The sequence below is a fragment of the Biomphalaria glabrata genome, chromosome 7 (genome assembly GCF_947242115.1).
Source record: "Biomphalaria glabrata chromosome 7, xgBioGlab47.1, whole genome shotgun sequence".
NCBI classification, from domain to species: domain Eukaryota; kingdom Metazoa; phylum Mollusca; class Gastropoda; family Planorbidae; genus Biomphalaria; species Biomphalaria glabrata.
Genome location: NC_074717.1, coordinates 25,081,822 through 25,153,910, shown reverse-complemented (window position 1 = coordinate 25,153,910; position 72,089 = coordinate 25,081,822). Strand labels below are relative to the sequence as shown.

At 37.6% G+C, this 72,089-nt stretch overlaps 2 protein-coding genes across 5 annotated transcripts; one reads left to right on the top strand and one right to left on the bottom strand.

The window, feature by feature from the left end:
* Positions 1-17,833: 17,833 nt before the first annotated feature.
* Positions 17,834-27,303, bottom strand: LOC106078385 (PRELI domain containing protein 3B-like). The gene is made up of 6 exons (XM_013239245.2): positions 27,158-27,303; positions 22,957-23,125; positions 22,039-22,125; positions 21,487-21,557; positions 20,631-20,733; positions 17,834-20,118 (listed from the first exon to the last, which is right to left on the bottom strand). The coding sequence occupies exons 1-6, from the start codon at positions 27,187-27,189 to the stop codon at positions 20,011-20,013; spliced, it is 570 nt and encodes a 189-aa protein (XP_013094699.1). The 5' UTR covers positions 27,190-27,303; the 3' UTR covers positions 17,834-20,010.
* Positions 27,304-27,485: 182 nt separating this feature from the next.
* On the top strand, positions 27,486-47,290 carry LOC106067296 (UPF0489 protein C5orf22 homolog). Of its 4 annotated transcripts, none has more exons than XM_056034586.1 (10): positions 27,486-27,504; positions 29,150-29,276; positions 31,733-31,866; positions 32,493-32,638; positions 33,159-33,308; positions 36,194-36,325; positions 42,345-42,588; positions 43,184-43,353; positions 44,097-44,309; positions 47,023-47,290. In XM_056034586.1, the coding sequence occupies exons 3-10, from the start codon at positions 31,807-31,809 to the stop codon at positions 47,135-47,137; spliced, it is 1,230 nt and encodes a 409-aa protein (XP_055890561.1). In that variant the 5' UTR covers positions 27,486-27,504; positions 29,150-29,276; positions 31,733-31,806; the 3' UTR covers positions 47,138-47,290. The 4 variants fall into 4 exon arrangements, with proteins under 4 accessions (XP_055890561.1, XP_055890560.1, XP_055890558.1 ...); XM_056034585.1 differs by lacking the exon at positions 27,486-27,504 and adding an exon at positions 27,602-28,162; XM_056034583.1 differs by lacking the exon at positions 27,486-27,504 and adding an exon at positions 27,602-28,438.
* Positions 47,291-72,089: the final 24,799 nt, after the last annotated feature.

Below are 72,089 nucleotides of genomic sequence, written 5' to 3'. Positions count from 1 at the left end.
TTTGCTTTATAAAACAAAGTTAATTAATTAACCTACTATATCCATATATATATCCACATCATTCATTAAGTATCTTTTATTCCCCTTATTTCTAAATCAAACAAAATAATCACCAACAATTAATTAACTAAATATTTAATTTTTGGATTGTTTCGTGTCTTGTTGTCAGGTAATTGTGCAAAGTTTTAACTTGATTTAAGAATTGGAAATGGGAGAAAACACTTTTTTACCAGATAGACAGACAGATAGACAAAAAAACAGACAGAGAGAGTTGATATAATCTTTGCAAAAATGACTCATTGCCTGGTCGTGTGGCATGATGTCCAGCAAGAAGTTTCCATTTCTAAAGCAACGTCCAAAACCAACAAAGAACGTCTGTTCGGTGCCAAGTGCTGGCCTCGCGTCACGTATGTCGGTAGAGATACTATTTAGGCAGGTAATTGAATAATATTAGAAGTCAAACATAACAATACAAATTTATCATCTATTTGTGTAGCCTCAGACAGACAGACTCTTGAACTTCATGTGTGGCTCATTGTTACAAATGAAATGAGGTTGCTTGTAACAGTACCCCATATTACATAGTAATGGAGATTGATTCTAAAAGAGCACCCCACTCAATATAACAAAATTTTGATCAATTAATTTACCTATTAGCGGGTATAGCTAAAAATATTCAATTAGAATTATAGCTAGATTTAGGTATTTAGATCAAAAGGTCAGTGTTAAGTGTGCTGGCACGTTCGTCCAGAGGTGTGCTGGTCCCTTCTTGTACTGTCTAGGTTATTAGGTATAACCTCCAGGTATACAATTCAACTAATGTATGCAACAAAAGACTTTACAAAGTCGCAGGTAAACATATTTACATGGTTTATTTACATGAATAAAATAAAGGTGTAAATACATGGCCATTAACTCACAGGCCGACACAACAAAAAGTAAACAAAAGATACTCAAAAATAATATGGCACACAGCCCTAGTCATATGTTACATTATCGTCACATTCTGGTTATCAAAAATACAGGTCACAGGCCTCAGGTCAACACATGACCACTTTTGACCATTGGGTTACAAACTTCCGGCTTACACAGCCAACTAAAGGTCACATGCCTCAGGTCGAAATACGACCACTTTTGGCTACACTATGGTTACAGGCTTCAGGCTTACACTGGCCACTTTTAGCCAAAAAAAAAAACAACAAAATGGTCATGATGAACTATAGGCTTCAGGGAAACCTATGAGCCTACAAGCTTCACAGAATCCCACCTATAGCCATCCGTTTGGTAAAGCCCATCTGATGATTCAATACAGGTTGAATCCCTCAGAGACAAGGCTATAAAAAATTTCTAAAGTCCATCTGATGATTCAATACAGATTGAATCCCTCAGAAAAAGGTTACAAAAATATGTCACGTTTGGGAGTACCCCAGGATGCAGAACATCAGGGTAAAAAAAAATATACTGCCTGGAAATCATTTGAGGCTATATGAACTATATCTATTAATAAATACATTATCTAAAATACAATAATACTAAAGATATACTTAGCCCAAAGATCTCCAGAGCAGGGCACACTTCTCCGAGTACCCCATGACACACGACCACTAACAGAAAAAATACTATACACAACACAGGTCAAGTGGTCAAGCTGGTAACTCAGGAGCAAGTGGCCACTAAACACAGTTTGCAAGGCCTTTTATAAACTACATAAGGGGAATCACTCCTAACTATACAAGTAATCAAAAATAGTTATTTCCCCATTATGTCACACCCCCCACCTTAAAAATGCCCTTGTGAGGAAAACATGACGCACAAGGCATTAAACTTAAACCAATGGGGAAAAGGACAGTATCAAACAAATAATTACAAGTTAACATCTCTACTTAGTTAACATTTCAACATTTCCACATTAAATCCTCTGTTTACAAAATCATCAAAATTCTCCACAACACTAATAATGAACTAGTACTGTAGAAAAAATCGCTAAATTTACATCAGCTTAAACTAATCAAAATCTAGTCATCAAGTACTCATGTACAATACAAATATGAGGAGACTTGCTTCACTATACAAAAAAGAAAATACATCTCAACTCTAAATAGACTAAATATCCTAAACTTCATCAGAAGTCAACAGGCTTGTCAACAGGACCAGAACTGGTTGGTTTAGTGCTCTTTGTGGTCATCTGGTCTCTCTTGACATCACAGCCTGACACGGTCAACACGATTCTGCTATGTACTGTCATTCAGACTAATACGACAGGTGCGAGCAAACGAGCCAGATGTAGGAACTTCTGGTAGTCTCTCGCGGCCTCTGGTAGTCTCTCGAGGACTCTGGTAGTCTCTCGCGGCCTCTGGTAGTCTCTTGCGGCCTGGGATAGTCTCTTGCGGCCTGGGATAGTCTCTTGCGCCTCGGGTAGTCTCTAGTACCTTCTGGTTACCTGAAAAGTTTAGTTGTCTACAACAAAGCTAACAAAATGTAGACACAACTATATATTACATCTTAAATATAAATCTCGTCTCAACTGGCAAAACTTGAAAACTTACAGTAAATAAACAATATCAATAGTGCAATTATGTTTACTGCAATACACAACATCAGTAGGGTTCTAGGGTTTAACACTGATAAAATTCTTTTTACGAGCCCCCATGTTACAAATGAAATGAGGTTGCTTGTAACAGTACCCCATATTACATAGTAATGGAGATTGATTCTAAAAGAGCACCCCACTCATAACAAAATTTTGATCAATTAATTTACCTATTAGCGGGTATAGCTAAAAATATTCAATTAGAATTATAGCTAGATTTAGGTATTTAGATCAAAAGGTCAGTGTTAAGTGTGCTGGCACGTTCGTCCAGAGGTGTGCTGGTCCCTTCTTGTACTGTCTAGGTTATTAGGTATAACCTCCAGGTATACAATTCAACTAATGTATGCAACAAAAGACTTTACAAAGTCGCAGGTAAACATATTTACATGGTTTATTTACATGAATAAAATAAAGGTGTAAATACATGGCCATTAACTCACAGGCCGACACAACAAAAAGTAAACAAAAGATACTCAAAAATAATATGGCACACAGCCCTAGTCATATGTTACATTATCGTCACATTCTGGTTATCAAAAATACAGGTCACAGGCCTCAGGTCAACACATGACCACTTTTGACCATTGGGTTACAAACTTCCGGCTTACACAGCCAACTAAAGGTCACATGCCTCAGGTCGAAATACGACCACTTTTGGCTACACTATGGTTACAGGCTTCAGGCTTACACTGGCCACTTTTAGCCAAAAAAAAAAAACAACAAAATGGTCATGATGAACTATAGGCTTCAGGGAAACCTATGAGCCTACAAGCTTCACAGAATCCCACCTATAGCCATCCGTTTGGTAAAGCCCATCTGATGATTCAATACAGGTTGAATCCCTCAGAGACAAGGCTATAAAAAATTTCTAAAGTCCATCTGATGATTCAATACAGATTGAATCCCTCAGAAAAAGGTTACAAAAATATGTCACGTTTGGGAGTACCCCAGGATGCAGAACATCAGGGTAAAAAAAAATATACTGCCTGGAAATCATTTGAGGCTATATGAACTATATCTATTAATAAATAAATTATCTAAAATACAATAATACTAAAGATATACTTAGCCCAAAGATCTCCAGAGCAGGGCACACTTCTCCGAGTACCCCATGACACACGACCACTAACAGAAAAAATACTATACACAACACAGGTCAAGTGGTCAAGCTGGTAACTCAGGAGCAAGTGGCCACTAAACACAGTTTGCAAGGCCTTTTATAAACTACATAAGGGGAATCACTCCTAACTATACAAGTAATCAAAAATAGTTATTTCCCCATTATGTCACACCCCCCACCTTAAAAATGCCCTTGTGAGGAAAACATGACGCACAAGGCATTAAACTTAAACCAATGGGGAAAAGGACAGTATCAAACAAATAATTACAAGTTAACATCTCTACTTAGTTAACATTTCAACATTTCCACATTAAATCCTCTGTTTACAAAATCATCAAAATTCTCCACAACACTAATAATGAACTAGTACTGTAGAAAAAATCGCTAAATTTACATCAGCTTAAACTAATCAAAATCTAGTCATCAAGTACTCATGTACAATACAAATATGAGGAGACTTGCTTCACTATACAAAAAAGAAAATACATCTCAACTCTAAATAGACTAAATATCCTAAACTTCATCAGAAGTCAACAGGCTTGTCAACAGGACCAGAACTGGTTGGTTTAGTGCTCTTTGTGGTCATCTGGTCTCTCTTGACATCACAGCCTGACACGGTCAACACGATTCTGCTATGTACTGTCATTCAGACTAATACGACAGGTGCGAGCAAACGAGCCAGATGTAGGAACTTCTGGTAGTCTCTCGCGGCCTCTGGTAGTCTCTCGAGGACTCTGGTAGTCTCTCGCGGCCTCTGGTAGTCTCTTGCGGCCTGGGATAGTCTCTTGCGGCCTGGGATAGTCTCTTGCGCCTCGGGTAGTCTCTAGTACCTTCTGGTTACCTGAAAAGTTTAGTTGTCTACAACAAAGCTAACAAAATGTAGACACAACTATATATTACATCTTAAATATAAATCTCGTCTCAACTGGCAAAACTTGAAAACTTACAGTAAATAAACAATATCAATAGTGCAATTATGTTTACTGCAATACACAACATCAGTAGGGTTCTAGGGTTTAACACTGATAAAATTCTTTTTACGAGCCCCCATGTTACAAATGAAATGAGGTTGCTTGTAACAGTACCCCATATTACATAGTAATGGAGATTGATTCTAAAAGAGCACCCCACTCATAACAAAATTTTGATCAATTAATTTACCTATTAGCGGGTATAGCTAAAAATATTCAATTAGAATTATAGCTAGATTTAGGTATTTAGATCAAAAGGTCAGTGTTAAGTGTGCTGGCACGTTCGTCCAGAGGTGTGCTGGTCCCTTCTTGTACTGTCTAGGTTATTAGGTATAACCTCCAGGTATACAATTCAACTAATGTATGCAACAAAAGACTTTACAAAGTCGCAGGTAAACATATTTACATGGTTTATTTACATGAATAAAATAAAGGTGTAAATACATGGCCATTAACTCACAGGCCGACACAACAAAAAGTAAACAAAAGATACTCAAAAATAATATGGCACACAGCCCTAGTCATATGTTACATTATCGTCACATTCTGGTTATCAAAAATACAGGTCACAGGCCTCAGGTCAACACATGACCACTTTTGACCATTGGGTTACAAACTTCCGGCTTACACAGCCAACTAAAGGTCACATGCCTCAGGTCGAAATACGACCACTTTTGGCTACACTATGGTTACAGGCTTCAGGCTTACACTGGCCACTTTTAGCCAAAAAAAAAAACAACAAAATGGTCATGATGAACTATAGGCTTCAGGGAAACCTATGAGCCTACAAGCTTCACAGAATCCCACCTATAGCCATCCGTTTGGTAAAGCCCATCTGATGATTCAATACAGGTTGAATCCCTCAGAGACAAGGCTATAAAAAATTTCTAAAGTCCATCTGATGATTCAATACAGATTGAATCCCTCAGAAAAAGGTTACAAAAATATGTCACGTTTGGGAGTACCCCAGGATGCAGAACATCAGGGTAAAAAAAAATATACTGCCTGGAAATCATTTGAGGCTATATGAACTATATCTATTAATAAATAAATTATCTAAAATACAATAATACTAAAGATATACTTAGCCCAAAGATCTCCAGAGCAGGGCACACTTCTCCGAGTACCCCATGACACACGACCACTAACAGAAAAAATACTATACACAACACAGGTCAAGTGGTCAAGCTGGTAACTCAGGAGCAAGTGGCCACTAAACACAGTTTGCAAGGCCTTTTATAAACTACATAAGGGGAATCACTCCTAACTATACAAGTAATCAAAAATAGTTATTTCCCCATTATGTCACACCCCCCACCTTAAAAATGCCCTTGTGAGGAAAACATGACGCACAAGGCATTAAACTTAAACCAATGGGGAAAAGGACAGTATCAAACAAATAATTACAAGTTAACATCTCTACTTAGTTAACATTTCAACATTTCCACATTAAATCCTCTGTTTACAAAATCATCAAAATTCTCCACAACACTAATAATGAACTAGTACTGTAGAAAAAATCGCTAAATTTACATCAGCTTAAACTAATCAAAATCTAGTCATCAAGTACTCATGTACAATACAAATATGAGGAGACTTGCTTCACTATACAAAAAAGAAAATACATCTCAACTCTAAATAGACTAAATATCCTAAACTTCATCAGAAGTCAACAGGCTTGTCAACAGGACCAGAACTGGTTGGTTTAGTGCTCTTTGTGGTCATCTGGTCTCTCTTGACATCACAGCCTGACACGGTCAACACGATTCTGCTATGTACTGTCATTCAGACTAATACGACAGGTGCGAGCAAACGAGCCAGATGTAGGAACTTCTGGTAGTCTCTCGCGGCCTCTGGTAGTCTCTCGAGGACTCTGGTAGTCTCTCGCGGCCTCTGGTAGTCTCTTGCGGCCTGGGATAGTCTCTTGCGGCCTGGGATAGTCTCTTGCGCCTCGGGTAGTCTCTAGTACCTTCTGGTTACCTGAAAAGTTTAGTTGTCTACAACAAAGCTAACAAAATGTAGACACAACTATATATTACATCTTAAATATAAATCTCGTCTCAACTGGCAAAACTTGAAAACTTACAGTAAATAAACAATATCAATAGTGCAATTATGTTTACTGCAATACACAACATCAGTAGGGTTCTAGGGTTTAACACTGATAAAATTCTTTTTACGAGCCCCCATGTTACAAATGAAATGAGGTTGCTTGTAACAGTACCCCATATTACATAGTAATGGAGATTGATTCTAAAAGAGCACCCCACTCATAACAAAATTTTGATCAATTAATTTACCTATTAGCGGGTATAGCTAAAAATATTCAATTAGAATTATAGCTAGATTTAGGTATTTAGATCAAAAGGTCAGTGTTAAGTGTGCTGGCACGTTCGTCCAGAGGTGTGCTGGTCCCTTCTTGTACTGTCTAGGTTATTAGGTATAACCTCCAGGTATACAATTCAACTAATGTATGCAACAAAAGACTTTACAAAGTCGCAGGTAAACATATTTACATGGTTTATTTACATGAATAAAATAAAGGTGTAAATACATGGCCATTAACTCACAGGCCGACACAACAAAAAGTAAACAAAAGATACTCAAAAATAATATGGCACACAGCCCTAGTCATATGTTACATTATCGTCACATTCTGGTTATCAAAAATACAGGTCACAGGCCTCAGGTCAACACATGACCACTTTTGACCATTGGGTTACAAACTTCCGGCTTACACAGCCAACTAAAGGTCACATGCCTCAGGTCGAAATACGACCACTTTTGGCTACACTATGGTTACAGGCTTCAGGCTTACACTGGCCACTTTTAGCCAAAAAAAAAAACAACAAAATGGTCATGATGAACTATAGGCTTCAGGGAAACCTATGAGCCTACAAGCTTCACAGAATCCCACCTATAGCCATCCGTTTGGTAAAGCCCATCTGATGATTCAATACAGGTTGAATCCCTCAGAGACAAGGCTATAAAAAATTTCTAAAGTCCATCTGATGATTCAATACAGATTGAATCCCTCAGAAAAAGGTTACAAAAATATGTCACGTTTGGGAGTACCCCAGGATGCAGAACATCAGGGTAAAAAAAAATATACTGCCTGGAAATCATTTGAGGCTATATGAACTATATCTATTAATAAATAAATTATCTAAAATACAATAATACTAAAGATATACTTAGCCCAAAGATCTCCAGAGCAGGGCACACTTCTCCGAGTACCCCATGACACACGACCACTAACAGAAAAAATACTATACACAACACAGGTCAAGTGGTCAAGCTGGTAACTCAGGAGCAAGTGGCCACTAAACACAGTTTGCAAGGCCTTTTATAAACTACATAAGGGGAATCACTCCTAACTATACAAGTAATCAAAAATAGTTATTTCCCCATTATGTCACACCCCCCACCTTAAAAATGCCCTTGTGAGGAAAACATGACGCACAAGGCATTAAACTTAAACCAATGGGGAAAAGGACAGTATCAAACAAATAATTACAAGTTAACATCTCTACTTAGTTAACATTTCAACATTTCCACATTAAATCCTCTGTTTACAAAATCATCAAAATTCTCCACAACACTAATAATGAACTAGTACTGTAGAAAAAATCGCTAAATTTACATCAGCTTAAACTAATCAAAATCTAGTCATCAAGTACTCATGTACAATACAAATATGAGGAGACTTGCTTCACTATACAAAAAAGAAAATACATCTCAACTCTAAATAGACTAAATATCCTAAACTTCATCAGAAGTCAACAGGCTTGTCAACAGGACCAGAACTGGTTGGTTTAGTGCTCTTTGTGGTCATCTGGTCTCTCTTGACATCACAGCCTGACACGGTCAACACGATTCTGCTATGTACTGTCATTCAGACTAATACGACAGGTGCGAGCAAACGAGCCAGATGTAGGAACTTCTGGTAGTCTCTCGCGGCCTCTGGTAGTCTCTCGAGGACTCTGGTAGTCTCTCGCGGCCTCTGGTAGTCTCTTGCGGCCTGGGATAGTCTCTTGCGGCCTGGGATAGTCTCTTGCGCCTCGGGTAGTCTCTAGTACCTTCTGGTTACCTGAAAAGTTTAGTTGTCTACAACAAAGCTAACAAAATGTAGACACAACTATATATTACATCTTAAATATAAATCTCGTCTCAACTGGCAAAACTTGAAAACTTACAGTAAATAAACAATATCAATAGTGCAATTATGTTTACTGCAATACACAACATCAGTAGGGTTCTAGGGTTTAACACTGATAAAATTCTTTTTACGAGCCCCCATGTTACAAATGAAATGAGGTTGCTTGTAACAGTACCCCATATTACATAGTAATGGAGATTGATTCTAAAAGAGCACCCCACTCATAACAAAATTTTGATCAATTAATTTACCTATTAGCGGGTATAGCTAAAAATATTCAATTAGAATTATAGCTAGATTTAGGTATTTAGATCAAAAGGTCAGTGTTAAGTGTGCTGGCACGTTCGTCCAGAGGTGTGCTGGTCCCTTCTTGTACTGTCTAGGTTATTAGGTATAACCTCCAGGTATACAATTCAACTAATGTATGCAACAAAAGACTTTACAAAGTCGCAGGTAAACATATTTACATGGTTTATTTACATGAATAAAATAAAGGTGTAAATACATGGCCATTAACTCACAGGCCGACACAACAAAAAGTAAACAAAAGATACTCAAAAATAATATGGCACACAGCCCTAGTCATATGTTACATTATCGTCACATTCTGGTTATCAAAAATACAGGTCACAGGCCTCAGGTCAACACATGACCACTTTTGACCATTGGGTTACAAACTTCCGGCTTACACAGCCAACTAAAGGTCACATGCCTCAGGTCGAAATACGACCACTTTTGGCTACACTATGGTTACAGGCTTCAGGCTTACACTGGCCACTTTTAGCCAAAAAAAAAAACAACAAAATGGTCATGATGAACTATAGGCTTCAGGGAAACCTATGAGCCTACAAGCTTCACAGAATCCCACCTATAGCCATCCGTTTGGTAAAGCCCATCTGATGATTCAATACAGGTTGAATCCCTCAGAGACAAGGCTATAAAAAATTTCTAAAGTCCATCTGATGATTCAATACAGATTGAATCCCTCAGAAAAAGGTTACAAAAATATGTCACGTTTGGGAGTACCCCAGGATGCAGAACATCAGGGTAAAAAAAAATATACTGCCTGGAAATCATTTGAGGCTATATGAACTATATCTATTAATAAATAAATTATCTAAAATACAATAATACTAAAGATATACTTAGCCCAAAGATCTCCAGAGCAGGGCACACTTCTCCGAGTACCCCATGACACACGACCACTAACAGAAAAAATACTATACACAACACAGGTCAAGTGGTCAAGCTGGTAACTCAGGAGCAAGTGGCCACTAAACACAGTTTGCAAGGCCTTTTATAAACTACATAAGGGGAATCACTCCTAACTATACAAGTAATCAAAAATAGTTATTTCCCCATTATGTCACATTCATCTTGAGGAGTAATCAGGAGCTGGTGACATTAAGGCAACTTGCAGCACAGCCCTGGCCTAACCTGCAACGCCGCAAACTATATCTGGTACCACCTTTCGTTTGGACACATCAGCTGCGTGGAGGTGGGGGTGGGCGAAATTATTCCGACCATAGCCAATGAACAGCCACGCTTTCATTTCTTTAAGATGAACTACAGTTGATTGACAACTGAAGAAGGCCTAGTAAAATATCCATGACAATTAGACGATTACTTCAAACTATCAAATATGTTAAAAACGGCAGCGAAATAGGAGAGAACAAAAACATAGGGAAGTAGAACCTCATTCTGAAATTCTCGTTCTGACGTTCAAATGAAAAAAGAAGCACGAAGAAAGACTTTAGAAACAATCTGCTAAAAGAAGAGACCTACTGAAGAAAGACTTTAGAAACAATCTGCTAAAAGAAGAGACATACTGAAGAAAGACCTAAGAAACAATCTGCTAAAAGAAGAAACCTACTGAATAAAAATTAAAGAATCTGCACTAAAAGAAGAGACCTACTGAAGAAAGACTTTAGAAACAATCTGCTAACAGAAGAGACATACAGAAGAAAAACCTAAGAAACAATCTGCTAAAAGAAGAAACCTACTGATAAAAAATTAAAGAATCTGCACTAAAAGAAGAGACCTACTGAAGAAAGACTTTAGAAACAATCTGCTAAAAGAAGAGACATACAGAAGAAAGACCTAAGAAACAATCTGCTAAAAGAAGAAACCTACTGAATAAAAATTAAAGAATCTGCACTAAAAGAAGAGACCTACTGAAGAAATTTGACATTCATCCTGATCAGAGAAAAAATGACATCTTGGTAGTGGAGAATGACAGATCAAATGGCAGACTTTAATGGAAAGTTTTCAAAATTCTGCTCCGACTGAAATATTGCAATTAAATTTTTTTTTCGTTTGATATTTAAAAAAACAAACAACTTCCACTCCGTTACAGCTCCTGCTTCATTGTGTGAAGAAACCTAAAGTAACTTACATTACAAGTAACTAGCACTGAAATGTGTCCATGAAAATTATTTATCAAGCTTATACGCTTTGTCGCAAACTGTGATACTATTGGCTGGTTTTGTAATCATTGAAAGCTCTTAAATAAGACAACTGTTTCTATATAGTTGCACAATGAAATATAATGGCAATGTCTTCGATTCCGAACATTTAAGGATTAGTAGTCATATAAAACACTGCACTATCAAATATACCCATACCCTGTGGTTATACGAAAGTGAAGCGACTTCAAAAAGAGGTGGCACTATAAAAAAATTAAGGGACATTTATGAGAGATTCTTCTGCTATCAGCTTGTTGCTCGAAAAATAAAATAGATCTAGTCTATATCTAATTGTAGACTATACATAGATTAATCACTGCTCAGCTAGATGTAGATAAACAGATACTACCACCGAAACCTAGAGACTTGGGTCCCATACTCCCGACCTAGTCCATTCTAGGCTACTTAGTCACACTTATTAGTGATTAGTGAAATTTAAATCCTAAGATTAGTGAAATTTAAATCCTAAGATGGTGTAGGTATGTTTACTTACCTGTCACAAAACTAGATAAAGAAATCCAGACTAATTTAAGACTGGAGGTCATCTCGACAAACATCGAATTATATGTAGCAAAAAAAAAAACAACAACAATAACAATAAACAAACAAGAACACAATAAACTTTTTGTTTTCTTTACACTTGTGAAAAAAGAAAATGGCGAATAATTCTTTCCTGCGGAAATCAAACTAAAGTATAGAAGTACACAATTACATGCAAACATGTTTGAGAGGACTACTTCAGTTCTTCTCTGCTATCTCAATTTTATCTTATGAAATATAGACGTTACTCAAAAATTGATAGAGACAGTGATTTACGTGTAACATTACAGGTACAGATGTATGAAGGCTCACAGACTATCAGTGTGTTGACGTGTTGATAATAATAAGGGTCTGAAAATGATGGAGGTGTGCTTCACGTGGCCACACAGTCCTTGCTCTGATCGACATTTTTTGCCCTATCCAACACAGACAAAACCGTTGTCTGCCAGTAGTTGACTTAAATTAAGCTTTCTTTTTTTTTTTTTTTTGCCGTCTACGCTTGTCTTCGGCTGTAGCTTTCCCTTTGGTCTCAACTATTTCACAGTCTTTGTAAGAGCTCCAGCTGTCTTTTTCTTAAGCCAAGTGCTACCAGTGTTCTCTTCTTTGTTAGTTAAGGTTAGCTGGCGCCTGAGTTGGTCTTTGCATTTCCTGGGGGTTTTGCTGTTTTCCGTTTAACTCTGAAAAAAAATGATTTAGGCAAACTTTCATCCCCATTACGGGTTAAGTAGGCCTACCCTGCCCAGCGTAGCTGTCAACAGTATGCAGACCAGACTTCCACAGCTTATGATATGCACATCAATGCAAACACACACACACTTTATGACAAACAGACAACAGGGCTTTCAAAGACACACACACACTTTATGACAAACAGACAACAGGGCTTTCAAAGACACACACACACTTTATGACAAACAGACAACAGGGCTTTCAAAGACACACACACACTTTATGACAAACAGACAACAGGGCTTTCAAAGACACACACACACTTTATGACAAACAGACAACAGGGCTTTCAAAGACACACACACACTTTATGACAAACAGACAACAGGGCTTTCAAAGACACACACACACTTTATGACAAACAGACAACAGGGCTTTCAAAGACACACACACACTTTATGACAAACAGACAACAGGGCTTTCAAAGACACACACACACTTTATGACAAACAGACAACAGGGCTTTCAAAGACACACACACACTTTATGACAAACAGACAACAGGGCTTTCAAAGACACACACACACTTTATGACAAACAGACAACAGGGCTTTCAAAGACACACACACACTTTATGACAAATAGACAACAGGGCTTTCAAAGACACACACACACACTTTATGACAAATAGACAACAGGGCTTTCAAAGACACACACACACTTTATGACAAACAGACAACAGGGCTTTCAAAGACACACACACACTTTATGACAAATAGACAACAGGGCTTTCAAAGACACACACACACTTTATGACAAATAGACAACAGGGCTTTCAAAGACACACACACACTTTATGACAAACAGACAACAGGGCTTTCAAAGACACACACACACTTTATGACAAATAGACAACAGGGCTTTCAAAGACACACACACACTTTATGACAAATAGACAACAGGGCTTTCAAAGACACACACACACTTTATGACAAACAGACAACAGGGCTTTCAAAGACACACACACACTTTATGACAAACAGACAACAGGGCTTTCAAAGACACACACACACTTTATGACAAACAGACAACAGGGCTTTCAAAGACACACACACACTTTATGACAAACAGACAACAGGGCTTTCAAAGACACACACACACTTTATGACAAACAGACAACAGGGCTTTCAAAGACACACACACACTTTATGACAAACAGACAACAGGGCTTTCAAAGACACACACACACTTTATGACAAACAGACAACAGGGCTTTCAAAGACACACACACACTTTATGACAAACAGACAACAGGGCTTTCAAAGACACACACACACTTTATGACAAATAGACAACAGGGCTTTCAAAGACACACACACACTTTATGACAAATAGACAACAGGGCTTTCAAAGACACACACACACTTTATGACAAACAGACAACAGGGCTTTCAAAGACACACACACACTTTATGACAAATAGACAACAGGGCTTTCAAAGACACACACACACTTTATGACAAATAGACAACAGGGCTTTCAAAGACACACACACACTTTATGACAAACAGACAACAGGGCTTTCAAAGACACACACACACTTTATGACAAATAGACAACAGGGCTTTCAAAGACACACACACACTTTATGAAAAACAGACAACAGGGCTTTCAAAGACACACACACACTTTATGACAAACAGACAACAGGGCTTTCAAAGACACATCCTATGGAGGCGAAAAGCTGTCAGGAGTTGTACAAACCTTGAAGGTATCGTCTCAGACGAAGGAACTAAACCTGAACTCCTGGCCACATTCCACAGCAGCACTTGCAAAGCTCGAAACAATATGGAAGGACAAAGCGCATATCCTTCGGCAGTAAAGTAAGACTGTTGTGCTCCTTGGTCATGGCCACATTCTTGGATGTTTGCCAATCTTGGACGCTAACTGCAGAACTAGAGAGGAGGATTCTAGCTATGGAATGGAGATGACCTAGAAGGATCCTAGGTATTACCAACAAAGACCACATGACCACGCAGACTTGCTGCCTACTACAAATAAACGCAAACTAAGATTTTTTGGACCTATCACAAAATCCTCAGGGCTCGCAAAGGCCAGGAAAAGAAGAAAAGACAGACAAAGCGATGGGAACACAATATTAAAGAATGAACGGATATGCCATTAAAATTTTAATAAAATCCTTCACAATGGAGTAAACAAGATGAATAGATAAAGACGGTCGATTGATTAAGTGTCGTGCCCCTAGTTTCAAAGGAGATGGTGAAGGTGTAGGTGCTGGCTGAAAAAAAAAGTCACACTTCTTTACTAGATTCGGTACAAAATGAAAGCCAGCGTAGTGAAGCTCTGCGCATTTACTACTTGGCAAAACGAAATGGCATTCTATGACGGGGCTCTATTTGAAATCCTCCTCTATCTTAACAAGATGCGTATCTTTTTACAAAACTTAAATTAACTCACTCTGTCTGTCTGGTAAGTTTGTACGGAAAAATTCCATCTTCCGTCGCCTCAGCGTGGCACCTCCGTGGAAGCGTAAGCCCGGGGAACCTAGTTCAATTATGAAACAAGTCTGTCAAGTAGAGTATATTAGGTTATCACCTTGTAGCTGCAAGGTAACCTCATTCAATTACAAAACAAGTCTGTGAAATAGACTATGTCCGATTCCTAATTAATTAACATTGTTGTTTTAAAATTGGATCTTCAGCATTGAAACTCAGAAAAGAAAAAAAAATATTGGGAGAACTTTTATAACTATGGTACTTCAATCAGTGTAGAAGACCAATTCATAAAAGTCTTAGGCAAAGAGCAGTTCCTTATGGATTTCTTGATTCATAACAAAGCGAACACGTGATAATAGTTAATGCAATATTATCAGACACGATGAACTAGAGATCAGCTTTTTTTTAAAACAAGTGTGTCATTTGCAAATAATTAGGCCTACGTAAGAATCTTTCATTGTCATAACTTATTTTACTTTTACACCTTTCAACTGTATTGTTGCTTAGAGAATATTTGTTTTCATATTTGAGAAAGGATTGTGTATAACAGGTTTTAAAACTGCTTCAATGGCTGGCAAAGTCAATGTTTGGTCGGTGGTATGCAGTTTTCGTGAGTTTGATATAGGCCTAAGTAAAGATGCTCACAAACCTATTCTCTTTTGTGATGTTGAATCAAAGTTTTGTTCCACTATTGCTCTATTTCATTGTCTTTGAGTGCTCGAAAGTATTTAAAATCTTATGGCCATTTGATCATGTTGGCATTGTCTCCAATGATGTTCCAGATTAGATGGTTTCATAGCAACATAACTTAAAACTTTTTGACATAAAAAGCACAGAGTCGTACAGAATTGCTTGCTCGACAAGGAGAGAATGAAGCCAAATTTTCTAACAATTAACACTGACTGCATTATCTAGTTCTTATACACTGGATATGTCAGATCTGTAATGGATAACTGTCTCTACATACAAGTAGCTGCCAACAAAACCTATCAATCATCATTAGATACAATCCAAAACCAAGCCTTGCGGTTAATTAGTGGAGGTATGAGAACTACTCCCACAGCAGCCTGTGAAATAGACTCCAATATTGAACCTCTTAAGTTAAGGCGCAACAGAGCAGCATTAGAAGCTATTGAGAGATACAGAAGGTTGGAGGACGATCATCCAAATAAATTACTAACACAGAGAAATAGGAAAAACAACCAAAAAAACAACAACAAAGGACTCTGATCCAACTTACTGACGAACTAGCCCTAAAACACCACCTACCCAATAACAGAGAAAAAATTACCAGGTTTTCAAACATTACACCCGGACTAAACTACAAACAACCAACCATCAAAACACATTTACTAAATAACACCTTAACAAAAGAAACAAATCCACTGGAGCTCAAAGTAGGCACGCTTGAAACAATCGAAAGCTATCAAAAAACAGCGATCCATATTTATACAGACGGATCGGCTTTCAAAGCTACCATCAATGCTGGCCTTGGTGCCTTCCTGGTCTTCCCTAAAAATAAACACTTTTGAGATAAGCGCACCCTGTGGTGATTACTGCTCAAACTTCCAAGCCGAAATTGAGGCAATTACCATAGCACTCCAGACAGTGGAAAACAAATTATATGAAGGAGTGCAACCACCATCAGATATTGTTGTCTTTACAGACGCCCAATCTACTCTGCAAGCACTTAACAGCAGCACCTCAAACAGCCCAAGAGAGTTGACAACACTCATTGTGATAATCCACCAGATGATATCAAAATTAAATATCAATATTACACTACAGTGGATCCCTGGACACATTGGCATCATGGGAAATGAAAAGGCAGATAAGCTATCAAAGGCAGGTTCATCTATGGAACAACCAGATAGACCTGTTAACTACCTCACCCTACAATGTTAGTCAACAATCACAAAGAGGAGTGGCTCAACCAATGGGCATCAGGAAACACAGGCAGAGCCATGTACAGAGAAATGACTACGCCTAACAAACTGGACAGTATTAACTTCCTCCCCCGCAAAGAACAATCTACAATCTTCCAACTAAGAACAGGACACACACCACTATTAAATTACCACCTGAACAAAATAAACTCCACACAACTACCCCTTAGCAGACATTGCGCCCACCCCTTTGAAACCGTAAACCATATCCTCTTTGAATGCCCCTCCCTAATCCACCTTAGGCAGACCCTACTTCCACTACAGCCCAACATAACCAACACCCTTTACGGCAGTGCTGAACAACTGAAGAAAACAGCACACTTTTTTTTCCTTGGCACAGTCTGCAAAAGAGCTCACAGCTCAGCAGCAATAAAGCTGGCTAGAAGAAGAAGAATCTAGTTCTTTTAGAATCGGTCATGTACAACATTAATTTCACTCAACTGACAGGGTTAAAATTCAAAGAATTAACTTAGGTAGGAATCATGTGTGTAATTGTTAACTTCGTTAATGGTCATTAATGGGAAATGAAATTTAAAATCTCAACATGATTTAAAATGAGATCGACCATCGTAGAACCCCAATTTATTTTTACATTTTCTGGGGGTCTATTTTGACCATTGTGGAAATCATTGACCCAAAGGGAAGACATCAATGCTCAATCAACCTCTGTATGTATTTTATAAATGTCCACCAGATGAATGAAGTATATTATTGTAGAGTCCAAGATTTCTCCAAACTTTCTGTATGCAACATGGGGCTAGACTAGACACAAAGGCTATTAACCTGGACTGTTTTTGGTCAATCTACTTTGATTCCTTTCATTACTCCCCATACAATAAAAAGTATACAACTGTATAAAGATTTTTGTTTATTATTTCTCTAACAAGATAAAACCAAAACAGTAATGAACATTTTTTGTTTGTTTCAGATTAATGTTCAGAGAAAAGTACTATAGAGATGTCACACATAGTTTTTGTAAATTACACATTTATGAGGGTCCTGAAGGGAAATCTGAAACTAGATCAATCTAAAGAAATTGTTACCAGCATCAAAATCACAACTGTTCAATGTAACATTAAAAGGCACTTGTATAACCAAAGGTTGTGATCATATTAAAAAATACAAGGAATAAACAAGTCAATTTTAATCATATTGAACAATTCTTTTTTTCCCTAGTTTATCTTTTTATTTTTTCTAGTTGATCTGGTTTGTTTTCTTGTCCTCTACTTGTCTCTGACTTGAACTGCTACTATTTTGTAGAGTCTTCATGGAAGATTTCAGTGTGTGTTTCTAGAACCTGTAAGTCCTCTTTGTAACAACTTTGAAGAGTCTAAACCTTGAACTAACAACAAAAGGTGAATACCTATGGACAGCTTCACTGAAGAACAGTTCTTCCCTTTTATACTCAGCTGTAATTAATAGCCTTTTCAATAACAGAGTCTGAAAGATGTAAAGCTTTACAGTGAATATCACATGTGCAAGGATTTCAAGTTTTTTTTTTTGTTTTACAGCAGCCTTAGAACTCATCCCCTCTATACTGTAGCATGGTGCATCAAGGTACATAACACTATTCAAATAAAAGTAATCAGTCTTACAACTTACTTCCCTTGCAAACGCAGTGCAGATTTTAAGGGTCAAGCAAAGAGTATTACTTATTGCAATGTGTTCCATCCATACCCACAACTTATTATTAGTCTGAAGTTAGATATACAAGTCAAACTAATAAACTTAGCACCTGAAATTTAAGAACATTCCTGACGTGACATTCTATCTACCCCTTCCAAAAGTACTTGACCAACTTCAAGACCACAATTACTGATGGACCTATACAGTGAGTCATTCTCAGACATTGCATTAGTACAATCAAAAGCTGTAAACAATGTAATGGAGATGTACAATTTTATACATCTTTCTGTCAAGATCTTCTGGTTTTGTTTAATTAAATATATAAACAATCACAGAACGTGCAAAAGAAAAATGATATAAAAATCTTTTGGCTTATATTTAACAATACAAATTTGTGGACTATACAAAGCAAATGGTTACACACAATAAGCTGAAGTTTGTACCTATATATATATTCTTTAACACTTTAAGCAAATGTACATTTTGCTTTTTGAATATATCTTGACTATAAAACTTTTATAAAGTTAAAACAAATGGATACAGTAGTGTACCTTCATGTCATTAAAATTTAAAGTAAACAATTTGTTCAACGTTTAACTTACAGTAACTGTGTCATGATAATTTTAAAAAATTCAATTAAAGATAATACTAAACATACCTAACAGACCTGAACAAAAAATGGCTACCAGTATAAAAAAAAATATTTTAAAATGTATCATTATAAAGTTTTTAATAACTCAAAAAGAATGAATTTAGAGTTGTGAGTCAGAAAATGTCATTCGTCTACTTCACAAGCTCTACAGCGTTCTTGTTAATAACATTATTTATACCAAGCCACTCATTAATTTCTTTTCTAATAGTTGGGCTTAAACACAAAAAAAGACACAGCAACAGGGATCTGAATGGGGCCAACTAAATAATTTAGAGATTCAGCAATCTTTACAAAATGATTATGCAATCAACAGAACAATCAACAAAGTGAAGCTAGCCTGTATAAAAATGTAACACTTCTTTAGTCAACCTAGAGTTGTCATGACTGCAGACACAAACTAAAATAGGCTTATCAAGTGTGAGATAAGATTGGTTATACATGTATTCCTCTCTGAGATGCCATGAATCGAGGAACAAACTACAATAGGTTTAAAAAGAGTGAAATACGATTGTTAAAATTACAACCTAATGAAGTTGGTCCTCTAGTTTAAATGACCGAGCTGTTTATGATATTAATATGAAAGTGAGAACATTTCTATTCTTTTGTTTTTTTTTACAACTAATATCAGTCACTATCTTCATAAATACAACACAGATTTGCCTTGATATTTGATTAATTTAGTTTTTTGGTGGTATTTCACAAATGTCCTTGAACAAAAATTATTTAATGTCTAAATATTAGCTAAAACTACTAGTATCATAATGTTTTTGGTAAAACAGTATCCATGCATTTCTGTGCCTCGATGGAAAAGTCTCTGGCTTCCTTCTTTAGTTTTTCAATAACATGTTCCATTGCTTGACGTCCCTAAAAAAAAAAATAATTTGACATATAACTTTTCCTAGAATGCAGAGAAGAGCCTAATAATAAAGTAATTCCTAATTAAAACATTGCTTAATTGAATTTGTAACACTAAAATGACAAATTTTTCTCCATCTTTCCAAAAACTAGGGCACAAGAGGTAATAATGTCCTGTAAACATTTTGTAGCAGAAAGATTAATTAACAAAAACTCAAAACGTTAAATGTTTTTTTTGTTTGTTTTCATTACTCCCATTAACAGCGTGTGCATGTGTTTGAGTGACGGAAGGTTGTCACTACTATAAATAAAACCCTTTTCAAGACAGGAGAGCTTAGAAATATAACCTAAGACTGCTTTATTGATCCTTACGGAAATTTGTTGTGATTACATAAAATTCTAATTTATGTTCAGCATGTAATTATGTATTTTTGAAGGTACATATTATCAGGCTCAACAAAACAAAGATCATGAAACTTGGTGCAACACCACTAGATCTTAACTTAGTTCCATTCACATACTTTGCTAGCATTTGTTGACATGGCATCAGTAACCATCTGTTCTAACTTGCTACACCATGGTAGACCTGAGACTGATATAACTGCCTCTTGTCTCAACAGTGTTCTAGTGAATAAAACAAAACAAATGGGAATAAAAAAATATAATATATATATCTATCTAAGTTTTGTATACACAGGAAAATATCTGATACATTGAATCAGTTATAACATTCTAAAAATTAAAAAAAACCTAACGGGACCAGAAATTGTTCTCAATTAGTAAGCATAAAAAAACTCAAATGAATAATCATTTAAAAAAAAGTTCCGCTTTCAGACTTTTCAATCTATAGGGTAGATGATGTAAAGTTCATCTGTCTTATTGGCCCAAGGTTAACAAGGTGTCATGTGGCCAGCACAATGACCAACTGCCTTTACTTTTCCCAAGCAGTGATGTCCCCATTAGAGTTGGCTGGACTAAGGGAAGTCCAAAGATCCCGAAATGAAAAATCCCAGTCTTCACCAGTATTCGAACCAGGGACCCCTGATTCAAAGCCAAGCGCCACACCACTCAACCACTGCACCGTCTGAATAATAATCATAGTAAATTAATCCAGGGTTCAAACATCAGTTCCTAGATCCAACCCTTGACTTTTCAAGTTAAAGTTGCTAGGAACTAAGTTGATATCATTGAACTTTTGAACATGGACACTAAAACATATCCAGTCAAGATGGCAGGCAAATTTATTCTGACACAAATCTGATCCAGTTTTCCATTTTTAAAAATTTAATTCCTTTTTTTGGGTCTATTTTCTTCATGAAAACCAAATTGGTTAACCAGTGGCTGATCTCAAAATATATACCTTACTGTTCAACTTACTTAGTTGGATCTGTGGGATGTTGGGTGTAGACTAGGTGTTCATCAACTCTTAAAACATTGGCTAAAGTTACCTGAAACAAAAAAGAGCATACACAAGAATAACAACAACAGAACAATATTTAATTCTTTAATAATCAAGACTAGCATGAAACTTTTCATCACCTTATCTGCATTTAAAATCCCACGATTAATACAAACTTTATTTTACAACAAATATAGCAACAAAGTTATCACAGTGAGAACTTTTTCCAATGCCATACATTATCTGGCGTTCCAACACAATTTTTTATTCACCATAAAAGATTAAAGCTTTCTTTCATATATCCAAACTTATCTTGTGTTGAAAGCTTTGAATTTTTAAAATTCATAAACGTAAAGCCCAGAGTACCTTAGTGGTCAAGTACTTTATTTTTTTATGCCAATATATAATAGCAAAGCAAAGGGGAAAACACTGGTTGCAAACCCTTAGATTAGAACCACCTTCTTATTGCCATTGTAAGCAAAATAAAATAAATTAAGCAACCTTTATGAAACCTTAGACATAATACTTACATTTCTACTTTTTAATGTGAAAGTCTTTGTACGAGGATCTACAGTGGAATGTTCACTTGCAAAACAAGTTTCATGAATGCCTATGACCTGAGAACAAAATGATCAAAATGATCACACAAATATGTTATTAAGCTTACACTTATCACAAACAAAATAGGCTCTAAACTTTAAACAAATATTATCTTTACTAACTTATTTAAAATAATAAAAAATGTACAAAAGGTATCTACAAAAAAAATATTTTTTTTTTGCACATAATTATATAATATTATGGCTATATATTTGTTAATTCTACTATTCAAAATTCTATTTGATTTTCTGTACAAGGCACATGCTGCCTTGTCTTGTGATATCCTCCTTTGACCATCATCATAAAGATTTTCAGCACAAAATCAATTGATTTTCATGACAGACTAAACAATGTCAAGTCAAGGATTCTAAATTGAATGGCACTGTTGCCAACTAAAAAAAACCCAACAAACTCAGCTATAATTTTAACAATAACTATGCGTGGCATTAATCTTTTTACCCAATTTCCTTTATTTCCACTATTTAGATGCCCAATCGTGATTAATTAAGTTGTAAGCCAGAGAATGAAAGTCTAATGCTTCCTCTATGCTGAAATTATTTTATGCTACAAATGGAAATTAAATTAACTTATACTTTTTTTTTATACATTGCGCAACAACACATCCTTTATTTAGTACACCAGATACGCCAAAAAATCAGGCTATTTAGCATTTTTCCACCTTGTTTAAAAATCTCCCAAAGCAGCTTTTTTTTTCTACTGAGGCGATATATATAACAATATTTAATTGTAGTGAAAATAAAAGGAACTTTTAAAAATATTCTTTTTTTCTGTATAAACAATTTAAGTTCAAGGCTGAAAACTAGATATAATAATATGGCTTTTCCTACCTTAGCTACCCAATGAGGAATTCCCCAGGATGTTGACATAAGCCGATGGGATTTAAGCCTTCCTTCTTCATCTACACTTCTATCTAATACATCTAGGCCTATGACTGAAGGATTGTGTGGGTTGGGGTACTTTCTCCATGCTGCTGTCACTACTGTCTCCCAGTTGTGACTGAAAAATAGAAAGAACAAAATATGTAAACTCAAAGCTTCAAAAGTTTGACTTTAAATTTTAAAGTACATGCCTCACAGATTTTAAGACAAAGAAGGGAAGATATTGGATGTGTTAGGGAGATATGTTTATTACAGTTGACTCTTGATAGTTCCACACTTCATAATCGGACACACGCAGCTGACAGCTGATGTAAATTCATGCAATTAATGTATTTTAACATATACTGAATGTTTTTTAATTTAGTACAGCATTTGAAAGCTAAAATTATGTTTAGTATTTTTTTAGATCAATAAATTGTTCTTTTTCCTTTATTGTTGTTTTTTTTTAAGTCTAAGAGAAAATATTATAATTTAATTCTTATAACATCATAAATAGTATCTTTGATAATCTGGCATTTTTAGCAATCTGACACCACCCCAGTCTTGTTACTGTCACACTATAAATAGTAAACAGTACTTGGTCATAAATATACAATTTTCTATCCTTGAAATTTATATCACAATTATTGAAATCAGCTCTTTGGTATTAAACAAACATATGGACAGTACATTTTTATTATAATTTGAAATTAAAATACAATGTGACCAGGTAGCTGCTAGTTTAGAACACTCTTTATGTCCACTGGGATCATGAGATCAGTTGTCAAAGTTGGCTGGCATATTATATATATATATATATATATTTTTTTTTTTTTTAAAGAAAAATAATTTAAAGTTAAAGCTCCTATTGAGAAATCTATCTACCTTATGAGGTTTACAAGTAACTTCTATTGCTGTAAAATGTGATAAAAAGTAACCAGCAGTTTTAAAACTTTTCTATAGCTTTTTATGTAGAGAATATGCAAGGGCCCTAATGTACTGACATATCACTAATATATAGATCTATATATATATATATATAAATTCTCTCACTTACCATGGATGAAAAAATATGAAACTTTAACCAGTTACTAATTTAATTTATGTGCGCCTATAACAACCAAACAACTTTCACGATCTATGTCTTTACTATTATAGATCTGTAGTAGCAAACTTTAGAATATACTAAATTTAAATTGGCCGGGTGAGTCTATATATATTCTTGAGTACTACTAGATCTAGAATCTATGTATAGTATATTATATATAGATTATAGACATCTAGACCTAGATCTATATAAATTCTAGATAGACATAGATCTATATTTATTACTCTAGAATCCTAGATCTAGTAGTCTTTATAAAGTATAACTTACTATAAAATTTAACTATAAATTATAAAAATGATCTAAATCTAAGACATCTAATAGACTAGATTTCAAGTCAACAAAAACTGTTACTATACTAGACTATATTTATTTTTTTAACTATAACTAGAGTAGTTTATGCTATTCGGACACCTATTATTGGCCAAACTTTCAAAGTTTGACTTTGGCAGCGCATTATTTTACAACAGTTCGACATAGAAAAGAAAATGAAGTATCAAAATCTTCTTTAGTTTTTAAAGAGAATAAGGATGACTACTTATATTTGTACCCCTAACCTATATTTGCAATTATATTTATGGACAAAGAGGCCCTGTGTTTTCATTTAATTCTGACAAATTTGACCCACATTATTTGATTCCGGACACCATAATTTATTTCGGACAGTCTATATTTAGGCATCAATAAACTCAGACTTTAATTCTATATTAACATTAACTAAATTTTAATAGCCCCTCACATAAAATCATTATAAGATGTTTTCATACTATGCATAAATATGAACACAAAAAATTAAAATATGCACACACTTACTCTACCAAAATTAGGTCACTGGGATAGTGACTTCTGCACCGACTTTTAAACTTATTTTATGTTTGCATGATTAGATGTGTGTTGAATGTTTGTGTTTTTTGTTTATTAATTTAATAAATTTCTAATACAGATGATCTTTTGTAGTATAGTACAGGTTAGGATAGCTATTCTTGCCTAAATAGCTGAATCCTCTATATTCTCTCTATATAAATCTAGATCTATCTAGTAGGTCTAGAACTAAGCATTTAACTTCATTCAATGTACCAAGCTCACTCCAAACATTTGCCCTTTTATTCTCTATTAAAAAAAAACAACAACAAACGAACAAATATGATATATATTATATATATATAAGATCGTTAACAATGATGTCCAAAACTGGCTGTCCGAAATAAATTTTGGAAAGAAAATCGTAATTTAATTCGGACACCCTATTATTTTTTTTTATGGAATCAAACAACTTGGCTTATGAATCAAATAAATCAGCTCCAAAAACAGAATAAATATTGATGGGCTCATTAGTATAGACTATAGACTTAGCCAATTAAAAAATATAGTCTTAACCCTAGGCGGCATAGGAAGAGGTAAAGTCACCAGGGTAACAAAACAACTACATGACTAACAAATTTGAAATTCGTTTTTCTTACATAAAAAGACAGCTGAATGGAAGGAAATTGGGTCAGAATCATTGAAAATGGACAAGCACATTATACAGCGTGCTAGTTTTATAATAAATATTAAAATAATTATTTAATGACCACAAAAACAGCGAATGTCCAAATTCATGTAATGTCCGAATTAAATAAACTACTAGATCTATAATCTAATAGGAAGAATTATAGATTGACCTAGAATCCTAGATATAGATTAAAGATCTAAATCTAGGTCTAGATTAGATCTATTTTATTCAATTAGATCTAAATTCAATAATATTCTAGTCTAGGTCTAGAGTATAGTAGAGTGTCTAGACTCTAACTGAACTCTAGACTCTAGTCTAGATCTACTAGTAGTACTACTGTACTAGATTCTAGATTCAAATTCAAGATTGAAGTCTGTCACAGTAACTTGAGTAACGACTCAAACAAAACTAAGTTTACTCAGACCGACTCAGTAAGTAGATTCTAGATCTAGATCTAAGTAATTAATTTATTAACTTAGTAAAGTTAGATCTAGCTAGATTCTAGATTAGTCATTAGAATTCATTAGATGTCTAGTGGATTAGTTTAGGTTAGTAAAGTTTAGGTTAGTTACTAGCTCTAGACTCTCTAGTCTAGTTTTAGTAGATAATTAGATAGATCTAGATTCTAGATCTAGAATCTAGATAGTAATCAACTGTAATCTAATTAGTAATAGATTCTAGATCTATATAGATCTAGATTATTATAGATTCTAGACAGATTCTAGAGTAAAGTACGAAGTTCGAGCAGTCCCGATTTGACAAGAGGTTCGAACAGTTCACTTTTTATTGCTATAACTTTTTTATTTGAATGTTTACCAAATTACTACTATATTGCTACTCCGCATGCACCTTTTTTCTTCACTTCCGACACATACTATTTCCTTTTCCTTGTAAAGATTAAGTTCATGGTGAGGTCAAACTCAGGAGGTGTGGAATTATTCTTTTTTACTACCCGGTAGTAAAGGAAATGGGTAATGGTATTAGGGCTATTGTTAAGTCTGATTGCTCATAAGCTTAAAGAGACTATTTGAAGTTGTGGAGGGTGGGAAATGGTGCAATGGATGGTGTTCTTGCGCTGGAGTAAAAAGAAAATGATTTTATAGTGAAAATTAAATATTAAAACATGTTTTTAGATATATTTTCTTTGATCTGCTCGAACCTTCCAACAACCCGATCGAGCTTACTAACTGGGGAAAAATCTGCTCGAGGAAAAGTACGCTTGTCGATACTTACCTACACCTCTTTGACTTCGTATTTAATTTTAACTAAGCCTAGTGATACATTAAATCCAATCTATTTTTATAGAAAAAAGGACGAGGAGTTCATAGATACAATCAGTTTTTTTCTAGGTCTAATTTTTACGGAGATACACAAATTCAAACATAAAAAATGTCGGCGAATGAGCTTAACTTGTTCGATAAACGTAAGTTACTGTAGTATTAGTATAGTAGATTAATAATTTAACAAGTTACATTCCAACTGATCTCGATTTTTTTCTGGCTAGATTCTAAATCTAGATCTCTATACTGTCTATATGATAAGTTTAAAACTGACTTCGATTTTTAAAATCTTACTTGAATGTGTGTTCGGAATTCCAAATGCGCATGTTTGATTAATTTTAAAAGAATGATCACATTCAGTAGAATGCGGTCACCATTAGCCAAGACGGAAGGGAAGGAACAAGGGTTGAAGGTCACATATACATTGCAACACAAGAGAAGGTAACTCTCATGTTTTTTTTAATCAGGTTTGTTATTATGATTCTTATGTTATAAAATCTATTATCTAGTGATGTTAGATTTAGATAGATATTATTATTATTAGATCTATAAAGATTAAATCTAGAATTAAGAATAGAATCTAGATCTAGATCTCTAACTCTGTTAACTAGTGTAGATCTAGATCTACGTTTTTAAATTAAGTAGACAATATTATTTAAAATTTAATATATAATTTATAATTATCAGATTATCTACTCTAGAATCTAGATCTAATTATTATTATTTTTATATTTAATATATTATATTAAATATATTATATACTAATGTATATAGATCTAGAATCTAGTCTAGACTCCTAGTCCTAGACCAGTGGTTCCCAAACTTTTTTATCTCGTAGACCATTTGCCATGTTTTCTGGTTTGCGGTAGACCCCCCTGCTTTTGCCAAATTCATCAACTCCATTTTTTAAAACTAATTTCTAACTGTAGTGAGTGTAAGAATGAAAAAGTAATTTAAAGTTCCAGATCTTTTTGTATTCATAAAATTCAAATTTAAACCAATTAGAATTCATATAACAATTAATATTTATTACTGGAATTACCGAACACACTGGAAATGTTGCCTTTATTAGCACGTCTATTGTCCATTGCTATGGGTATTATGTTTCATTTAGGAATTTGTTGTTCTATGATATAATCATCAAACATTAAATATTAATTAATCAAGTAATTAATTTGCCTTGTGTATCATTGTAAAAGTTTTAGCAAGCAAAGTTTCTCGTGTATTTCTTGATCTTTCACCTGTGGCTAAAATATTAAATCCGCAGAACTGTTTTCACTAACAGGAGAAGGGGCGAAGGTGAGTAACTGGCACCTAAGCCAGTAACTTTGAGCAGGAAGGGCTCATTAGCCTTGACCCACCTAGCAGAAGGATAACTGAATTTTCAAGCCTTTGTTGCATGCAGCTATACCCAAACACTGGAAACGTTTTGTGTGTCAACCCTGTTAAAAATAAGGAGCCGGCGACCCTTAGGCAGTTTAAACGTGACCTCCATGACCAACGTCGAAGGCGCCGGTTTAAATCACACAGCATTACATTCTGTCAGAGCCTGTGATACCGCTGATCGAAAACACTGTATGTATGTCGTTTGCAATGCATTACATAAGAAGCTTTTAATTTTATAACTCATGCCACCAATGTGCCATTGAACTGTATTGTTGCTACAAGAAATAGTTTTAATAATATCTGATGTAGGTTTGTGTAAAACAGTTTTTAAAACTACAACGGCTGATAAAATCAATGTTTTACCTGTAGTGTTTTCCGGTTTTTCCTTTTCGTTAAGAGATGTTGTAAGACACTTACAATTAAACCATTATCTTCTCTATATGATGTTAAAGAGGTATTTTGTGGGTCTATTCTGAACTTTATCTTTGAGTGTTCGAAAGTTTTACAAACCTTTATCTATTTTGTCAGGGTGGCATTGTCTCAAATGATCCTCCAGCATAATTCATATCGTCATAAAACCGCTTATTTGACAAGGAAAGAATGAATCCCAATTTTAAATAATAAACTCTGTACCGTCTTTCTTTATGTTAAACATTAGTTGCATGTAGACAAAATTAAGCTATTGAAATAAGTATTGAAATTAAATGCAACAATTTTTCGTTTGAATATCATGATACATATTTAAAGGATTAACTAAGGTACAAATCATGGATTAGTTTTGGAAATAATTACATTAATGGGATGTGAAAATTAATGCCGCTACCTGATTAAATGAAATTTATTATCATAGACCCCCATGGACATCTCATAGACCCCCAATTTATTTTTTATCTTTCGTAGACCACTTTGGGAATCACTGGTCTAGACTCTACTGTCTCTACTACTAAGTACTACTACTAGATTCTATTACAAGTGACACTCTACACTACAGTACTACTACTAGTCTTAGTCTAGTAGATCTATATAAGTAAGTATAATTATAGAACCTTTTAACTTTTGAGGTAACATGAATGTTAGCTTCAAAAATTAATTATTTGCCGAAAATTAACAAAAAATAATTTTAAATACAATTAATAAATGTAGATCTAAATAGTGTTTTTAAAAGATTTGGTTGTAAAAAAGAGAACCTTTATATTTATAATTTATATGACATCAACAAAAAGCATTACTGCTGCATTAGCAACTTCAAGATTGCTCAGCACGCTGCCATTTTAAATTTTTTTTTGATGTCACAGAGGTGTTGCCATTTGAGTATTTTGAGATTTTGTTTTGTTACACTTGCTTAAACCGGTGCTGCACACTTGTTTTTAGGCATAAATTATATAATTAACTATCTATATAAACTCTTTCCTTTTCGCATTCTCCATGGACTAAATTGCTCCAATCAATGACTGAATTGTTGGAGATATTAGTCTCACTAATAATGTCAGACTGGGGAATATCGTAAGACCAACAGTATATAAACTGTACTAACTGCACAAGTGATATTTTACTGCGTCCAAAGAATGAATTGTCTCTCATTGACTTGCGAAAATGACAGCCTTTGCATGCTCAATGAAAACCGTCGATTCCTTGGGCATAGGTGACCAAAGACGCTGATTGATGGCATGTGGGACAGTCACATGTATTTCTAATCAGCCGACGTCTGGCTAACCAGGCCAAGCAGTTTTCATTAGTATTGATTGCTGTTGATAATGTTGTTAAATCCCAACAGCGAGTTGATATAAGCTTTGTAAATAAAATATAATGATATTCTATGATTCATATAGGTTCTATTATATATAGATCTAGATTTTATACAACTAATACTAGATCTTATGCACTAATAATGACTCTGCTTTAAGTAAGTTTGAAACAAATCTAAGGAAAGTGAGTTGATTAAAAAATGTTATATATTAAACCGGCTAAAACCGATAGCAGACAACATCATATCAGAAGAACAAGCAGGTTTTAGACAAGGTCGCAGCACAACAGAGCAAATCCTAAACCTCAGAATACTCTGTGAGAAATATCTCCAACACCAAGAGAATCTTTTCCATGTCTTTATTGATTTCAAGAAAACTTTCGATCGAGTATGGCACGGAGCACTCTGGGCGACAATGGAAAAGTACAACATTAATAAAAACATAATCAAAGTTATCCAGAACCTCTACAAGGAGGCCACCAGTGCGGTGTACTTCAACAATAATATTGGGGACTGGTTCAAAACCACAGTTGGAGTAAGACAAGGCTGCCTACTGTCACCAACACTCTTCAATATCTTCCTTGAAAGGATAATGGAAGATGCCCTCGAGGGCTATGAAGGTACTGTTAGCATTGGAGGAAGAAGAATTACTAACTTGCGCTTCGCAGATGACATTGACGGCCTAGCAGGGACAGAAGAAGAACTAGCTGACCTGGTGATGCGCATTGACAAGACTTCCGCAGCATATGGCATGCAAATAAATGCCGAAAAAACTCAAATTATGACCAATAGCCATCAGGGCTTTAAAAGAGGCATCAGTATTGGAGGGGAAAAGCTAACTAGTGTTAACAGCTTCAAATACCTCGGAGCTATTGTCTCAGATGAGGGAACAAAACCTGAATTATTGGCTCGAATAGCACAGTCCACAGCAGCCCTTTCAAAACTTAAAATAATATGGAAAGATAAGGGCTTAGCCCTCGGCACCAAAATTAGACTGATGCGCTCTCTGGTCATGGCCACATTTTTATATGCTTGTGAGTCGTGGACGTTGAATGCAGAGCTTGAGAGGAGGATCCTAGCAATGGAATTGAGATGCTACAGAAGGATCCTAGGCATCACATTCAAAGACCGCATCACAAACCAAGAAATCAGAGACAGGGTTACTGTAGCGATCGGAGCTCATGACGACCTGCTTACTATTGTGAAAAAACGAAAGCTTAAAACCTTTGGCCACATTACGAGATCTACGGGGCTCGCAAAGACCTTTCTTCAGGGAACAGTGCCAGGGAAAAGAAGAAGAGGCAGACAGAAAAAGCGATGGGAGGACAACATTAAAGAATGGACAAGCCTGCCATTGAGAGAGGTTCTGAACAAGGCAAAAAAAAGGGAGGAATGGAGAAAGACGGTCGACAAATCTTGCCTGGTGCCCCAACGGTTCAACAGACTAAGGGATAGGTAAAAGGTAAAGGTAAAGGGTAATAATCATATGTTTGGAATACATCACAGATTTATTATTTAAAAAGATACATTAAATACAAGCAATCAGAGTTGTATTTCCTGTATTTATGTAGGATTCATTATATACAGAGAAGTCATCAAAAAGTCATATCGTCTTCTGAATAACCAAATAATAAGAAGTCTTCATTAAAAATTATTTAATATTGTGTTTATGTTTTGTTTTTTTTTTGCTTGTTTGCTTTTTAAGCTTTTTAGTAAGTAATGTTTCTTTTCTGTTTCAGGTAGTTTGTCATAATATTATAACAAATCAAAATTAGCAATAAATAAAATAAAAAGGATAAACTTAGGTTATAAGATGACAAATCTCAGAAAAAGTAAAAGTCTTCCTGTCTACATTGTGGAACCACATAATGATGTAGGTTTATCAATAATTTCTTATAATTGCCTAACATTCTTGTTTCTTTATGCTTATAAAATTGTTTTTGTTATTGCTCAGTCATAATTGTTTTATTCTGTAATTAGATAGTAATAACAAAAGAAAAAATATAATTTTTATGAGAGATTTTACTGATTTCTCCCTTGAGAAATCAAAGTCTATTGGTCAGTTTTATCTACTTTTAAATTAAATTAGTAATCTTCTAGGATGACTCAAATCATCTTCTTCTTTAATTTCCCAAATTGATGTAAAGTATACATTGACAATAGATGAACTCCAGCAAGTCCCAAATAGTTAAAAATAAAAATCCAGGTCTTCTAATTATAAATCAGAACTTTTGGTTCTGCACACAAAGGCTGTATGAGATAGTCAGAATGTCCTTCACTAAAATGAACTGTTTCAGCTAGAAGCTTATCACTGATATTTATAGTCATCAAATTACAAAGCCCACTAGATTTGTTTCAAATTAGAATATAAAATAAAAGGGAGAAATATATATCTATGAAACAAATAATACAAAAGAAAAGAGTTTTTGCATATGATAGAAACATAGTCTGTGTACCAGAATGCTAAATCAAAACACTAATTATGTTTTCTGCCTTTAGGTTGTACGCTATATACATCGATCTATAGCCTCAAAGATTCTACCATTTGATGACATTGTTGTAATTCATTTGGATTCTCATCCTGACCTATTGCTACCAGTCCACCTTGATGCTGATGTTGTGTTCAAGTCTAGAGAACTCATTGAGTATGTCAATATAAATATAACCTAATTGGATATCAATACTTACGATTGCTTGGCTGCAAAGAAAAGAGAATCTAAGATCATTCATTAGATAATCTATTTGGCTTGTTACTCTCCACTATTTTGTCACTATTCGTTAGCTGTTGTACTCACTACATTATATGCAGATAAATTTGATAGTTTACTTATCCTAAGGAACTTTCAAAATTTGGTAATAACTTTTCAAATACAATATATTAGTGATAAGAAAGATGACAGAGTAGGACCAGGTTAGCTTAGAATATGAATATTGTTTTGGCTAAAGGAGGGCTCCAGAAAATGTAAACCATGTCTTTTATGCCTTTTTGTTTTGTTGTTTTTGTAGGTATTGTGTTAATGGATTTGCTGGTTACAAATATTTGTATGGAGGGCTGTTTTAAATGAAGATCAATTCACTGTTCCTATTATATTATATTTTAGGTTTTTGATTCTTCTTTTATGTTTAATTGGAGGGAAAAAAAATAATTTTTTTTTGATGTTACAGAAATCTCAGCATTGAAAATTGGATTCTCCCACTGACATATGCAAAACATGTAAGTCACATTGTTTGGGTGAAGCCTCCTTGGGCTAATCAAATCAAAGCGTCTGAACTGAATTTCACTATAGGCAAGTGCTCTCAGTCTGGTAAAATCAGGTTAGAAGCTAATACATTTTGTGAACTTGTTTTTTTTTTTAATGAAAAGTAATTATAAAATAAGTTTAGCAAGTGAAGTATTACAATATTTAGGTAAAAAAAAAATAATTATTTAATTGTGGGTAAAAAAATACAAACATCACTTGCTAGTTTTGTAATTAAACCTTTGCCAAAGTCTAGTATATTGTTACGAATCTCACTATCCAGGCTCTCTGCAAACTGCACCATACACCACCAAATTAAAGAACTTGACAACTCTGGGCTTGAAAATAACGTAATAGTTTAATGTCAGTAAATAACAGCCAATACTGTACAATTGGCAGCACGTAACACAAGACTGTACAAATATCTCTCCGCCGTATCAACTCTTGCACTGGTCTCTCTGTCTCGTCTCGGACTTGTACTGAGCCGTTGTAACGAACTGTAGATCGGGAAGTTGTGACTGACTGGTCTCTGATACCTTCGCTCTTTATATAGGGTCCCTGCTGGCCTTCTCGAACCGGACAGAACGCCGCTCGACGTTTCTAGGTGGTCAGATGACTACAACTCTCGTGAGGCTCCTGAGCTCTGTTCACGACGGCGATCCTTCCCGAACTGTCCTGTTGACACTCGACTCGGCTGACAGTCGTAACTCGTCGTCTTTTAGCAGTGACGTTTTGGTTGCATCGCTCTCTTGTCTGTCGGTACTGAGGACAGCCACTTGACACATGAAGAGGTATAGGATGTAAGGGCAGGGATTACCAAGATTGTTGACCAAAGAGGTGGCTTCATAGGGCTTTGCGAAGAAGGACTGGGATGGGCTTCAAATCCACAGGACAGGGAATTGTGGGACAGGTCATCATCTTCAGCCTTGTCTGGAGGGCATGCTCGTGGGGCAGGTTGGTAATACTCCACTGCATCTTCAGTCTCAGGCTCCATTCGGCTTTCTTCACCACCATCAGGACCTCTTTCTCTCGTCTCAGTATCGGGCCAATCACTTGTTTGTTTCAGACCTTGTCGATGACTTTCGTCTTTCAAATGTCCATCAATGTCAACGTCAGACTGCCTTGGATTCTCTTTACCACCATCAGGACTTTCCTCTCCAGTCTTGGCAGCTGGACCAACGTCTGTTAGGTTCGGACCTGGCTGGTATCTCTCGACTTGCATATGTCTCTCAACGGCTTCGTCAGGTTTCAATGGGTCCTCATGATCACCACCAAGGCTCCTCTCTCTGGCTTTAGCATCTGAACGAACATCTGAGTTGATGATTCTCTCCTCCACAGCAGGTATGCGTTGGTTCATGGCGGCTATCTTGGTGTTCATGGCATCTATCTTGGAATTGGTGTTTTCCAGCCCCGAGTTCATAGCTGCCATCTGCTCCTGTTTGCTACTGGTGATCTGTCCCTGCATAGCTGCCATCTGTCCCTGCATAGCTGCAATCTGTTCCTGCATGATACTGGTGAGCTGTTCCAGCAAGTTAGGTTCGACTTCAAAAAGATATGTGTCCAGATCTTCTTTTTCTTCCAAAATGTCTTCTCGGAGGCATGCTTGTAAAGTTTCCTTGTTTCCACATGCCTTCAGTTTTCATCCACAGAGTTCTTGCTTCAGTTCTCTAAATTCAAGTTCATACAGCAGTTTCAGACGAGCCATAGTAGATCCGATCCAATCCGATCCGATCGGGAAGTTGTGACTGACTGGTCTCTGATACCTTCGCTCTTTACATAGGGTCCCTGCTGGCCTTCTCGAACCGGACAGAATGCCGCTTGACGTTTCTAGGTGGTCAGATGACTACAACTCTCGTGACGCTCCTGAGCTCTGTTCACAACGGTGATCCTTCCCGAACTGTCCTGTTGACACTCGACTCGGCTGACAGTCCTAACTCGTCATGGTTGACTGCTCTTCTAGCGCTGGCCTGGGGCGATTTGCGTCGGCTGACTACACACACACCACTACCCCTCTCTGTGCCACCACCAAGTTTATAACAATATTTTATTTTTTCTCATTTATATTCTATATCACAGCATTTTCCTAAATATTTCATTAGTTATAAATGTTCAATCCAAATGGAATAACAGTTTATAAAACTGTATTTGTTCAGTTCACAATTGCTGTCTACCTCTTGGTGCTCTCTAGCTTAGGCTCTAAGTTAATGAAGATTTTTTTAAACTGCATAGGTCAAAAATTAAAATTAAATTGTCTAAAGGGTAAAAACCTTGATTGTCCCTGATGCAGATTCAGTTCATTTTTAAAAAGCACTCTGTTTGTCTTTCTGGTAAAAAGTTTGTGCACAATATTTCTCCCACACCCAATCTCGGATCAAGTTGTAATTTTGCACAATTATTTCTTGTACCTGATAAATAGCCAATTAATTAATTAACTATTGCTAATTAATTATTATGTTTGGTATCGAACAAGGGAAAGAAATCATACTTGACAGATGTGATGGTATAAATTGAAATAGTTCCCTTGAAGAGGCTTGAGCCCTGAGTTAACACTTTTTTTTATGCAATCTCGGTAACACCTAGATACCCCTTTCTCCCCCTTAATCCCACGGCTGATGCAAACTAATTTATACAATTACACTTAATATATGCTTTGTTTTTTTTAAAGTATTTTTTTCTTATTTAAACTTCTGTTGAGATCATTCCTCTATTGATCTTGTTTAATAAGATACTGACTTCTTTGAAAAAGTCAAGTCAGTTGGTTGTTGCATTAGTCACATCACATAAACATAATTCATTCCCTATAAATTTCTAGATCCCACTAGAAAACTTTATATTTAACTATGTGAGAAGTGGAATGCACAATATTTGAAATTAGAGTATCTCCCTTTACATTAAAAAATATCATATGTCAGTTTTTTGACAAAAATATTTTTTCTTTTCTCTTTTTTACTCTGATTCTAGACTCAACTGTAAAGAAAATTACTTTTTGACTGATGGTCTTTTTAGACCCATGCAAAAACTAGAAGAATGTAGCAATGTTCGACTGACAGTTGCGGAGCTGCGTCCAGACCAATGGAGTGAACTTGAACACAGGTTTGTAGACATATTCTTAATTTGAATATTATAAGAAAAATCATGTTTAAACTATATTTTCCAAAAAAACATATTATTAAAGACTAGTCAACAAATTTTTTTTTATAAGAACTATTACTGCCAAACTTTAGATGCTCCTCATTAGACCAGAAATGTATACCTAATGTATAACTTTCAACATGAGTGTATTATATTCAAGAAATTGGGGCTTGTCATGTCTGAGAATAGAAAGTAGTTGCCATCTCTTTATTTTGAATTACAACATTCAAGTAGGACATGACTAACTTGATTGCTGTGAAGCATAAGAAAGCCTCAACCAATGAGACAAGATTACAATCCTGAGAACTTCACTTTCATATCCACCTATTTACCTCAATAAGCCATCATGTTCTATATGCCTGCCTAGTTTAATTACTTCTTCTGTTCTGTTTGCCTAGTTTAAGTACTTCTTCTGTTCTATATGTGTAGTGTAACTGAGTTGATTTTCTGCGTGCGTCCAGCGTGTCTGAAGGTCATGGCCATTGTTGTGTTTCATGTCCAGTGTGTGTGTGTGTGTGTGTGTATAGACTGCATCAGTGGCATGCTAGACGTGCTGGTTTCATTCACTGTTTACTGTAGTCTAATTTTGTGGAATAAAGCCATATTATTGGTATTCTAGTCGTTATCATTTCATTACAATTTATTCGACAAAATTATGTATCTGGATTAGTGTTGGATTCCTTACTCTACAATGGATAAATTACTCAGACCGAAAGAGTTGGACATTGATCCTAATGCTCCTCTGGCCTCAGAAAAATGGACTCACTGGTATGACACATTTCAGAATTTTCTTTCGTCCATCAAGGATATTAATGAAGACTTTAAACTAAAGTTGTTGAAGAATCACGTATCTGCTACGGTTTATATGCTCATCAGTGATGTATCGTCCTATTCGATGGCCATAGACACACTCAAGACTACTTATATTAAGGTAAAGAATGACATTTTTGCTAGACATTTGGTTGCTACATGTAAACAGCAGCCGGGCCAAACGGTAGAGTCCTTTATGCTAAAGTTGCGAAGCCTGGCCCGGGACTGTGACTTTAAAGAAGTAACTGCTGAACAGCACAGAGACATTTGCATTAGAGACGCCTTCATAACGGGTCTGGCATCCAACACTATTAGACAGCGGTTACTGGAAAAGACATCTCTTACTCTACAAAGCGCTTTTGACGAAGCTAGAGTGTTAGAAACAGCGACAACGCATGCTCAGGCTTACAATTCAACGAACGAAATCTCCTGTGGGGCAATGAAAACAACTAGCTCCCATCTAGAAACATACATTTCTAATGAAGACCAGGAATTAAATGCCATTAAGTCGCTATGCTACTTTTGTGGTAGGAGGAAACACTCTAGAACTGAATGCCCTGCTCGAAATGCATTATGTCATCAGTGCGGTAAAAAGGGACACTTCCAAACTGTTTGTAAATCAAGTAAAACAACAGCCAACAAAGCTGACAGCAAAATATCACTGACCAGTGTGATAACTCCATGTACCTTGTCATCAACGCATTTCTCTGGGCTTACACAGTCTACGGCACAAGTGAACGTCAACGGGTTGCTGTTGCAAGCTCTCATAGACACTGGCAGCTGTGAAAGCTACATATCAGAAGCCATCGTCAAGAGAAATAAATGGCCAGTACGTCCGTCTACAAACAGAATATTCATGGCCACTACACATCTTTCTGAAAAGACATTAGGACATACATTTGCCGATGTCCAGTACAAGGGAGAACACTACAAAAAAGTCAAACTTTCTCTACTTGCTGGATTGTGCTCGGATGTAATCCTTGGTGTAGACTTTATAAGTCTTCATAAGGAATTGACCATACCGTACGGAGGAAAACGCAATCCTCTACACATCTGTGGTCTTAAAGCAGCACGAGTTGAAACACCGAGCCTATTCAGTAATCTAACTTCTGACTGCAGACCAGTGGCTACTAAGTCCCGAAAGCACTCAATAGGTGATAACAAATTTATTGAGTCTGAAGTTAGAAAACTCCTCTCGGACAAAATCATTGAACCTTCAAAGTCTCCCTGGAGAGCACAGGTGCTTGTGACAACAAACGAGAGACATAAAAGAAGGATGGTCATTGATTACAGTCAAACAATAAATCGCTTCACCTTACTGGATGCATACCCAATGCCCCGAGTCGATGAACTGGTAGAACGGATATCCAACTATTCCGTTTTTAGTACTCTAGACCTCAAAAGTGCCTACCATCAAATACCAATCAAGACTGAGGAAAGACCGTTTACTGCATTTGAGGCATGTGGCAAACTCTACCAGTTCTGTCGCATCCCTTTCGGTGTTACCAACGGAGTTGCATGCTTCCAGAGAACAATAAATCAAATTATTGAGAATGAAAAGTTGCAGGACACCTTTGCATACGTGGACAATGTAACGATATGTGGTCATGATCAAGAGTCGCACGATGAGAATATGCAAAGATTTCTAGATGCTTCTAGAAAGTATGGGATCACATTTAATGAAGACAAAAGTACGATAGCCACTGACAAAGTTTGCCTATTGGGATACGAAATTTCTAAAGGCCTTCTCAAGCCAGACCCTGAAAGATTCCAGGCTTTAAGAAACCTTCCTCCCCCTCATGATATGCGCTCACAAAAACGGATCGTGGGCATGTTGGCGTACTACTCACAGTGGATCCCAAATTTTTCTAACAAAATAAATGTTTTGGCAAATAACACGTCGTTCCCTCTTTCAGAAACAGTAAAGACAGCCCTTAACGAATTAAAGCAGGAGCTGGAGAAAGCTGCCATCTTCACCATCGACTATACTCGACCTCTGACAGTTGAAACAGACGCTTCGGATGTTGCAATAGCTGCCACCCTCAACCAGGATGGCCGCCCCGTGGCGTTCTTTTCAAGAACACTCTCGAAAAGTGAAAGGCGGCACTCAGCAATAGAAAAAGAAGCCTACGCCATTGTAGAATCTTTAAGGAAATGGCACCACTACTTAGTAGGAAATCGCTTTACCCTTGTCACGGATCAACGCTCTGTAGCCTTCATGTATGACAAACAGAGCAAAGGGAAAATAAAGAATGAGAAAATTCAAAGGTGGAGACTGGAACTGAGCTGTTTCCACTACGATGTCTTGTATAGACCAGGCAAACACAATGTAGCGGCTGATACGTTTTCTAGAAACGGGTGTGTGTCAGCTATGAGTCGAAATGAATTGAAACTGCTCCATGACTCTCTGTGTCATCCGGGAGTAACAAGACTATGGCATTTAGTGCGAGCGAAAAACTTACCTTTCTCTTGTGAAGATGTTAGGCTGGTTGTCAACCAGTGCAGAATCTGTGCCGAAGTAAAACCCAGATATTTCAGTAATTCTAATGGAACTCTAATTAAGGCGATGCAACCTTTCCAGAGACTAAGTATGGACTTCATAGGACCGCTCCCTTCTACATCTCGGAACACATACCTGCTAACCATAGTTGACGAATTTTCAAGATTCCCGTTTGCATACGCCTGTTCTGATATGTCAGCTTCAACAGTAATCAGATGTCTAGATAATTTATTTGGACTATTCGGAATGCCTGACTATGTACACTCTGATAGAGGTACCTCATTCATGTCAAGAGAGGTGCAGGAATTTTTACACGAGAGAGGGGTGGCCACAAACAGGACGACCCCTTATAATCCCAGAGGGAACTCTCAAGTAGAAAGGCTAAACGGGTCATTATGGAAAGCTATAACTCTGGCCTTAAAAACTCAAGGACTCCCGGTTTCCAAATGGGAGCAGGCGTTAAACCAAGCCCTGCACTCTCTTCGTTCTCTGCTCTGTACCGCTACAAACGAGACACCTCACGAGAGAATATTCAAGTTCTATCGCACGTCCACCTTCGGCAAATCACTCCCGACATGGTTAACTCAACCAGGAAAAGTATTGTTAAGAAAGGGAGTCCGTGCATCAAAATATGACGATGGTACAATAGCTGTGGACTTAATCACATGCAACCCACAGTATGCCATTGTAAGACTTCCTGATGGAAGAGAAGAAACAGTGTCATTGCGACATTTGGCCCCCGTTCCAAGAGAGGGAGAATCAGAGGTGTATCAACATATGGAACATGAAGACTTTGAGCCGGAGACAAACCCTATCACACAGATGCAGGTGCCTACTGACCATGTGGCTATAGCTGCTCCTAACACATATGTACAACAAGGGGAAAATGGACATCAAGAAGAAGTAAATGCAGGGGCTGAGTCTCCTGTTAGAGAGCCGCCGATGTCACCAACTCCAAGCGACGGCAGTATTGGTCCTGGTAGATATAACCTAAGACCAAGAACAAGCAGACCTAATTATAAGGTCTAACATTTATTTAATTATTTTACCATATCACAAGTTCTAACTCAGTAATTGTAGGCTTAATATGACACACTTTGAACTGATCATTTTATAGTGTATAGCTTTTCTAGTTAGACTTTTCGTATTGTATTACTTATTACATTATTATTCAAGACAACTGGTCTTAATATTTGTATGCATAAGGGACTGATAATTTTAGAGTAAATCTGTAAGTATTCTGTAGGGATACTAAGGCCTCTTATATCGCTGTCCTTCACTATTATTTACATGTTTATGTTACTATAACTTTTAGGCGGGGTGATTGTAGTGTAACTGAGTTGATTTTCTGCGTGCGTCCAGCTTGTCTGAAGGTCATGGCCATTGTTGTGTTTCATGTCCAGTGTGTGTGTGTGTGTGTGTGTATAGACTGCATCAGTGGTATGCTAGACGTGCTGGTTTCATTCACTGTTTACTGTAGTCTAATTTTGTGGAATAAAGCCATATTATTGGTATTCTAGTCGTTATCATTTCATTACAATATGCCTGCCTAGTTTAATTACTTCTTCTGTTCTGTTTGCCTAGTTTAAGTACTTCTTGTCTTCTATATGCCTGCCTAGTTTAAGTACTTCTTTTGTTCTTTCTATATGCCTGCCCAGTTTAAGTACTTCTTTTGTTCTATATGCCTGCCTAGTTTAAGTACTTCTTCTGTTCTATATGCCTGCCTAGTTTAAGTACTTCTTTTGTTCTATATGCCTGCCTAGTTTAAGTACTTCTTTTGTTCTATATGCCTGCCTAGTTTAAGTACTTCTTCTGTTCTATATGCCTGCCTAGTTTAAGTACTTCTTCTGTTCTATATGCCTGCCTAGTTTAAGTACTTTTGTTTTATATGCCTGCCTAGTTTAAGTTCTATATGCCTGCCTAGTTTAAGTACTTCTTGTCTTCTATATGCCTGTCTAGTTTGAGTACTTCTTTTGTTCTATATGCCTGTCCAGTTTGAGTACTTCTTTTGTTCTATATGCCTGTCTAGTTTGAGTACTTCTTTTGTTCTATATGCCTGCCTAGTTTAAGTACTTCTTTTGTTCTATATGCCTGCCTAGTTTAAGTACTTCTTCTGTTCTATATGCCTGCCTAGTTTAAGTACTTCTTTTATTCTAAATGCCTGCCTAGTTTAAGTACTTCTTTTGTTCTATATGCCAGCCTAGTTTAAATACTTCTTCTGTTCTAAATGCCTGCCTAGTTCAAGTACTTCTTTTGTTCTATATGCCAGCCTAGCTTAAGTACTTCTTTTGTTCTATATGCCAGCCTAGTTTAAATACTTCTTCTGTTCTAAATGCCTGCCTAGTTCAAGTACTTCTTTTGTTCTATATGCCTGCCTAGTTTAAGTACTTGTTTTGTTCTATATGCCAGCCTAGTTTAAATACTTCTTCTGTTCTAAATGCCTGCCTAGTTCAAGTACTTCTTTTGTTCTATATGCCAGCCTAGTTTAAATACTTCTTCTGTTCTAAATGCCTGCCTAGTTTAAGTACTTTTTTTGTTCTATATGCCTGTTCAGTTTAAGTAGTTCTTTTGTTCTATATGTCTGCCTCGTTTAAGTACTTCTTTTGTTCTGTATGCCTGCCTAGTTGAAGTTCTTCTGTTTATGCCGGTGAACTTGCATATCTATTCCAGATCTTCCACACATGAGACCAAGAAGGAACCAAATGTAGTCTCAGAACAATCCTGCCTTTTTTCCTCTTATCAAAAGTGGGGCCCACACTTGAATGACCTGTTGAATGGAAGGCCCTACATACTGGACATTGACCTGGACTTCTTCTCTACAGCTAATCCATTCAGAGGTTTTCTTGCAGCGGAGGCTGAGCAGGCACTCAGGAGACTCTACGGGTACCAAGCATTATGTGATACAACTGACCAGGTACAAAAGTAAAAAACTTACTCCATACTTTTATATGAAGCTAAAAACACTCTAGTTTTATCATTTCGTGAATGTTTACAATTTTAACACTTCTATTCAATTAAACCAGGTAGTAATTGAAATTTAATAAATTTAGTTTTGACTTGTCTTTGAGTCTGAAGATCAATGAGGAATGCAGTATTTTTCGTGGCTATGTAGCCCCAGCTGTGACCTACATATTTTGCCAGCAGATTTCTTTTGGTCTCAAATGTGTATTCCATGGCCTTTGTAAGTGACCTCCAGCTGTCTTGTTCTGAAGCTGCATGCAACCAGCTGCTCTATTTGACTGTATTAGGCTGTGATATTTTTATGAAATCTATAATGCAATTCATTTCATCCTAATTATTTTCTCAAGCATAAAGTATTTCTATATGTATTTTGTGTTATCATCTTAGCTTCTTTTTTTAACTTTTCCTACTTATTTTTAAACCTCTTCAATTTGTACAGTGCCATATGAGTTTAATAAAGTTAAACAGAACTTAATGAATAAACATAAAATTGTTCTCTTTAGTGAATCGAACTAATAGGTAGATTAACAACCTCTTTTTGTCTACAGACTCTACTTCAATTTTCTAAAAAAAGAGAATCCCAACTAGATGAACTAGAAGATATCTTTTGCCAGCTAGAGAATGAGTATCATGTGAAGTCTGACCAGCAGAAGGCACTTTCTCTTGATGACCTCATGGAGATTGAAGCAATCAGTCACAGCTCATTAGACAAACAACTGTAAGTAACTTCTTCTAACTTTACATGGGTGGACACCAGATGGATAGTTCCAAATTGTCTTAAACATTATTCTTAGAACTTTGACAGCTTATGTATAATTTTGATAAAAAGAAAAACTACCTGACTCTGTGAAAACTTTGGTTAGATCGTTATAATTTTTCTAAATATAATCATCTAAAAATTAAATTTGGCTTGCATCTCTTTATTTTGAATTGTGGGAATTACAGTACTCAATTTTTTCTTTCTATCCAGTGAAGAGTTAAAGAAATAGATGTACATTTTGTGCAATGTCTAATGTACAAAACATTAGCTGGACTTCTAGTAGAAGAACTTGATTGTGCATAGCTCACTAGAGTGATTCCTTGCAATAATGAACCATTATAAGAAATGAATAGAATGAACAATTGTAGATTTCAGTTAGCTTCATAAACGAGGAATTTATATTAGAAAAAAAAAAATGATTTTATTACTTCATTGTACAATTTTTAGAAAAATCAGAAAATGTAGGCCTATACATTAAAGAAAAAAGTCTTTGGATAAATTCACAATTTACTGTTTTGCATCTTTGATTAAAAAAATAAAATTGATGCCACTGAACAGAATTATATGTTGTGCTCCTTGGTATATTTAGAATACATTTACATTAGGAATGTCTATGAATGTTTTTTTTTTTTTATGCAAAATAAATATGACACAGTTATATCCCTTGCCTAGAAAATGTACTGTCAATAGTAATTTTACAGGCTGGAAGACATTCTGCTGATCTGCAACAGTGTCCTGCTTGACCCAAAATATCGAGAGGTCACTTTCCTTCAAGTTCACAACTTTGGCTGCACTTTAGATGACACTGAGCTACCCCATCATATAAGTACGGAAGAACAGGTTAGCTCCCTTCTGAATACTTTCAAGAACCTCTTGGAGCTAGTGCCCAGGCCAACCATCGTGACTATAGCAAGGTCAGAGGTTACTAATGTAGAATTACATAATTTACAATGATGAGTTGGGTTTATTTGGTTTATATTTGGTATGTATGTTTGACTTAGGTTTATTTAGTTTATATTTGGTATGTATGTTTTTGCCCAAGAATGATTTGAATATACGATATTTGCTCATTAATAATGTTAAATTTTGTTTGAAATATCTGTCTGTCCGTCCCGTAAACTAGAAAAGATAGTGAAAATCTGACATCATATTTTAGTCCAATCAAAGTTCTGATGCAGCGGCTACTTTTTTCTTTTCTAAAAGCGAAAAATCTAATTTTTTAAATCACTTATGCAAGCATTTTTCCATAAAAATACACCACTTTTACAACTATTCACTATTAATAGTTACAAATATGCAAGGCTCTTTATTAGGGGAAATGCACATCTACCATATTTTGTAACATATTTATGTTAATGGTTTTAGACTTTTTGTTAAACATTTCTTTTACTTTTGTATTGCTACGTTATGTAAGTTCTGTCCTACTAACCACTAAGTTTTCCCCAAAATAATGTTTACTTTTTATTAAAGAGAAAAAAAACTATTTAGTATGCATATAAGTTGGACATAATTTAAAACAACAGTTAATTAGTAGGTTTTCATATTATTTCGTGAACTGCAGTGCTATGCCACAGTGATAGGATACCTAACTAAAGGAATTATTTTTTTTACGAAAATGTTTTTTTTTTTATTATTTCAATAAGAGATTGACCCTTTACAAAACAATTAGATCAATTAGATATTCATTATAAGACATCAGTTAGGCCAGGTTTGCATTTAATTTCACATTCACATTCACCTATCCTTTAGCTGCTGGACCACTTGGGCACCACACAAGATCTGTCAACCTTCTTTCTCCATTCTTCTCTGTCATTTGTCTTTGATAGAATTTAATTCTGTTGTTCTTCTGAAAATATTGATACCTGCCTCATTACCTGCCTGGATGGACCACTTCGGGGGCCGATTTTGAGTTTGTGTTTCTACACAAACTGTCTTTGTAATCTTAAGTTTTAAATTAGAAACAAAGTTTCTTTTTAAATTCTTGAAAAAGGTTAGACGGGTTAGTCCTTGAGGGATTACATGGCCTAAATTGTAATGATGTGCCAAAAAACAAAAATATCAAATATTCCCCCCCCCCCCCACACACACACACATACCCTTCTTTTTCTGCCTTTTTTATTACAATTTCAACCCCTAATGTTTTCAGGCATTCTACAATTGAAATACCCTTCATCACACACTTCTAAGTTTTTGAAACCTTTGTGTGGCAGTTTTTTTATCAAATAGTTTTGATCAATAGCTTGCATTTTATTCTGAATTGTCGTGGTCAGATTGCAAATCTTTATAAACTATTTCTTTATCAAGGTAAAAGGAACCTGCAAATTCGTAATGCAGTCAATATCTCTTGATCAATCATCAGTGGTATTTTGCGCTTATAAAGTAGATTATTATTTAACTGCATACTGAGGATGCATACTGAGGAGGATGTTCTATATTCTCTTTTGTTTTCATCATGTGGCCTCCCTTGGTTCTAATGTAAAGTGTGCTCATGTGTGTCTTCAGTTTGTTCTTATTGTCTTGTGTCTGTCTCTTGTCTTCTTCTGCTTATGTTAATAAAATGGAGTTATGTTCTAACATCTGTTTTTGTGGTTTATATAGGTCTAACTTATTGCATTGAAAATTTAACACAAAATAATGAACATTATGTGGCTCAATTTTGTAAATACATTATTTTGTTCAAGTATTGCATTTAAAGGAAAGGAACAATTTCTTCTAAATTACACAAAAGACTTACTTAAACTAAAGTTCATATACATAATTCGTTCAAACTGAAATGATTAAGATCAGTAGTTCCCTAGCAGTGGTCTGTGACCCCATGAGTCCATGAGACAACCGGAGGGGGTCTGCAAAAAGATGAAAATCGTACACCAGTTACTTTTGTTGAAAGATAGTTTATCAGTTATCTGATCGAATAACTGGAATAACAATCAACTCGTTTCTCAGTACTGTTTAATGTCTATTAAGATCCATGACAACCTAAACCAAAGATTTAAAGACTTGGATATTTCCGACTTTGTATTGAACCCTTTTAAGAGTGGACAAACTCAGTCCACAATCCCAGGTGATTCCATATTAGTACAGAAACAGCTTATTAAAATATCCACAAAGGAGGAACTTTAAACAAAGTTTGAACAAGGAGACCACAAAGTCTGGTTACAAAAACAGATTTCTGTTTTACGTCATGTATGATGAACTATTGTTCAGTATTTGGTAGAAGGTACATTCACTGCCTTTAGGAAACTCAGCACAAATAAATGAAATGAACTAGAGTTTTGTGCTCGTGGAGATTCATGGTTTCTACTTACAAACATTGAGATGGACATAAATACACTCCTAAAATCTCATCAAGTCTTTCATTTTTTAAACCTTTTTACGTGTGCAATTTATATAGTAGCTTTTTACAATTTGGGGTCCATGGGCAAGTTCTAACAAAAAAAAGGTTTGAGTACCACTGATTAGATATTTTTAATTGAGTTCAGTTATGCAATTAAAACTCTTCTATTCATTAAGGAAACTGTTTCCTAACCTTTAGTTAGCTATTTTTGAACTAATCTGGGGAATGAGTTTCTTGAAAAGAAACCTGAAAGTTTTAATGAAACAAATGAGAACTGTATTTTGCTATTTCAGATCAAGCCTTGATGGCTATTGTCCTTTGAATGCTGTAGACCAGTATCAAAGAGATGTGTTGAAAATTCTGGAGAATCAGTATGGATCACTGCTACTCACTCAGGACTATGATTGACTATAAACACATGTTAAATCTCTTGTATATAATGAACTTGTTATATGTATTCTGTAAATTGTTGACGCTCTTAGACAATATGTGTTTGGTATGTATAAAATGATTGAACTTTTAAACAAAAACAAAATAAAGAAAAGGAAAACATTGTTTTAAGAGATTGTCCATTAAGTGAGTTTAATAAAAAAAATATCAAATATTATAAAGTCATAAATTGTCATCATAGAAATTGTCATTCAAAATATCACAATTTTCTATCATTGATTTCTATGTGCAGTTAATCCACATCATATTGACTACTGCACTTTAAACTAACATTCTTTTGTGATGCATAACAGACTAAAGCACCATCAGAGAAAAATATTGCATTTACCTGTCTTTTTAAAAAAAAAAAAATTTGGATATGTTCCATAAACTATCTTAAAGATATAGATTTTTAAAAAAATGTTATACTTATAATGAACTCCATAAATATAATTACAATACAAACATGTGCAGAATCCAATCAATTTGGTTCTGCTCTAGTGAATGATGATTGTGAAGAGATATAGAAGGTCTTTATTTCCTTCCATAGTCCATAGTATTTTATACTCCCCTAGACAGCAAATAAAAAAGGCCGACTACTATGGCTTACAAAGCTACTTATGTTTGCAACTTATCTCCCTTCGTTTACTCTTCCGTTGGGCTGTTTGCATGTTCCTAGTTTTACCACAGTCTGCCATACTCCTAGAAGCAAGTGAACAAAAGATTTAAAGAATTCACTAAATTGTCTGTTGTGTTAGGGTTAAAATAATTTGAGCTGTCACATGGATAACAAAATAAGACACAATCATGATTTCCAACGGAAGTGTTTGGATTTACGAATGTACTTCATGGTGGTAATACGATCAACTTTTTCAAACCCGTATTGGATGCTCACACCAAGCTGATTTGTGTTACGTAATACCAGAGTCTATGCAAACATTAGTAATAACGTTTGACTTTGAGTCTGTGGGGCAAGCCAGACTGTCTCTTAGAGAGTGGCGGCAACACCTCCGCTTGCGCACGCGATTTCGTCTTCTTGATCTCAGTCGGCAGGGCTGGTGACGCCTTAGCCTGCGTATCTTCTGCTTTGTCGAAATCCGGTGGCGGCCAGGGCAATAACTCTGAATTGATTTCGTCGTGAGACGCAGTGGATGAGGCGCACACTGAAGCCGCCTCACGTTTATCTTCTGCTTGCCCTAAAGACAATTGTTTACTTTCACCGTCTGGTAGGCAGTCGCCTCTGCTGGGAGAGAGTTTTCTGCTGGCTGCGTCTCTTTCTTCATTGTCCTGTGCCTCTTGACCCTCGTCACACCCACTTTGACCGAGCTCATGGCCGCCCCCTACTGCTATTTCACGGTTGCTGGAGAACTTGACATTCAGCGTCTTCACGTCTCTGCTCATTCTAGACTCGTTTTTGTCCTCGTTATCTAACAATGTAGGTTTCAAATGTCGCCCACGTCCGTGCACGGATTCGTTCGCCCCCGAAGACTCGTCGGAAGTAAAAGCCATTTTGTCGCAAAGGTTTCCTCTACGCCTTTTACTCTGGATTGAGCGAATCGGCGACGAGGCTGCCGGCGTTGGGACTAGTGCCGTGTTAAGTCTCTTCATACCGATCTGTTTGGCTGTGCTGTTAGTCGACAACCTCAAGTCTGGTTGAAGTTTACTTTCTGGGTAATCACTAGTATAAGTATTGTCTATGTCCGTTTCATTGGTGTCTGCATTCTTGACCAATTGTAAGTGCCGTTTCCCGTTGACTATGCTGAAGGTTCTGTCGGCGCTTTCGTTTACAACATTAGAATTAATTGAATTGGCTTCATCATTTAGATCATCATCACTATTAGCTGCTTTGTTTTCTACAATATCCAACTGATCGTGCTGGTAATGTTCCGAAAGCTCTGTTTCTTGTGAATTGTACACTGTGCTCACGTTCTCCTCCTCACTTCCATCTTCACGAGCACAAGCGCCTGGCGTCCTTGTATCTTTGAGCTTGTCGTAGTGATTCCCCACCTTTTTGTGTATCAGTTGCAGAAATCCCTTTTTCGGTTTCTCCGGAACGTCATCGCCTGAGAACCTGTGATTGAGGGGAGTCTGCGCCAACATTTCCCTGTAGCTTGATTGTTTTGAAGAGTTCGACTGCCTATCGCTCTCTTGCTGCTCCTCTGCGGGCTCAAATTTCCCAGGGGAATCCTCAATGCCCATCCAACTTCTCTTACGTGTTTTGACTGCGCTCTCAGCGTCTGGTGATTTGCAATGCAACTCAGGAGACAAATCCTCATCGCTGCTAACGACGTAGACCGGGCTTTTCCCTGTTTGACGTGGAGATGTTTTCTGATTAGATGCCATTTCTTTGCGATAAAGCACGCCATCTTCGTCAGAATCTGGGGTTGGCTCGTACTCTAATGAACTATGGGCTTTATCATGATCGGGAAGTAATACTGTATCATTTGGAGACCCTGCAGTTTTTGGTATGTCTTCGTAGGCCTCTACTCCAGCCTTGTCTTGATTTGTAATATTTTCAAGGTCTTTGCTTGCATTGGGGTCTTGCCCAAAGCCGACTCTATATTTCTCTAAGGTGCCCGTGGATGGAATGTGGTCTTCGTGATCCTGTGTAGTCCGTATGGAGGAAGACGTACTGAACAGCTCGCAATTGGACATCAGGTTTTTAGATCGGCTAGCATTCTCTCTATTGGTCCTGGGACTTGGTCTTAACAGTGGCCTGTAGTGTGTCTTTTTAGGAGGTATGTTTGGCTGGTAAGGGCTGTTGGGTGCTGGGGTTTTCTTGCTGCGAGTTGAGCCGTAATGTTTCTTAACCAGATTGTTTTCTTCAAAGTCTCCCTCCTTTACTTCTCTGCTTGGTTGCGCTGTTTCTTGTTTAATGTCAGCATTGGTTTTGTCAGCATCAAACTGTCTCATATTTTGTTGGCCGGATGTATTTTGTCTATTTTGTCTAATGTCACCGGACAGAACTCTGTCTGAAGTATGACCACTTCTTTGAGAAGTTCCAGAATGAATGTTTCTAGGTTTAGATTTTTGATACTTTTTCAGCCGCTCAAACAGCGGGAGTTTTCTCCCATCATTAGCCTGCCCGCCAAAGGGCGGCGCCTCGGGAATGAACGGATCAGATGATTCGCCTCGAATTTCCAACGTGTACTGTCCTTCAGGTATAGTCGAACTAGTGTCCTGGATATTTCTATCTGACTCATCGCTGGTAAACCTGATAGGTGCTTCAGCCTCTCCCACCTTGATCCCTTGCTTATTGTTTAAGATAACGACGAGCTTTTGAGGAATCCTGTCGCATTGGAAAGAAACACTTTTATTTTGAGTGCTCCTGTTGCTGCTCTTGTTCGCTTGAAAACCCTTTGAGGCGCCAGCTCTGACTGGTATCCGAGAGCTACGCCTGTTGTTTTTTTTAGCTACCCGAGTTTTTTCTTCTTTGGATGGGCCGCCAATAGAGGATGACCAGCAGTCAATGTTATCGATGTCTAGCCGGGTGCTATAGGCTCCTTCAGAGGGGCACTCACCTGGCACAAAGCTGTCTTCGGCATCCGAGCCACTTCTGGAGTTATTGGTGTTTGTATCCCATGCCGTCTTTGTAGAAGAGTCCATGCAATGACTGCACAGACCAAGTGTATTAATGTAACGACAAGAAGAGTTATCGTAGCACAAGTAGGAGCATTCTTCTAGTACTAGAGTATCCACAAAGAAGTTCTCAAAGTTTTCATCGCCGTTGAGCTCTTCGGCATCTTGAAGAATTCTTGTTTCGCACAAATCATAAGCTGACTGAATACTATCTGCACATTGTGTGGACATTGAACTAGCTTGGCTGCCCCGATGAAACTGCATGATTCTCTTGGATTTTAAATCCCTAGTCACCAAAGCGTTGGACGATTTGTCAAGCGTGTTATTTACTTTATTAGTCTTGTCGTCTGTATCATCTTTTGATTCACTCTTTGACATTGTCAACAATGCTTTTTGTTTTGCCTTGATTAATGCCTTGCTTTTGATTTCATTATAAGAAATTTTCGTATTTTTCCCACTCGTTTTTGGTGGGTCGTTTTCCAAAGGCTTGTCTATAGTTCTTCTGTTAGTTTTGCCGTCACACAATAGTTCTTTCGTTTTATCAATAGCGCTCGAGTCGAGTTTTCTTATCAAGGGCGTATCTTTAACGGTTCCGTACATCGCGATCTGGGAATCAGTCACAATCCTGGACAAAAAGGCGCTCTCGTCCTCATAATCACTTTCATCATCTTCTTCGTCTTCAAGGTTGTCCAGAGACTTATTCTCTTTCCGTGTTAACGTTTGTGGTTTGCTGGCTCGGCGGGCAGGGCTGGATGTTTTGAGACGTTTGGCGTGTCTTAGCCTGCCTTCGATTTCCTTCTGTATGCCATCTTCCATTTGTTTAAAACTTTCCTGGACTCTCTTATCTACCGAAACAGAGGAGGCGCAAACTTTAACATCTTTCCCTGTTGACTCATGTTTCTGAGGTTTTATATCAAGTTCAGGTAGTTTCCCCAAAACTGCTTGTTTCGACTCGGAGTTATTGGCCTTCTTGTGCGTTACTTTGACAGGCGGAGCACGCATGATTTCTTGCGTTTCATTGTTTCTATTCACGTTGTCCCTTTTTGGATCACTCGCTTTGATTTTCATTGGCTGGGAATCTTTAACAGTTTTATTATTACTTGGGAGGTGCACAGACTTGCCTTTACCAGACACCGTTGTATTCGACCCCGCATTGTTTGAAACTGATGGTAAAAAGCTTTTCCCTGCGCAAATTTTGCTGTTTGTTTTTTGGTGGCCGCGATCTTGTTCAGTTTGGGCAGGATTCTGGGCTTTTTGAGCTATATTTGGCAACTTTAAGCTCGACTTTGGAGTCTGTTCAACACCATTCTTTAGCTGGGATGTTCCTGTTTTTATTGAGGGTAACTGGGTCTTGATTGATTCTCTTTTTAACTTTGTGGCCACGGACGCCTTGGTCATCGAGCTATCTTCTTTACTATTAGGATTAATAAATTCCGAAGTATTTTTCTTAGAACTATCAGCTCTTCTGCTTCCGTCTGTAATCTTCCTGTGATCTTCATCATCTAAGTGTCTCTGTAACCCAACTGTTTTCTCACGCTTGTTGGTCGGTTGAGTCGAAGTTTTTACTTTATCGACACCGGAAACCTGCCCCGTCGTCTGTTGAGTTTGACGTCTGCGCTGTATATCACGAGATTTAGAACGAGAGCTGGATTCAGCGGCTGGGGTGATTGCCACGTTCATTTCAGAATCCGATGACTTTTTCTTGATAGCTTTGTCTGGTTTCACTTCCGCATACGTTTCTGCAGCATTACCTGCAGGTGAGAGAGTTGAGATCTTGTTAGCTTTGGTCTGGACAGGAGGGGTCGACACTAATACGGGTACCTTGTTTTGCTTCTTTTCAACGACAATTTTATTGCCCATGACAAAACAAGGGAATGACTTTTTGTCTTCGTTGTTGCCTTGCTCCATTTTCTTAGTTCTCACGTCCGGCAGGTGAATGTTACTTTCATTCTGTGATCGCGTCATTTCCGGAGGAAGTGTGTTGGACCTAGAATTTTTCAGCGCGGCCCTCACCAACTGTTTATCCACTAACTTTCGCAAGTTTGCTATTCTTGCCTCTTCCACGGATACAGTCTCCGTGTGGGCAGCCATGTTAGAAGTCTGATAGCCCAAGCACTTTCTGTAGTTGGCGAAATTGTCATTGGCATTCTGCATGTTTATATTGTTAATGCAATCTATAGCAGACGTGGCTATATTGTCTACACTATTGACTGATTTAAAATCTGCCTCAATGTTATCTTGACTTTTTAACGTAACGACAGCGTCCTTTGAATCAACAAACTTACTTGGATATTCTGTTTTGTTTGTATTTTCATCGCCGTTTTGACTAGAGAGTAGCTCTTTCTTTTCACTTCCATGCTCGACTGTTTCCTGTATGTCAATAGACTTTGCTACTGTTAGGCCTAGCCTGCTATTTGTATCATGAGTTTTGCTATTTAAATTTACATCTTTACCGTTAGTTGAACTGTGGGCGAGATCTTTCTTTCTGTTGACCGGGATATTACTTTTCATAATATCCCTTTCTTGAGGAGTACTGACGCACTCATGAGAAAAGCCAGTTTTGTCCAAAATTATTTTTTCGTTTATATTTAAACATGTCGATGGCGTGTTGCGTTGTTGTGTTCGTGCTGTTTGACTGTCATCTAACACTGTTACAATAGCATCGTCGACAACTCGTTTGTATGCAGCTCTTAGCTTGCTAGATAATTTTTTGTCGTCAGAATCACTGTTTTTAAAAGAACTGCTCAAATCACTAGATGAGTGAAGTGTCGTTTGGGTTGTACAAACATGTGCTTTGGTTGTCAAGTTTACATAGGCATCTTTTTGAGGTTTGTAAACTCTGTCAGGGTTTAGGCTTGTGACTTTGAGTTTAAAGGTGGTGGATAATTCTGTTTCTGCTTCTGTTTTCTGTAACTCCAAGCCCCTAGTGTCCACATTAGTTTCAGTCATTGTCTCACCATCGTCCAGCTTATTGTTTACCGAGTAATCATGGCAGTCTTGCGAATTTATTGACGGAATAATCACCGTTTCCATATCCCCAAACTCAGGTAAACCGTTTCCCTCGTTCGACATTCGGGCCATTAGCCTTGCATATCTGTTTTTGATGATTTCGTTTGGAGATTCGACCCCAGAGCAATCCGTTAACTCTGCTACCTGTTCGTAATGTTGGTCTGAACTTCGACCAGGTTCTTCAGCGCTGGATGAAGACGAGTTCGACTCCTGGGATGTTTGACTCGACGTGCTGCAACTTCTTTCATTGTCTTCTTCCGTAGCACCACATTGACCAGTTCTAAAGGACTTTGGGTCCAGGTGTACACTGTCCTCTGCCGTAGCACCAGATTGACCAGTCCTAAAGGACTTTGGGTTCAGGTGTACACTGTCCTTGTTGTCTTTAATGTCCTGACTGCGACGAAATGACGTCGATCTTTTTTGAAACAGGCTGGTTGGGCTGGCATCATCTCGCTTGCTTTCAGGGGAGATCTGGACAAGCATTCCGTCCTTGTTGTAGCTGTATCCCTGATTAAAGAGCCACTCCCTCCTTCTCTCTGCTGGCATTGTTTCCAGAAATCGCTTAGCGCGCTCTTCGAAGTTAGTTTGGTCCACCTGCTGAGGCTTCGACTCAATTGTATCATCCAAAGTGTTGCTACTAGAGCTCGCAGTCACACTAGAAAGGCTGGACGAGTCGCTTCTTGTATTCACCACATTCATCAAACCTGTTCTGACTTTCAAAGCGCTATTATTTTGTCTGGACGTTTTTTTCGACCCTTCGTTCTGCGACAGTCTAGACTTTTTGACATCAGTCATATTGAATGACCAAAATAATCAATCAAATCAAAATTCATCAGTGGAGCTACTTTTAGAATCAATTTTAACAAATAACTATCATTAACATCATCATTTCATATGTTTTCTAAAAGGTATATTTAAAATTGTAAACCTGTTTGCATAAAGAAAGTTAATGGTGATGTTTGAACGGGGACGTCTTGGCTAAACTAAGCTCCAGAAGAGTTTGACTGTCATCTTTATGGCTTTGCTAGCCTTGTTGTACATCAGCACAGCGGTCCCCTTTATGTGTGTTCGGATGTTCTTCACCGATGCCATGGTAACATTCTACGTGCTCAAACAGATCATCATGTCTAGGGATTACAGACAAAGTTTCAACATGATTCTGGTTTTGTAAATTAGCTATTATGTATCGATAGGCATATATATATTTAGGTCTGTAATGTGAGAACTTAATTATTGAAACAAAGGTTGATCAAACATCTGTCTGGGGACAAAGACACCAGACACATGTATCAGGTGACACTTCGACGAAGACAAACATCGAGCCGATTTACTGCTGCATCATTATGTACTGTTGGCTTGAGTTTCAAGGGGCCGGATATAGCCCGCTTGCCTTATTTTGGGCATCCCTGATTTAAAAAATTCCGCGGAAAGTAACCACATTCATCTCATGTTAAATGTTTTATTAGATGTACAACCTTTAAAAAAAAGTTATATCAAAACCAATTATAAGTGTGGCTTATAATAAATGTAAAAAAAAACAACTCATTTTATAGCTACTCTATGTACTCCAACTCATGTATTTCTGTATTTCTCAAGATTCTAAGGAACAGTATTACCCAATCAGAACCTCATTGCAAGTTTCTTTTTTATCTCTGAGATAAATGTTTGCACAAAGCTCATTTAACTTCTTTAGGCTCTGTCCTGCATCATCCAAATGTCAGTTGAATCACGACTACCAGCTCTGATGAGTTGCCTAAGGCTTAGCTTACTCTAAATAAAACCAACACTGTTCTGGAACCTACGCTGTAATACAGTGGTGACCAACCTTTTTTAGACATGGGAGCAATATAGGCCCACACAGCTGTCTAGGGCCACAACATCCGAAAGAGTTGTCAAGTTTCATAGAACCGCTAAACATCGGCTTCTATGTGCAGAAGTTTCGATAGCACCGAGTCGCTTGCCGGAAATGGCCCTCGAGCCTTAGTTTGGGCATAACAAATGTATTTTTAATGTTAAACGAACTAGTCTGGCCTGATCGAATGGAAAATTTCTGATTGAGTATGAGTTGTGCAAGAGACTGATTAGTCGCCATGTCAAACAAGATGGTGTGGTAAATAGTAAATACATTTTCATTTATTAATCCGTAGAATATATGTCTACTTCCTAAGTTTTAGATCTAGAACTAGATCTATTATTATAATTATAGCAGTGTGTGACGTTTTGGTGCCGCGTTTTAGCGCTGGATATTCGGATGTTAAGTCAGACAACACACAAAAAACAATAACAAAAAAAAAAACAATAATCAATTAATAGGCCTACATCTTAACAAGTGATTCACCAGGCTTCACCAGATTTGACAACTGATAGGTCAATATCACAACAAGTGATTCACCAGGCTTGACCAGACTTGACAACTGATAGGCCAATATCTCAACAAGTGATTCACCAGGCTTGACCAGACTTGACATCGTCCCGAGACATGACGTTAAACTGCGCTCCTCTTTCCTTAGCACTTTTGGAGCTCAAAAGTGCCCTACTTCTTTTCTATCATTGTGTCTGCCTCCTCTTTTCCTAAGTCTGCCTTCATTGATCATCACACTGTCTCCTTAACTTTAAATTCTCACTACGTCCTAGACCAGTCCGTTTGCCGTGGACTGCGACGGGTAAGGGGGGATAAAGAGATCCTGGTGTTTGAGTGGTGGCTATCTGAGGATAAACCACAACAACACAATACTTTGGCTCCAAGTTCCCCTAGACCTGAGACCCAGATGGCCCGCTCTGGGTCAACCGGCTGGTCATGCCGAGCTACCAGCATAGGTCGACCTATGCTGGAGGGCGGTGGCTGGAGGGTCAATCAGGGAGCTGCTGTATCGGACACATGTCCGATGTAGCAGCTGACTGAGTATAGCACCTGTGTAGCCCTGGCGGGCTCATTCTGGACATCCGAATGGCCCGTCCCCTTGTTGGACTCGATGGCGGGTGGGGAGCACAGGTGCCGAATTAACCAAAATATATATGGACAAAAAAACACACACAAAACTACTTGCCCCAGACCTATGTCTGGGCAAGAAACGTCGAATTGACGATAAAAAAGAGGAGGTCCCAAAAAGCTGTGCCACCTGGCCATCATTTCTGGTGGTTAGATGCACAGAGGAGGGAAAAAGCCTGACAAAGTTGAGCCCTTTTATTATCTATAAGGGACTCAAGTCAGTAGTGGGAGAGCCCAAGAGTGTGTCTAAGCTACACAAAACAATGGAACTCCTTGTAGAAGTAGACAGCAAGACACACTCTGATATGCTTTTAAGATGCAGAAGACTCTGTGATCTCCAAGTGGAAGTCATGCCACACAAGAGTCTGAACACCAGCAGAGGTGTAATCAGCTCTAGGGACCTACTGGAATGTTCCGAGAAGGAAATAGTGGAGGGCATTGAAGGAGTCACCCATGCCCGGCGCATTACCAGGCGCAGGGAGGGTGAGGAGGTCAAAACCGCCACTATTATCCTCACATTCGGAACTAGGACACCGCCAGAGTATGTGAAGGCAGGATACCTACGAGTTCCAGTGAGGCCCTACATACCTAACCCCATGAGGTGCTTCAAGTGCCAGGGTTATGGACACGGCGCGGCAGTCTGCAAGAGGAACACTGTGTGTGCCAGATGTGCTGGAGAGGGTCATGAGGACAAGGGCTGCATAGCCCAGTTCAAATGCCCAAACTGTCAAGCTGGCCACTCAGCCTACTCCAAGGACTGCCCTGTGTGGAAACAGGAGGTTGCCGTGCAGGAGTACAAGGCAAGAAACGGATGTACCTTTAGCCAGGCGAAATCGGCTGTACTGGCCCTACCCAAGGGCCAATTTGGCTTGACAAAGACCTACGCCCAGGCTGTTGCTAAGAAAGGAAGATCCATAGCCACACAGACGGACACATTGACCCCCCCCCCCTCCTCCTCCCCCAACTCAGAAGAAAACACCGCCAAAGAACACACCTCTGAAGAAACAAGAAAGCCCTGTTGTCATGCTAAAGAACAGGTTCTCTGTGCTCGCTGATGAGAGCATGGAGACTGAGCAGCATGTCAAAACCAATACTCCGGGAGAACCCAGAGACATCATGTCTGACACAGGTTTTCCTCAGAGAACCCAGCCAGACACCCCAACCTCTACCGAGTTAGAGGTTGACCAACTCCCTAAGGGGAGAAATCAAAGCGGAGAGGATGCCCGAGGTGAGAGAGGAGGAAATAACCTCCGCTCTAACCAGAGGGATCTCCCCTCTCCAGAATGAAAGACTTCCCCCAAAAGGGGGTTGTCCTCCTCTCCATCCAAACCCAAGAATAAAATTACCAAGGTCACTGGAATAAAGGGAAACCCCTCCGGGGGCCTCCCAAGGCCAAATAGCTCCAAGTAGGTCATCTAGAATAAGCCATGGATTCCAGAATTGTACAGTGGAATTGTAGAGGCCTCAATGCCAATTACGAGGAAATGCAGCTACTGATGGACTCTGAGACTCCTGTAGCTGTCTGCTTACAGGAAACATTTCTGAAAGATTGCATAAGCTTCCAAAGCTACCGTGCTTACACCAAGAATTTTGAGGATGCAGAGAGAGCATCAGGTGGAGTCTGTATCCTTGTGAAGGATAGCATCCCCCATGAGAGGGTAGAACTACAGACCACACTACAGGCCGTAGCAGCTAGGATAACCCTTCACAAGGTTATCACTTGCTGCAGCCTGTATCTACCACCAGGCGCTCCATTAAACCGAACAGACATGGAGGACCTATTGAAACAACTCCCCCGGCCTTATTTAATCCTTGGGGATTTCAATGCCCATAACACCATGTGGGGATCCAACAATACCGACACAAGAGGTCGTATGCTGGAGGATATCTTCCTCCAACATGATTTATGCATACTTAATGATGCATCACCGACCTACTTGCACCCAGGAACTGGATCATTCACATGCATTGACCTCACCGTATGCGTCCCCGGACTTCTGGACGATTTTAAATGGTAAGTTAGCAATGATCTACGGGGAAGTGATCACTTCCCAATCATCATTACTAACAATCTCCCTTCATTGGGACGACCTCAGCGGTGGAAACTGAATAAGGCCGATTGGGAGCAATTCCAAAAAAGATGCTCTGAGGATATCACAGAAAATATCCTCCATGAACAGAACCCAGCTGATACCTTTGCTAGCAAGCTACTAAGTATAGCCAGGAAAGTTGTACCCCTAACCTCTGCAAATCCAAAACGGCCTAGCAAACCATGGTTTGATACAGCTTGCAAAAGTGCTATTGGTGATAGGAAAAAACGACTGGCTGCATTTATAAAGAATCCTTCCAAGGAAAACCTAAAGCTATTCAGGATACCTAGAGCAAAGGCTAGACAAACCATACGGTCAGCCAAAAGGAATTCCTGGAGAAGTTTTGTCGGCAGTCTGGATGCCAAAACTTCTGCTAGAGCGGTTTGGAAGGCAGTAAGGCGAATCAAAGGGAAAGAATCAAATGCACCAGGGCATTTGAAAAACCAAGGACGAACTGTCACGTCCCCCAGAGAAATAGCTGACTGCCTTGCATCCTCAATAGCAGAAAAATCATCCACTGCACACTACACGCCAGAGTTCCAAAAAGTCAAAACCAGGGAGGAAAGACACCCCATTGATTTCAGGTCAGAGAACAATGAAGACTACAACAAACCGTTCTCGCTTGAGGAACTGAGGGAATCGCTGGACAAGTCACATGACACAGCGCCTGGAAAAGACGAAATCCATTACCAGTTCCTCAAGCACCTTCCCGAACCCTCATTGGCAGTCTTGCTAGGGGTCTATAACTGTGTGTGGCAAACAGGCTGGAGGAAAGCCACAGTTATACCGATACCTAAACCGGGAAGAGACGGCTCTGACCCAGCTAACTATCGACCAATAGCACTAACAAGCTGCATCTGCAAAACATGGAAAGAATGATTAACAGTAGGCTGGTCTGGTACCTGGAAAGGAATAAAGTGATCTCAAACTACCAGTGCGGATTCCGGCAGGGGCGGACAACAACTGACCACCTGGTAAGGCTGGAAGCTTATATTAGAAATGCATTACTCAGAAGAGAACATCTAGTAGCTGTATTCTTCGATATAGAAAAGGCCTATGACACAACCTGGAAACATGGCATTCTACGTGACCTGGCGCTTATGGGGCTTAAGGGACACCTCCCCCGTTTTGTGGAGGAATTCCTGAAAGATCGAAAATTTCAGGTCCGAGTGGGCAACTCCGCTTCTGACACTCATGACCAGGAAATGGGTGTACCCCAGGGCAGCATTCTGTCAGTCACCCTGTTCAACATTAAAATAAATAGCATCATAAATGCGCTGTCCCCTGGCATAGAGTGCTCTTTGTATGTTGATGACTTTGTCATTCTTACTTATGGGAAAAACATGAACACCTTAGAAAGGAAATTACAGCTATGTTTAAACAAAATTCAGGGTTGGGCAAACTATAATGGTTTCAAATTCTCAGACTCCAAAACAGTTAGTATGCATTTTTGTAATCTAAGGGGACTACACCCAGACCCTGAACTATTTATACACAAAAAGAAGATCCCTGTCGTGAAAACTACAAAAAAAGTTTAGGCCTCACCTTAGATTCCAAATTTAATTTTCTCCCCCACATTAAGGAACTTAAGAAGAAATGCCAAAAGTCATTAAACATACTAAGAGTACTCAGCCATACGGACTGGGGAGCTGACAGAGATACCTTGCTGCTGCTCTATCGGAGTCTAATTCGATCCAAGCTAGACTACGGATCCATAATATATGGAGCAGCAAGGAAGTCGTACCTAAAAATACTGGAACCAATACAAAATGCTGCCCTGCGTCTCTGTCTCGGCGCGTTTCGTACATCACCTATCCCAAGTCTCCATGTGGAGGCTGGAGAACTCCCCATGGATATAAGAATGAAAAAGCTTGCAATGCAGTATATAGTCAAGCTAAAATCCAACCCCACGAACCCCGCTTTTGACTCCATATTTAACCCCACAGAGGTAGAATTATACAATCGAAGGCCTAACGTCATACAGCCGTTGGGCCTTCGAATGAGAGAACCCATCCAAAATTTAACCCCACCCATTGACCAAATCTCTAAAATAGAAACCCCTCAGAATCCTCCTTGGCTAATGAATAAACCCAAATTAAATTTATCCCTCCTTAATTTCTAAAAAGAAAATACAGACCCAAGCATACTACAAGTCCACTTTAGGGAACTGCAGGAGAGCTACGGAGATTGTGGCACCATCTACACAGACGGATCCAAAATGAAGGGAAAGGTCGCGTGTGCCTGCTCCTTTCGGAACAAAACAATCTCCCGTAGACTCCCCGATGGCTGCTCCATCTTTACGGCCGAATTACACGCAATATTGCTTGCACTTATGGCCGTAAAAGCATCAGAAAGGAGTAAATTTATAATCTGCTCCGACTCCAAATCTGCATTGCAAGCTTTGGGGCGGATGAAGACTGACATCCCATTGGTACATAAGAGCCTGAAGCTGTTGGACCTAATAACAGCCGACCGTAGGGATGTCACCTTCATCTGGGTCCCCTCCCATGTTGGCATTGAGGGAAACGAAGCCGCAGACAGAGAAGCAAAGAGAGCCCTAAATCATGCGCTGTCAGGAACCCAAATTCCCTACTCGGACCTGAGACAAAGTATTGCCTCTGCCACCTATCGAGAGTGGCAGAACCGATGGGAGGCTGAGACTCACAGTAAACTCAGGCAGATTGTGGCGGATGTCAGGTGGCGGCCCACATCTAAGGGTCTGACAAGGCGTGGTAGCACAACCATGTCCAGACTTAGGATTGGCCACACCTACATCACGCACTCTTTTGTACTGAAGAGAGAGGAGCCCCCACTTTGCGAGTACTGTGACTCTCGCCTCACCGTGGAACATATCCTCGTTGATTGCCCCAGATACCAGGATGTCAGGGCGAAATATTTTAGAGCCACTAATCTAAAAACACTATTTAATAATTTCGACCCTGGGAAGGTACTGGGCTTTATTCGGGAAGTGGGGCTATCTACGAAGATCTGATTTCTGAATTTGTGAACATGCACTATTTACATTAGATTTTTACCAAATATTTAAATTTTTACTACCTTTACTATTTTAACTGTGAATAGACCTTGATTTTAATTATATGACTGTATAGAATCTGGCCCTTGTTGTTTAGAGAGAGAGTAGTCCTTAAGGGACTGCAGGCACGACATGGCCTAAATTGTGCCGATGTGCCTCAAATCAACAAATCAACCAGACTTGACAACTGATAGGCCAATGTCTCAACAAGTGATTCACCAGGCTTCACCAGACTTGACAACTGATAGGCATAGGCCAACGTCACAACAAGTGATTCACCAGGCTTCACCAGACTTGACAACTGATAGGCCAATGTCACAACAAGTGATTCACCAGGCTTCACCAGACTTGACAACTGATAGGCCAATGTCACATGTGATTCACCAGGCTTGACCAGACTTGACAACTGATAGGCCAATATCTCAACAAGTGATTCACCAGGCTTGACCAGACTTGACAACTGATAGGCCAATATCACAACAAGTGATTCACCAGGCTTCACCAGACTTGACAACTGATAGGCCAATGTCACAACAAGTGATTCACCAGGCTTGACCAGACTTGACAACTGATAGGCCAATGTCACAACAAGTGATTCACCAGGCTTGACCAGACTTGACAACTGATAGGCCAATATCTCAACAAGTGATTCACCAGGCTTGACCAGACTTGACAACTGATAGGCCAATGTCACAAGTGATTCACCAGGCTTGACCAGACTTGACAACTGATAGGCCAATGTCACAAGTGATTCACCAGGCTTGACCAGACTTGACAACTGATAGGCCAATGTCACAAGTGATTCACCAGGCTTGACCAGACTTGACAACTGATAGGCCAATGTCACAAGTGATTCACCAGGCTTGACCAGACTTGACAACTGATAGGCCAATGTCACAAGTGATTCACCAGGCTTGACCAGACTTGACAACTGATAGGCCAATACCACAACAAGTGATTCACCAGGCTTGACAATTGATAGGCCTAAATCACAACAATACTCTTTTGTTTATGATTCATAAATAAATATAATAAGAGAGATAGAGAAATTAAGCATTCACATACAAACATCATAGTATCCTACACATTAACACACATCTGTCACTGACACCTGGACAGATTTCCCCATTTCTTTAACGTAAATTATTCAATACCGTCAGTGATCAGAAAATGTTTTATACATTCACAATTTAAAAGCACATAAAAACATTATAACATGTAGGTCTATCAATATATTCAAAAACATTGCTAAATGAAAAATCAATTATGTTAAAAACATTATCGCAAAAACGTCCCGAGAAAAACGGCGTCACCATAACGTCATGCTTCGCATAATAATACTTTATTATATATAAATATAAGCCTACCATAAGTAACCATAACAAAGGGGCAAAGCTCTTTCTGTTTTTACAGACAGCTTAAGTTGTTCAGAATACCAAAGTGATATATCTAGATGTACCAGAGTCTTGCGTCTGCGATTAGATTCCGATTCGTTACAATTAATTATCACCGATTATTTTGAAACTAATCATAAAAATATATAAAAAGAGAAGTTGTTGTCTTTTGTTATCTTCACTTCCTGTATTTCAATGCATGTTGTTTTAACTTCCGGTCTGTAGCATGCAGACATCAGCTCAGTGCGCATGCTAAAATGAACACGAAGTTCCTAGATCTTTAAAAGTTTGTCATTTCTGGCGGGAAAAATTATAAATAGCTAGCTATTTGGTGTATCCGGCGTACTAAAAATAAAGGAACTGTGGATTAGCTTATTAAAAAAATTAGGTAGGCCTAGATATGTCTGTGTAGGCCTATATATGTCTGAGTAGGCCTAGATATGTCTGTGTAGGCCTGTATATGTCTATGTAGGCCTATATATGTCTGAGAAGGCCTGTATATGTCTGTGATGGTCTGTGTAGGCCTTTATATGTCTGTGTAGACCTGTATATGTCTGTGTAGGCTTAGATATATCTGTGTAGGCCTATATATGTCTGTGTAGGCCTGTATATAACTGTGTAGGCCTGTATATGTCTGTGTAGGCCTAGATATGTCTGTGTAGGCCTGTATATGTCTGTGTAGGCCTGTATATAACTGTGAAGGCCTATATATGTCTTTGCAGGCCTAGATATGTCTGTGTAGGTCTGTATATGTGTGTATAGGCCTTGATATGTCTACATAGGCCTGTATATGTCTGTGTAGGCTTGTATATGTCTGTGTTGGCCTGTATATGTCTGTGTAGGCCTAGATATGTCTGTGTAGGCCTGTATATGTCTGTGTAGGCTTATATATGTCTGTGTTGGCCTGTATATGTCTGTGTAGGCCTGTATATGTCTGTGGCGGGATGGGTATAAAATCGACCCTGACATTCCTAAACAATCCGACCCACAAATTGTGTGCCATGATGTGATTCCTACCATACCAATTGTCAAAACGTAATAAGGGGAGTAAACCTATATATAAATTGAAATCTCTCATTGAGTAGTATTTATTCTCCTTATTACGATATGAAACAAAATAATTATCCACCAATAATTAATTAATTGGCTATTTTTTTAATTGATTCGTGTCTTGTCAGGCTCAAAGAATAATGTGCAAAGTTTTAACTTGATCCGAGAATGGGAGAAAAAACATGTTCAAACTTTTTACCAAACAGACAGATAGACAGAGTGAGTTGATATAAGCTTTATAATATTGTATGGAAAGTAGGTTATATGAATAATTTATTACATGATTTTGAAACTATCTGATAAGTGCTTTTACTAAATGAAAAAAATATAACACTTGGAATGAATCTCTTAATGTGAAAACAATCCTGCTACTATATACATTAACAATAATAAAACATATACAAGTACAGGACATTCCCATTCAAGGCATCTGAAGATTCTCAATCAACGAACATATTGTTTATGATTCATTTTCAATCCTTGCCGATTTCTCAGGCATATGGATTTCAATTTACAAAATACAACCTTTATTATTTAACATCTCATGGGGCGCGATGGCTGAGTGGTTGAGTACTTTGCCTTAGAACCACTAGCGGATCCAGAACTTTGGAGTGGGGGGGGGGCGATTTTTTTCCAAACCCTAACGCTAACGCCCAGTAAACCCTAACCCTATACATAAACGTGCGTACAGCACAAACACACACACACACACATATATATATATACATATATATAAGAATAAATAAGCAGTATTTCTCAGTATTTTCATGCATTCTTCACTGCAGAAACGCATTCTCCTGACATCTACAGCTCTTTATCCATCAGAGGAGTTCGGGGCGAAGCCCCGACCCAAAAAACGTTTTGATGCATTTTTCACTGCAGAAACGCCTGCTCCTGACATCTACAGCTCACTATTCATCAGTGAATTTCGGGGCGTAGCCCCGACGCATAAAGCGTTTTCATGCATTCTTCACTGAAGAAACGCATTCTCCTGACATCTACAGCTCATTATTAATCAGTGGAGTTCGGGGCGAAGTCCCGACGCCAAAAAGCGTTTTCTTGCATTTTTCACTGCAGAAACGCCTGCTTCTGACATCTACAGCTCTTTATCAATCAGTGGAGTTCGGGGCGAAGCCCCGACGCCAAAAGCGTTTTCTTGCATTTTTCACTGCAGAAACGCCTGCTCGTGACAACTACAGCTTACTATTCATCAGTGAGTTTCGGGGCGTAGCCCCGACGCATAAAGCGTTTTCATGCATTCTTCACTGAAGAAACGCATTCTCCTGACATCTACAGCTCATTATTAATCAGTGGAGTTCGGGGCGAAGCCCCGACGCAAAAAAGCGTTTTCTTGCATTTTTCACTGCAGAAACGCCTGCTTCTGACAACTATAGCTCACAATTCATCAGTGATTTTCGGGGCGAAGCCCCGACGCTAAAAGCGTTTTCTTGCATTCTTCGCTGAAGAAACGCATTCTCCTTACCTAAAGCTCATTATTCATCCTATTAAAAAAGGACCTTTTGAATAATATTGTACTTGAAAAATATTCTAATTTGAATGTATACGCCCTTAATACATTGCAAATAAAACCGATTTGTTCCTTGAAAAGATCAGATACCCCACATATTTAGATTAAGGCTTTGAGGATCGCCGCCGAAAAAAAAATTCGATAAATAATATTCAATAAAAGTTATAGTCCTAAATTTAACTAGAAAAATATTAGATTGAGTAGAGGTTGGAAAAAAGGCTACTCATCTCAATCGTGACTCTTATACTGAAAATTTGTGTTTGAATTCTAACTTTTCCAAAGCAAAGTCTTTCTTAAAATAATTATGATAAATTCATGTGAAATTACATAAACTCTGTCTGGAAATGGGAGGGGCGGTAGAATGAAAACGATTTATCCTAGCTCCTTTTTATAATTTCTGCTAATGATTGCATTTGGCATTAAAGAATTCTCGATACGAGAATTTAATTTATAGCATATATAAATTATATTAGTGGCTGATTTTTTTTTTACATTTTGTAATTTCTTAACTATAATACAAAAAGAAATATTATTGCTTTGTCCGATAAGGGAAAGGAGATGGCATGTATCGCCCCTTCCACCTTTTTCCTTTTATATTTACTAATCATAAAATTTGAGATTTGAGTGTGGTGCGACATAATAGACTAATGGTTTCACATATCAATTATATAGAAATTCAACTATTTTTGTTCACAAACTATGATTCCTCCATAAAAATATGACCGCCCCCCCCACTCAGAGGGCTAGAGCGGGGAGGGCAGTACATGCAATCGCCCCCCCCCCTTACCCCACCGAATCGGCCAAGATACCTGAAGGAGAGCACATTAATATCAAATTTATATATCAATGCAACTAATCTTGCTCACAAACTATGATTTCTCCATAAAAGTAGGACCGCCCCCCCCCAACCACTCAAAGGGTTTAGGTGGGAAGGGCAGTAGAGGTTTCGCCCCCCCCTACACACCAATCAGACAACAGAGGAACGACATAATATAAAGATCAGTTAAAATATCAATAACAAGTTTTAATCATATAGATATTTAATTGATTCTTTTGGCAAGCTGTGATTTCTACAAATAAATTGGACCGCCCCCCCCACTCAAAAGTTTATGGTTGGGGGGGGCGGATTGATGTCCATCGCCCCCTCCCGACCCCACCTAATCGGCCAACATACTAGAGGGGGGGGCGAAATAATCTAAAAATAGTTTGAAATATAAATAATTAGTATATATTATTAACATAAGTAATAAATTCGTATACAAATTGTGTGACTTCTATACTAAAATTCGTCCGCCCTCCCCCCTTCGGGGGGGGGGGTCGGCCGAGTGGGGGGGGGGGCGATCGCCCCTACCGCCCCCCCCCCTGGATCCGCCAGTGCTTAGAACCCGGGGTCCTGGATTCGAATTTCGGAATTTAAGGGACCACTGAGTCCACCCAACTCTAATGGGTACCTGACTTTAGTTGGGGAAAGTAAAGGCGGTTGGTCGTTGTGCCGGCCACATGGCACACTGCTCGTTATAACCATTGGTCAAAGAAACAGATAACCATATAGATCGCAAGGTCGACTTAAGTCAATATCTTTATTATGGCGGTCATAACTGCTGTCATCATGACGTTGGTGAATCTTTAGTTCTTGCCAGAAAACATTCAAAATTGTTCTGCATTTTGTACACAGTATTCCAGCAGTTACTTTTTGTCTGACTTATTTTCTGCTCCTTCATTTTGATTCCAACCAATGCATTGCTACACTGTTCAAGATAGTACTTGTGAATTAGAATGGACTTAGTAGCGGGGCCAACTCGTATGCATATATAGCCAGTCCGTCCCTGCCTGTATGATCATTTTGTAGCTGTTTAGTGTATTTAAAAGTGTGGGTGTGGGGAGGGGAGTTGAGCTTCAACCCCCAGCCCCCTGTATCTGGAATTTAGTGATTCCGGCTTACTATAACTGTTACTATAATTGTTAATAGATCTATATGTATATATATAAATGTTGGATTATTCAAATCCAGCAACTGGTAGAATAGTCGTAGTGGAAAGGAAGGGGGGAAGAACCCGTGATTAAGAATGTACATCTACATTTTACCCCATGTATTGGTGACACTGGTAAAATCATATTGACAGGCTACATAGGTATTGATAGAACAAAAGGGGGGGGGGTTGAATAATAATTTGCTTAATACATTTTGATAGACAAATTTACTTAGACTAAGTTAAAAAAAGTATTCCCCTTACAGGGACAGTGCAACATTTGAAGTACTGTCTAGTGGACTTTTCCCGTGTTCAAGTGGAGGCAACTATCTGTTTGTGTCGACAAGTGCTCGAAGAGATTCACCTCCCCTCTTCCCATCACATATATACTTCTCTCTCTCTCTCTCTTATTTAGCTGAATTGTAGTCAGCATATCATGCTATCTTAGCCTTATTACGACTATTTTTTACCATGCGTGAAGAAATTTAATATATTTTAATTTTAAAACCTCGTATGCCTTCACATACTTTGTACGACCTCATGAAATTTCAATGCACAAACTTATGTTTAGCTTCTATTATATTCATTTTAAAGTTTTTGAATGCTTGAAAATATACCGTTACGTGTTGATACCCAGTCGTTGGTTTGTAGATTTAAAGAGCCAGTACAACTAATCAATTTAGGCGTATTAATTCTGTATGAAAGGGACATCACTATTCGCAAATCAGTCCACTCTTTACACGACATTTTTGTTATATTTCGTATGCTATAGATCAAGACATCGAAATTTTATCTACATTCACACCCTATAGGCAATTAAACTTTTCCCCCCACTATTTATAGCTCGTGGAAATCTAATAGACCCACCGACACGAATTTGTATAAAACAATTACTAAAACTAATGTTATACTAAATTTCTATAACTAATGTTATTGAATGATAGTTAAATTGATGGCAATCAATAGGACAAGCTCTCTTTCAAGGCCTCAAGAAAGAAACTTTTCTCTTTGGTTAAATACATATATATGAAATGTTTGATGCATTACGCTCCACTAGTATAAAATAAAACACTGCTTCTTAATTGTTCTAAATTAAATTCGACTTATATACATACTATATCCATTCTTTCTATTAATAAAGAAAAGTGAACTCTTTATTTAAAAAGCAAGTAACTTATATAGTAGGAGTTTTGATCATTTTTTTTTTACGAAAAATCGTTAGAATACAAGCTAAACAAAACATTCGGAGAAGTAATCTCTCTTATGAATATAATCTCCATTTTGTTCTTCTTAATAATGAATGGGTTGTGAAAATGATGTATTGTCATGAAAATACTTTCTTCCAAAGTTGATTTTAAAAAAAAATGTTTCGCTTTTAGAAAAGAAAAAAAGTAGCCATTGCATCAGAACTTTGAAAGGTCTTAAATATAATGATGTCGGATTTTCAATTTCTTTTCTAATTTTCGTGATTTGAACGAGACGGACGGTCAGACAATAGGAAAGACAGGAAAGATCAAACAAACCAAAACTAATACCAGGGTGCCACCAACAATGTTTGTGCTACGTCGATATTATTATTATTTTCCTGGTGTATATTGTAGACTCCAGACACTTTATGTTGTAGACTCCAGACACTTTATGTTGTAGACTCCAGACACTTTATGTTGTAGACTCCAGACACTTTATGTTGTAGACTCCAGACACTTTATGTTGTAGACTCCAGACACTTTATGTTGTAGACTCCAGACACTTTATGTTGTAGACTCCAGACACTTTATGTTGTAGACTCCAGACACTTTATGTTGTAGACTCCAGACACTTTATGTTGTAGACTCCAGACACTTTATGTTGTAGACTCCAGACACTTTATGTTGTAGACTCCAGACACTTTATGTTGTAGACTCCAGACACTTTATGTTGTAGACTCCAGACACTTTATGTTGTAGACTCCAGACACTTTATGTTGTAGACTCCAGACACTTTATGTTGTAGACTCCAGACACTTTATGTTGTAGGTTACAGACACTTTATGTTGTAGACTCCAGACACTTTATGTTGTAGACTCCAGACACTTTATGTTGTAGGTTACAGACACTTTATGTTGTAGGTTACAGACACTTTATGTTGTAGGTTACATTAGAGACGCAAAGTATCCTAAGCATTTGTTTCCCTGACTGATTGAGGCAACCCATTCCATGCTCAATGGCACTAGGAAATATTGAACACTTGTAAAAATTAGTTCTAGGATATGAAAAAAAGAAATGTGCTTTTATCTTTGTGTTTTAATGTGTAGTTTATTTCGTTGTATTTTACAAATACAAATCCAATTGTAATTGTGGGTGTGTGTGTGTTTAGACAAGGTTTACTGGGGTTAAGGTTTGGAAAAAAAAGGTCTACCACACTCAAAAGTTCTGGATCATTTAGAGCTCCATGGAAGGCAGACGGCAGGAGATATTAGTCCCCATATGTCAACTAATATTGTATTAGTCCCTGTATGTCAACTAATATTGTATTAGTCCCCATATGTCAACTAATATTGTATTAGTCCCCGTATGTCAACTAATATTGTATTAGTCCCCGTATGTCAACTAATATTGTATTAGTCCCCGTATGTCAACTAATATTGTATTAGTCCACGTAAGTCAACTAATATTGTAATATTATGTCAACTAATATTGTATTAGTCCCCATATGTCAACTAATATTGTATTAGTCCCCGTATGTCAACTAATATTGTATTAGTCCCCGTATGTCAACTAATATTGTATTAGTCCACGTATGTCAACTAATATTGTATTAGTCCCAGTATGTCAACTAATATTGTATTAGTCCCCGTATGTCAACTAATATTGTATTAGTCCCCGTATGTCAACTAATATTGTATTAGTCCCCGTATGTCAACTAATATTGTATTAGTTCCCGTATGTCAACTAATATTGTATTAGTCCCCGTATGTCAACTAATATTGTATTAGTCCCCGTATGTCAACTAATATTGTATTAGTTCCCGTATGTCAACTAATATTGTATTAGTCCCCATATGTCAACTAATATTGTATTAGTCCCCGTATGTCAACTAATATTGTATTAGTCCCCGTATGTCAACTAATATTGTATTAGTCCACGTATGTCAATTAATATTGTATTAGTCCCCATATGTCAACTAATATTGTATTAGTCCACGTAAGTCAACTACTATTGTATTAGTTCCCGTATGTCAACTAATATTGTATTAGTCCCCATATGTCAACTAATATTGTATTAGTCCCCGTATGTCAACTAATATTGTATTAGTCCCCATATGTCAACTAATATTGTATTAGTCCCCGTATGTCAACTAATATTGTATTAGTCCCCGTATGTCAACTAATATTGTATTAGTCCACGTATGTCAATTAATATTGTATTAGTCCCCATATGTCAACTAATATTGTATTAGTCCACGTAAGTCAACTACTATTGTATTAGTTCCCGTATGTCAACTAATATTGTATTAGTCCCCATATGTCAACTAATATTGTATTAGTCCCCGTATGTCAACTAATATTGTATTAGTCCCCGTATGTCAACTAATATTGTATTAGTCCCCGTATGTCAACTAATATTGTATTAGTCCCCGTATGTCAACTAATATTGTATTAGTCCACGTAAGTCAACTAATATTGTATTAGTCCCCGTATGTCAACTAATATTGTATTAGTCCCCGTATGTCAACTAATATTGTATTAGTCCCCATATGTCAACTAATATTGTATTAGTTCCCATATGTCAACTTATATTGTATTAGTCCCCTTATGTCAACTAATATTGTATTAGTCCCCATATGTCAACTACTATTGTATTAGTCCCCATATGTCAACTACTATTGTATTAGTCCCCGTATGTCAACTAATATTGTATTAGTCCCCAAATGTCAACTACTATTGTATTAGTCCCCGTATGTCAACTACTATTGTATTAGTCCACGTATGTCAACTAATATTGTATTAGTCCCCATATGTCAACTACTATTGTATTAGTCCCCGTATGTCAACTACTATTGTATTAGTCCACGTATGTCAACTAAAATTGTATTAGTCCACGTATGTCAACTAATATTGTATTAGTCCCAGTATGTCAACTAATATTGTATTAGTCCCGGTATGTCAACTAATATTGTATTAGTCCACGTAAGTCAACTAATATTGTATTAGTCCCCGTATGTCAACTAATATTGTATTAGTCTCCGTATGTCAACTAATATTGTATTAGTCCCCGTATGTCAATTAATATTGTATTAGTCCCCGTAT

Bases quoted from the DNA above. Each gene is read 5' to 3' on its own strand.
- LOC106078385 (XM_013239245.2), bottom strand. From the start codon at position 27,189: ATGCGCATTTGGAATTCCGAACACACATTCAA. The intron at 20,734-21,486 runs GTAAGTTGAACA...TTTATTCACTAG, and splicing joins CATCCCACAGATCCAACTAA to AACACTGTTGAGACAAGAGG. The intron at 20,119-20,630 runs GTATGTGAATGG...TTTTTTTTTTAG, and splicing joins TGTCAACAAATGCTAGCAAA to GGACGTCAAGCAATGGAACA.
- LOC106067296 (XM_056034586.1), top strand. From the start codon at position 31,807: ATGACAAATCTCAGAAAAAGTAAAAGTCTTCCTGTCTACATTGTGGAA. The intron at 33,309-36,193 runs GTTAGAAGCTAA...CTCTGATTCTAG, and splicing joins TCTCAGTCTGGTAAAATCAG to ACTCAACTGTAAAGAAAATT. The intron at 43,354-44,096 runs GTAAGTAACTTC...GTAATTTTACAG, and splicing joins AGCTCATTAGACAAACAACT to GCTGGAAGACATTCTGCTGA.